The 72,089-nt window shown below is 36.8% G+C and overlaps 1 long non-coding RNA gene across 2 annotated transcripts; it reads right to left on the reverse strand.

The window, feature by feature from the left end:
• Nucleotides 1-24,403: 24,403 nt before the first annotated feature.
• LOC122196019 (uncharacterized) lies at nucleotides 24,404-37,358 on the reverse strand. 2 transcript variants are annotated; one of them, XR_006187239.2, is made up of 3 exons: nucleotides 37,066-37,358; nucleotides 25,165-25,282; nucleotides 24,404-24,699 (listed from the first exon to the last, which is right to left on the reverse strand). It is a non-coding gene; the product is annotated as an uncharacterized LOC122196019 (long non-coding RNA). The 2 variants fall into 2 exon arrangements; XR_006187238.2 differs by having other exon boundaries at nucleotides 25,165-25,304.
• Between the last annotated feature and the right edge of the window lie 34,731 nt (nucleotides 37,359-72,089).

A 72,089-nucleotide genomic window follows, 5' to 3' on the forward strand; every position in this document is an offset into this window, starting at 1 on the left:
ACATCTTAGGCCACAAAACACTATATGGCCTCAAATCCGTAATCTCTCGTCAAATCATCCAACTATGCTTTTGCCACTACCTGTAATACAAGAAACTAAGTGGGTCAGGCTGGGGAGCCTGGTGAGCATATAGGGTTTTCAACCCACAATAAATAAGTTTATTATTTTCAACAATCATTAACCCGATTACCCGTTCCCGTTATCCTCACCTTACGTCCCTAAAGCATCTATCATAAGGGACCTATCCTAAGGAATTTCATCGGGATGGACACTACTGCTAAGGGGATTCCTCAGCCATAAGTGTCCGTAAGGCAACCATGTGGGGGGGGGGGGGGGATGGAGTACACCGGTGAACACTTCGTTCACAAACACCTACATGTTGTGAGCATGCTAGCGTTCCACTTTACTTCCTAGAAAAGTCTGTGGTCGTCATCCATACTTCGCTAGATGACTGGAACAACGTCAACATTGAGGCCTCTCATCATTTTATTTCACCACACACCAACTATTTTATCTACCCATGTTCTACCCAACATATTTGTAGATATAAAATACATACATGGTCCAGATCTGTAAAATAAAGCTTACATCTTCTATTCAGCATAACTTTTAAAGCATAAAATACATATATATTCCAGATCTGAAAAACAATGTTTACATCCTTCATCCAACATAACTTTCAAAGCGTAAATATTTACACGGTCTAGATCCGAAGAAAAAGTTCAGATCTGAAGGAAAGAAGTTCAGATCTTTCATCCAACATAGATCTCAAAGTATACAGTTTAGATCTGAAGAAAAAAAAAGTGTAGATCTGAGATGAAAAAGTGTAGATCTGAAGGAAAAAGTTTCAGATCTGAAAGAAAGAAGTATAGATCTGAAAGAAAGAAGTATAGATCTTTCATCCAACAAACATCTCTGGTAAACAGATAACATATATTTACACATAGCACATAATTTATATAAAATACTTCATATCTATGTGTAAGATGAAAGTAACTATACACTCACCTGATACGAAGTGATTCAGACAGCACCTCGTTTCTAAAAATAACCTTCTTTAACGAAACCGGGAAGCTTGCTTGAAAACCGGGCTCCGCGCGGGCAGAGTTTCCAACCGAAAAACTCTTTTTCTTGGAGCCTTCGGGCTATCCGGGACTCGCTTCTAGTACTTAGGAAGTACTTCGGAATGGAAGAGAAGTTTTGGGGGTAATGGGAGAGAAAGGGTGTGAAAGGTGTGTGTTTTGGGGGTGATTTTGATGGGTTTTATGCATAAGAAACATTCATATGTGCTCATACAAACCCTAATGCTTGGATATAGGTTTCACTATTGAACATGCTTTGATTCCAAGACTTACAAACCCTAATCTAGCATATAAACAACTGAAATAACATATAGAATCAGATCTAGATGTTTACCTCTTCAATGGTTGGCTTAGATCTTGTATATCTTCTTCTTTTGAGCCTAGAGTCACAAATGCAACTCCTCTAATGGTTCACAAACCCCACAAGCAAGAAGACAATATGAGAGAGGGAGAGAGAGGCTAGAACTCGGCCTAGGGTACTCTTAGAATCAAGTGGTAGCCGAATTCATGCCCTAGGGGTCATATTTATACTTACAGGTTACTAGGGTTTCACTCTAAACCCTAATGGACAACTTAGCCACCAAGCAGCCCATGGAACCTTCTGGAATAAGGACCTTGGACGAAAATATGATGGATACCCATCATAATTTCGTTCCCCCTTAAGCCCATTAGGTTTCCTTAACCAAAAACTCAACTATCATACATTTGACAGTTTATACCCCTTTATTCAATTAATCTCTTTTGACCACCAAATTAATTCCTAATTAATTTATGACCAATACTAATTAAATAAATATGATTTCTCCTTTAATATATTATTCTTCTAATATATTAATAAATCATAATACTCTCTCTTTCTCCTTAAATTACCTTGTCAAGTTGCTTTGGAGAACGCAACCCAAAAGGACCATGCACAACCGGGTCAAGTACATACCAAATATAGTTACGGGCTTAGACACTATTCCAACAGTCTCCCACTTAGACAAGTCTAGTAACTATATCTCACATATGACTTCAGAATCCGATTAGCAATCGTAGCTCTTATACTTTGCTGTCAACTCTGATCAACTTGTCCTTTAGATAAGGGATCGTATAATCCTCTGTTCTGGATATCATGCTGACAATACTTATTGTCCAGCAGTAGTTCCTTGATTTCCGATTTGTTCGACATAGAATTTAGTTGAACACATCAACCTCATTCTGACCGGGCCCGGCACATAAGTCAAACCAAATCATCAAGTGGCCAATATATCGCTTTTATTCTCATAGAATAAAAGGAACATATCAACTTCGACTCATATGCATCTATTATTTACTAATGGATCACACACAATAATGTGTTTTATAACATCAAGTTACTGATGCATTTACACATTATCAATGTATAACCAACCAGCAAACAATAACCATATCTCTAAGTTTTAAGACTATATGATGTTATCGCTTTGCGATCACTTAAAACACCACTAAGTGATACAGCAAACTCGGGTTTAATCCAATGCTCAATTCATATTCATAAGCACTCATGAACTTGCAGCAAACCTTTGCTATGTCTAAAACCTTTCAGACAGTCTACAAACAATTCATGACAATCTTCATTCATATCTACTTCCAAAATATGACCGACTATGGACCTTTTGAATAATCATATCATTCAGGAAGTCAAAACATGCAAAAATGGAAACAATAGATAAATAACCAACACAAGATAATAGCTTTACTCATAAATAATACATTTCATTTATTCATCGAATGTCAAGTAAAAACTATCTATTACATGTTTCCTATCTAATCCAAACTTATATCATCCTTCAGCCCAATGCTCCTAGCGTGCTGCAAGTGTTTAACCCTACTCAGTCCCTTCGTAAGGGGATCTGCTGGGTTTTCTTCTGATGACACCCTCTTCACAACAAGGAGTCCCTCTTCTACCCGATGTCTGATGAAATGGTATTTTCTGTCAATATGTCGAGATCTGCCATGATCTCTCGGTTCCTTGGTCAAGGCAACCGCTCCTTTATTATCACAGAAAATTTCCATCGGCTCTTTTATGGATGGCACAACTCCAAGGTCTCCAATGAAGTTCTTCAACCATATAGCCTCCTTTGACGCTTCGCTCGCCGCAATATACTCTGATTCGCACGTTGAATCAGCTACGGTCTCTTGCTTGGAACTTTTCCAAGTCACTGCTCCTCCATTTAGGGTAAAGACCCAGCCCGACTGCGATCGGAAGTTATCCCGATCTGTCTAAAAACTAGCGTCACTATACCCTCGTACCCTTAACTCATCACTCCCATCGAGGACTAGAAACCATTCCTTGGTCCTCCGAAGGTACTTAAGAATATTCTTAATTGCAATCCAATGAGCTCTACCAGGATTCCCTTGATATCTGCTGACCATGCTCAAAGCGAAGGCCACATCAGGGCGAGTACAAGTCATAGCGTACATGATAGAGCCTACTGCGGAAGCGTAAGGTACTCGACTCATATCAGCTATCTCTGTCTCTGTACTCGGGCTCCGAGTCTTACTCAGCTTGGTATTGCTTTGGATTGGCAACTCCCCTTTCTTGGAATTTTCCATACTAAAACGCTTTAGTACCTTTTCCATGTATGTATCCTGACTGAGTCCTATCAGTCTCTTTTCCCTGTTTCTTACTATTCTTATTCCCAGAATATAAGCAGCCTCTCCGAGGTCCTTCATAGCGAAACAATTCCCAAGCCAGGACTTGACTTCCTGCAAGGTTGGGACATCGTTTCCTATGAGTAGTATGTCGTCGACATACAATACGAGGAAGCTTACTATACACCCACTGGCTTTAACATACACACAAGATTCATCTTCGCTTCGCAGAAAGCCAAACTCTTTAACCTTCTCGTCAAAACAAAGATTCCATCTGCGAGACGCTTGTTTCAATCCATAAATGGATTTCTCAAGCTTGCATACTCTATTTGGATACTTCGCATTGACAAAACCTTCTGGCTGATTCATGTAGACATCCTCTGCCATCTTTCCATTAAGGAAAGCGGTTTTCACATCCATCTGCCATATTTCAAAATCATGAAACGCAGCTATGGCAAGCATCACCTTAATAGACTTTATCTTCGCAACTGGTGAGAAGGTCTCATCATAGTCAACTCCGGGAGTTTGAGTAAAGCCCTTCGCAACCAATCGCGCTTTATAAGTATGCACTTTCCGATCCATGTCTGTCTTCTTCATGAAGATCCACTTGCACCCGACTGTCTTACGACCCGATACATTATCAACCAAATTCCAAACTTGGTTATCGTACATGGACTGAATCTCGCTGTCCATAGCCTCTTTCCATTTGGCAGACTCCGGGCCTGCCATGGCTTCCTTATAGCTGCTGGGTTCATCCAAATTTACTAGTGTACTATCACTAATAAATGTATCCCCTTCAGTATTAATATGAAAACCATAAAACTGGGGTGGAACACTAGCCCTAGTGGAACGTCGAAAAGGTAGGGACTCGTCAATGGGTTCAACAGGAGTTTCCTCCTCAAGTTGAGTGCCAGTGTTAGAGGTTCCTTCATCGCTTTGATCTTGAATTTCTTCAAGTTCAATTTGCCTCCCACTGTCTTCTTGGCCTATCAATTCCCTTTCTCGGAAAACTCCTCTTCTAGCAACGAAGACAACATTGTCACTCGGTCTATAGAAAAGGTAGCCAAAAGACTTCTGCGAATAGCCGATGAAATAACACTTCTCACTACGAGGTTCTAATTTGTCGTGAGTCTCTCATCTTACGAAAGCCTCGCAACCCCAGACCTTGATATGTGCCAACGAGGGAGCCTTCCCTGTTCACATCTCGTGAGGAGTCTTGGAAACCTTCTTGGTGGGAACTAAGTTAAGTATGTGGGCGGCAGTCTCTAAGGCATACCCCCAGAAAGCTATTGGTAACGAAGTCCGACTCATCATAGAATGAACCATGTCCAACAAGGTCCGATTACGTCTCTCAGCCACACCATTCAATTGTGGCGTCCTCGGAGGCGTCAATTGCGAAACGATTTCGCATTCTTTTAGATAGTCGTGAAATTCAAGACTTAGGTACTCTCCTCCTCGGTCTGACCGAAGCATCTTGATTTTCCTGCCCAACTGATTCTCCACTTCATTCTTAAACTCTTTGAACTTTTCAAAGGTTTCTGACTTTTGCTTGATTAAGTAGATATATCCATATCTGCTATAATCATCTGTAAAAGTCACGTAGAAGCGGCAAGCATCCCTTGTGGTGGATCTAAAGGGCCCGCATACATCGGTGTGTATGAGATCCAATAAACCCTCACCCATTTCACAAGTGTCAGTAAAGGGTGACTTGGTCATCTTCCCAAGTAAACAAGATTCACACGTGTCATCGTCCCTAAGGTCGAATGACTCCAACACTCCATCCTTTTGGAGTTGGGCTATGCGTTTCTTGTTGACATGGCCAAGCCGACAATGCCACAAGCATGCTTTGTCTAGACTAGTAGACGAATCAATATTCAAAACATTATTTCCAAAATTATCAACAATCATCACAGATTCATAAATCCCATTACAAGGTAATACATTGAAATAAAAGACACCATTCAAATAAACATTAATAGAACCATTACTATTATCAAAAGAATATCTGAAACCTTGTCTAAACAACCCGTGAAAAGAAATAATGTTTCTTGCCATATCCGGCGAATAACAGCAATTCTCTAAATCTATTCCTAACCCATTACTCAACACTAAAGAATAAACACCGACTTTGGTCACAGGCAACGATCTTCTGTTTCCCATAATCAGGTTCATCTTCCCATGCTCCATCTCCCTACTTCTTTTTAGGCCCTGTAAATCAGAACAAATGTGGTAACCACATCCTGTATCAAGAACCCATGAAGTAGCAAATGATGAGTTATTAGATTTAATAGAATACATACCTGCAAATGTGGGCTTGATTTTCCTATCTCTTATGTCCTGCAGATATTGAGGGCAGCCTTGTTGGAATAGTGTCTAAGGCTGCAACTATATTAGGCAAGTATTTGATCCGGTTGTGCATGGTCCTTTTGGGTTGCCTTCACCATAGCAACTTGATAGGATGATTTAATAAGAGAGAGTAAATATTATTAATATATTATGGGAATAATATAATGAATAATATATTTGTTATTTGATTAATATAATTCATACAATTAATTAGAATTAATTTGGTGACTTAAAGAGACTAATTAAATAAAGGGGTAGAAACTGTCAATTGTTTGATAGTTAAACTTTAGACTGTAAATCCATTGGGATATGCTTTGGACGAATTCTAAGAGTGTTAGGATAGCCAAAATCGTCCAAAGGCTTATCTTAGGAGTGGATTTGGATAGCCTTAAGAGAAGATTATCTGATAGGGACTTATCTGTAATCCTTAAGGAGTCTACAAGTATAAATAGACCCTATGGCTGATGGAATTCAACACTTGACCTAAAGTAAGGAACCTCTGGTCGAATTCCTCCTCTCTCCTCTCTCCTAAATCATTCTTCTTGCTATTGGTGTTTGTAAGCCATTAGAGGAGTGACATTTGTGACTCTAGAAGCTCCAAGACCTCAAGATCAACAAGGAACTCAAAGGTATGGTTCTAGATCTATTTCAATGTTGTTATTTAACCTAATTAGCCATTAGAAGACTTGGATTCAAAGCATGTTTATTAGAAAGCCTAGATCCAAGCATTAGGGTTTTGCATGCGCACATAGGAAAGTTCTTATGGCTAAAACCCATCAGTGGTATCAGAGCCTAGCTTGGTTTTCTTTAAATTGTTGCTTGATTAACTGAAACAAACCTGCAAAATTCGATTTTTAGGTTTCTGAGTCATGGACTCGGCGAGTTCCAAGGTGGACTCGGCGAGTAGGCCTGACTCGGCGAGTCCCCTTGTGCACTCGGCGAGTCCAGGCGTCAGGAATGGTCAGATTCGAGATTTCTTTGTAATTATCTTATCTAAACTTTCCATAAACTAATTAGATCAATGTTAATTCGTTTTTCTGATAAATATAACTGCAATCTTGATCTAATTAAAGATATTTATCATCTAATTAAATATTTAATTTCCTTATATGATAATTAATTAATTATTTTAATTATTTTGGTAATTATCTTACAAAGAAATCTTGAATAAATCAAATATAGATAATTAGGATATTAATTGTTAATTGGAATTATTTGTTATTTGATCCTCTATGTTTTAATTGTTTAAAACTTGCCCTCAAGTTTTGAAATTTATATTTATGATTAAAAGTTTTAATTTAGAAAACTTAAATTTCAAAACCCTAGATTTTAAAAGGTTTAAAATACAACCCTATACTAATATGATATTACTAGCATAATATATATATATATATATATATATATATATATATATATATATATATATATATATATATATATATATATATATATGTATAACTAAATGCTAGTCTTACCGTTAGTAGGCCTCATTCACGAAGCCGATCTATAAGGTGGGTATAAGGTTGCAGCCTATAAAATGGCGCTTAATGGGTGTACACTCACACCCACCGCTTGCTTGATTGGTGGAGGGTCGTTAGCCGAACGGGTAGGATAGGGCAACCTCATCCTCTCATTAAAAGTATAATAAGAAATATAAAGTAACTACACATATTTTTAAAAAATTTCCCAATCCTAGTTACTTTAGGAAAAGTGAATTGATGCAATCCCATGAAATTACACTTTGCACCTTGCTAAGATGTTAGTGGAGCGTGTGTGGTTTACCGGCACACTAATTGGTTCTAAGCGAAGGTGGCAAAGGGTGATTCATTGTTTATCATAGTTCGATGGAGCGTGTGTGGTTTACAGGCACATCGAATAGGTGATCGTTACAATGAAGGCACCATGTGAATTTGCATGGTAATTCACACCCGCTTTGTGATCCTCGGCATCCCAGTCACAAACAAGAGGGGCATATCGAGATTTAAACATGCCATTGAATAGTTTCAATGAATCTCATCCGAACCTAGGAATTCTCAAAAACACTTAGGACTAATAGTTTAAGTTTTGTGATGGAGAATTAGTGAATCGTCATTCACTTACCTTCAATTTATTTGCATGATAGATTACGGCATCCCTTTTCTAATATGTAAATGTTATTGTTGGATCCTAGCCCTAATTTTTCTTATTGGGTGATAATTAGGGATTCTTATTCTAATCTATCTTTGTCCTTTTTCTAATCGTAGATGTCAAACGCAAACAATGTTGCTGCTAGTTCTTTCACGTTGATGAGCCTTTGCCAAAAGGTCACCTTCGATGGAACGAACTTTAGCGAATGGATAAGATACATTCGCACCATTGCTCGCTATGAGGATAAGGAGTGTGTCCTCGATGAGAAACTCGAGAAAATCAACCCCGAAGTTGCTACTCCCGCCGAAATCACCGCCTTTGAAACTCATGAGCGAGATGCAACGAAGGTACATTGCATCATGATCGCCACCATGAACTCCGAATTCCAAAAGTCCTACGAGGACATGTACCCGTACGAGATGCACCAAGACTTATTGGAGAGATACCATCAAAACGCGAGACAAGAGCGTTATGAGATTTTCACCAACATGATTTCCGCAAAGATGGGTCATGGAGAATCTCTTACCGTGCACCTGCAAAAGATGCAAAGGTATGTCGACCGCCTTCGCAAGTTAAATGTTGACTTCGGTGAGGACTTGGCGATCGACATGGTGCTTCACTCTTTGCCTCCGACGTACAACCAATTTAGGATGACCTACCACATGAACAAAGAAGAGGTCACCTTAAGCAAACTCCAAGGTCTCTTGAGGGTCGCTGAGAGCAACTTCAAGGACAAGTCTGTTGCACCCACTCCCAATCCGTCCGCTGCTCCTGTCTTGGCTATTGGTCAAGAGAAGGGAAAGAAGAGGAAAGCTTCATCGAAGAACTATCGCAAGGTGAAAGCCCGAGATGGTGCCTCTTCTAGTGGGACCAAAGTTGATCCCGCTAAGCCCTGCTCTAACCCGAAAGAGGCAGAGTGCCACCACTGCCACAAGATAGGACATTGGAAGAGAAGCTGCTCGGATTACCTGCAAGCAATCAAAGAGGGAAAGATCAAGCCGTCTTTCGCAGGTATATACACAATCAAATCTAACGATTCTAATCATGCTATTTCTTGGGTCCTTGATACCGGTTGTGGTTACCACATTTGTTCTAATGTGCAGGGACTAAGAAGAAGTAGGGATGTGGAGCAAGGAAGGATCAATCTAATCATGGGGAACAGAAGATCGTCGCCTGTGACCAAGATTGGAGTGTATTCTTTAGTGCTTAGAAATAGTTTGGTTTTAGATTTGAACAATTGTTGCTATTCGCCAGAAATGGCTAGAAACATCATTTCATTTCATGGTTTATATAGACAAGGATTTAGATTTTCTTTTAATAATGAGAATGGTTCTATTTTGGCTTATCTAAATGGTGTCTTTTACTTTGAAGCTATACCATGTAATGGAATATATGAAACCGTTATGATTGTTGATAACTTAGGAAATGATGTTTTGATTCTTCCACTAGTATGGATAAAGCATCCTTGTGGCATTGTCGTCTAGAACATGTCAACAAGAAACGCATAGCCCAACTCCAAAAGGATGGAGTGTTGGAGTCATTCGACCTTAGGGAAGATGACACATGCGAGTCTTGTTTACTTGGAAAGATGACTAAGTCACCCTTCACGAGTACATGTGAAAGGGGCGAGGGTCTATTGGACCTAATACATACCGATGTATGTGGACCATTTAGATCAACCACGAAGGATGGGAACCGCTTCTATGTGACTTTTACCGATGACTATAGTAGATATGGGTATATCTACTTAATCAAGCAAAAGTCAGACACCTTTGAAAAGTTCAAAGAATTCAAGAATGAAGTGGAGAATCAATTGGGCAGGAAAATCAAGATGCTTCGATCCGATCGAGGAGGAGAGTACCTAAGTCTTGAATTCCACGATTATCTCAAGGAGTGTGGAATAGTTTCATAATTGACGCCTCCTAGGACACCACAGTTGAATGGTGTGGCAGAAAGGCGTAATCGAACCTTATTGGATATGGTTCGCTCTATGATGAATCGTGCTTCACTACCAATCTCTTTTTGGGGGTATGCCTTAGAGACTGCCGCCCATATCCTTAACCGAGTCCCTACTAAGAAGGTTGCCAAAACACCTCACGAGATGTGGACAGGGAAAGCTCCCTTGTTGGCACATATCAAGGTTTGGGGTTGCGAGGCTTTTGTAAGACGAGATACTCACGACAAGCTCGAACCTCGAAGTGAGCGATGTATTTTCATCGGCTACCCGCAGACATCCTTTGGATATCTCTTCTATAGACCGAAGGACAATGTTGTCTTCGTTGCGAGGAGAGGAGTTTTCCGGGAGCGAGAACTCATAAGCCAAGGAGACAGTGGGAGGCAAGTCGAACTTGAAGAGATTCAAGAATCGATAGATGAAGGAACCTCTACCGCTGGCACTCAACCCGAGGAGGAAACTCCGGTTGAACCGATTGACGAATCCTTACCTCTTAGACGTTCCGATAGAGTTAGAGTTCATCCCCAGTTTTATGGCCTTCATATTACCACCGAAGGGGACACGTATATTAGTGATAGTACACTAATAAATCTTGATGAACCTAATAGCTATAAGGAAGCCATGGCAGGCCCGGAGTCTGCGAAATGGAAAGAGGCAATGGATAGCGAGATCCAATCCATGTATGATAACCAAGTTTGGAATTTGGTTGATTATGTGCCCGGACGTAAGACCGTTGGGTGCAAATGGATCTTCAAGAAGAAGACCGACGTGGATGGAAACGTGCACACATATAAAGCGCGATTGGTTGCGAAGGGCTTTACTCAAACTTCTGGAGTTGACTATGATGAGACCTTCTCACCAGTTGCGAAGATTAAACCTATTAGTGTGATGCTAGCAATTGCCGCATTTCATGATTATGAGATTTGGCAAATGGATGTCAAGACCGCTTTCCTTAACAGAAAGTTGGCTGAGGATGTTTACATGGCTCAGCCAGAGGGGTTTGTGGATCCGAAACATCCAAATAGAGTGTGTAAGCTTGAGAAGTCCATTTATGGACTTAAGCAAGCGTCTCGCAGATGGAATCTTTGCTTCGATGAGAAAGTCAAAGAGTTTGGATTTGTACGAAGCGAAGACGAATCTTGTGTATATGTCAAAGCCAGTGGGAGTATAGTAAGCTTCCTCGTTCTATATGTCGATGACATATTACTCATAGGAAACTACATCCCGACTCTGCAGGAGGTTAAGTCCTGGCTCGGGAAGTGCTTCGCTATGAAGGACCTCGGAGAGGCTTCTTACATTTTGGGAATAAGGATAGTAAGAGAAAGAAGTAAGAGACTAATTGGACTTAGTCAGAATACTTACTTAGAGAAGGTACTAAAACGTTTTAGTATGGAAAACTCAAAGAAGGGAGAACTACCTATACAAAGTAATGCCAAATTGAGTAAGACTCAAAGTCCGAGTACCGAAGCTGAGATAGCAGAAATGAGCCGAGTACCATACGCTTCCACAGTTGGCTCAATCATGTACGCTATGACTTGTACTCGCCCTGATGTAGCCTTCGCTTTGAGCATGGTTAGCAGATATCAAGGGAATCCCAGCAAAGCACATTGGATTGCGGTGAAAAACATCCTTAAGTACCTTCGGAGGACGAAGGAATGGTTCTTAGTCCTCGGAGGGAGTGATGACTTGAAGGTGCGAGGGTATAGTGACGCCAGCTTTCAGACCGACAGGGACAACTACCGTTCGCAGTCGGGCTGGGTCTTTACCCTAAATGGAGGAGCAGTGACATGGAAGAGTTCCAAGCAGGAAACTGTAGCTGATTCAACGTGTGAATCAGAGTACATTGCAGCAAGCGAAGCGTCGAAGGAGGCAATATGGCTAAAGAACTTCATCGGTGATCTTGGAGTTGTACCTGCCATAAAGGAGCCCATGGAGATTTTCTGTGATAATGAAGGAGCGGTTGCCTTAACCAAGGAACCGAGGGATCATGGTAGATCAAGACATATCGACAGAAAGTATCACTTCATTAGACATCGTGTAGAAGAAGGACAACTCGTAGTGAAGAGGATATCATCAGAAGATAACCCAGCAGATCCGCTTACGAAGGGACTGAGTAGGGTTAAGCACTTGCAGCATGCTAGGAGTATTGGGCTGAAGGATGATATTAGCATAGATTAGATAGTATTAGAAACGTGTAATAGATAAATGTAATTGACATTTGATGATTAAATAAAAGAGTTTTATTTATGAGTAATGTTACTATCTTATGTTAATTGTTTAACTATTGTTTCACTTTGCATGTTTTGACTTCCAGAATAATTGAAATTATTAAGAATAATGGAATTGTTCAAATTGTCCACAATCATTCATATGTTGGAAGTAGATATGAATAAAGATTGTCATGAATTGGTATGTAGATTGTCTAAATGGTGTTAGACATAGCAAAGGGTTGCTGCAACGTTCATGAGTGCTTATGAACTAGTTTTGAGCATTGGAACAAACCCGCGCTTGCTGGAATCACCTTATGGAATACGATATAAAAGGTGATCGCAAGACGATAATATCATATAGTCTTAAAACCTAGATATATGGTTTATTATTTGTTAATTAATTGTACATTGATAATGCGAAAACGCATCAGTAACTCGGTGTTATAAAACGCATTGTTGTGCATAGTTGGTTAATGAATAAATAAATGCATATAAGTCGAAGTTTATCTGTAACTTTTATCTAAGAAGGTAAAAGCGATATCTCGGCCGCTCGATGATTTGATTTGACTTATGTGCCGGGCCCGGTCAGAACTGAATTGATGTGTTCGATTAAGTTCTATGTCGAATAAATCAGAGATCGAGAAACCTAAATGCTTGACTAACCATTCCATAGGATTGTCAGCATGATATCTAACAGAGGACTGTACGTTCCCTTATCTAAAGGACAAGATTGATTAGATCAGAGTTGACAGCGTCTTTGAGAGCTACGATTGCAAACCGAATTGTACTTGTATAGTTACTAGACTTATCCAAGTGGGAGACTGTTGGAATAGTGTCTAAGGCTGCAACTATATTAGGCAAGTATTTGATACGGTTGTGCATGGTCCTTTTGGGTTGCCTTCACCATAGCAACTTGATAGGATGATTTAATAAGAGAGAGTAAATATTATTAATATATTATGGGAATAATATAATGAATAATATATTTGTTATTTGATTAATATAAGTCATAGAATTAATTAGAATTAATTTGGTGACTTAAAGAGATTAATTAAATAAAGGGGTAGAAACTGTCAATTGTTTGATAGTTAAACTTTAGACTGTAAATCCATTGGGATATGCTTTGGACGAATTCTAAGAGTGTTAGGATAACCAAAATCGTCCAAAGGCTTATCTTAGGAGTGGATTTGGATAGCCTTAAGAGAAGATTATCTGATAGGGACTTATCTGTAATCCTTAAGGAGTCTACAAGTATAAATAGACCCTATGGCTGATGGAATTCGACACTTGACCTAAAGTAAGGAACCTCTGGTCGAATTCCTCCCCTCTCCTCTCTCCTAAATCATTCTTCTTGCTATTGGTGTTTGTAAGCCATTAGAGGAGTGACATTTGTGACTCTAGAAGCTCCAAGACCTCAAGATCAACAAGGAACTCAAAGGTATGGTTCTAGATCTATTTCAATGTTGTTATTTAACCTAATTAGTCATTAGAAGACTTGGATTCAAAGCATGTTTATTAGAAAGCCTAGATACAAGCATTAGGGTTTTGCATGCGCACATAGGAAAGTTCTTATGGCTAAAACCCATCAAGCTTCGCTTCGAGTGGCCCTTTTGGTGGCAATAGAAGCAGTCTGCTTCTTTAGGATCGGAAGAGGGTTTAACGGAGCCAGCTTTGGTCCCACTTGAGGACGAACCATCACGAGGTTTCCCCTTATGGTGGCTCTTACATGGAGCCTTCCTCTTTTGTCCCTTTCCTTGACCTATTGCCATCACAGGAGCGGCCACAGCAGGGGACGGTGCAACGGATTTGTCTTTGAGGTTGCTCTCAGCAGTCCTCAAGAGCCCTTGGAGCTTGCTCAAGGAGACCTCCTCTTTGTTCATATGGTAGGTCATCCTGCACTGATTGTAGCAGGAGGGCAAGGAGTGGAGGATTATGTCGATGGCCAAATCCTCATCAAACTTAACATTAAGTTTGAGAAGTCGATCAACATACCTCTGCATTCTTTGCAAATGAGAGGTTAGGGATTCTCCACTCCCCATCTTAGCGGTGATCATGTTAGTAATGATCTCATAGCGCTCTTGCCTCGCGCTCTGGTGATACCTGTCCAGCAAATCCTGATGCATTTCATATGGATACATGTCCTCATAGGACTTTTGGAGTTCGAGGTTCATGGTAGCCAGCATGATGCAGTGAACTTTCGTGGCATCATGCTCGTGGGCCTGAAAGGCGGCCAATTCCTCAGGAGTAGCAACATCTGGGACGATCTTCTCAAGCTTTTCATCGAGGACATATTCTTTGTCCTTGTAGCGTGTGATCATGCGGATATACCTCATCCACTCGTTGAAGTTTGAACCATCAAATGTCACTTTTTGACACAAGTTCATCAACGAGAATGACCCAGAAGCGTTGTTGTTGTTGTTGTTTGCAGACATCTGAAAAAGAAGGGAACAAAGTTTGATTAGAAATGAATCCCTAATTAAACACCCAAATGAGAAATTAGGGCTAGGATCCAACAACATTATTTACAACTTAGAAAGGGATGCCGTACTCTAAAAGTAAACAATTTGAAGGTAAGTGAATGACAATTCACTAATTCTCACCATGAAAAACGAAAAAGCAATTTAGGTTTTAAATGTATTGAAAACTCCTAGATCTTTGAGATTCATTGAACTTTTCAATGGCATGTTTAAAAATCGACATGCATTTCAAATTTGCGACTGGGATGCCGAGGATCGCAAACAAATTTGTGAATAACCATGCGAATCAACGTGGTGCACTCAATGTCTCTATCACCTAATCAATGTGCCGGTAAGCCACACACGCTCCATTGATCTATGACAAACATCGAGTCACCCTTCGCTACCAATGTCATCCCCAAATTGATGTGTCGGTTAACCACACACGCTCCATCAACGTTTGACAAGGGTGCGAAGTGCAATTCCATGGATTAGCATCATTTTCACATTTTACCCTAAAGTAACTAGGAATGGGAATTTGTAAAACATGTAGTTACTTTATGTTCAACATTATACTTTTAATGAGGAAAGGGTTGCCCTATCCTACCCGTTCGGCTAACGACCCTCCACCAGTCAAGCAAGCGGTAGGTGTGAGTGTACACCCATTAAGCGCCATTTTATAGGCAGCAACCTTATACCCACCTTATAGACCGGCTTCGTGAATGAGGCCTACTAACAGTAAGACTAGCATTCAAAGTTATACATATATATATATATATATATATATATATATATATATATATTAATTAAGCTTGTAATAATATATAATAGTATAGGGTTGAATTTTAAACTTGTAAAATTCTAAGGGTTTGAAATTTAAATTATTCAAAATTAAACTTTTAATTACAAAATTCAAATTTCAAAACTTGAGGGCAAGTTTTGAACTTTTCAAAACATAAGGGATCAAATAACAAATAATTCAAATAAGCCAATTAAGTTCATAATTATCTATATTTGACCTAATCTTAATTTTAGTCATTAGATAATTACCAAATAATTTTTTAAATAATCCATATTTATCACATAAATAACAAATATTTAAAAATATTTGAAATTATCTATTCTTTTGGCAAGGATAAACACTTAATATAGATAAAATTCGGATTTTAACTTCATAAAACAAATTAAGCATCAAGTCCAAGTCAAAATAGCAGCCAAAACCCGAAAAACCCTAATTCTGACGAACTGACTCGCCGAGTCCAGGTACTAACTCGCCGAGTTGAGTCGGGCAGGGACCAAAAATCGTTTTTTTCAGCAATTAAAGCAGTTAAGCATCACATACAACTGAAACCAATCAAAGCTCTGATACCACTGATGGGTTTTATGCATAAGAAACATTCCTATCTGCTCATACAAACCCTAATGCTTGGATCTAGGTTTCACTATTGAACATGTTTTGATTCCAAGACTTACAAACCCTAATCTAGCATATAAACAACTGAAATAACATATAGAATTAGATCTAGATGTTTACCTCTTCAATGGTTGGCTTAGATCTTGTATATCTTCTTCTTTTGAGCCTAGAGTCACAAATGCAACTCCTCTAATGGTTCACAAACCCCACAAGCAAGAAGGCAATATGAGAGAGGAAGAGAGAGGCTATAAATCGGCCTAGGGTACTCTTAGAATCAAGTAGTAGCCGAATTCATGCCCTAGGGGTCATATTTATACTTACAGGTTACTAGGGTTTCACTCTAAACCCTAATGGACAACTTAGCCACCAAGCAGCCCATGGAACCTTCTGGAATAAGGCCCTTGGATGAAAATATGATGGATACCCATCATAATTTCGTTCCCCCTTAAGCCCATTAGGTTTCCTTAACCAAAAACTCAACTATCATACATTTGACAGTTTATACCCCTTTATTCAATTAATCTCTTTTGACCACCAAATTAATTCCTAATTAATTTATGACCAATACTAATTAAATAAATATGATTTCTCCTTTAATATATTATTCTTATAATATATTAATAAATCATAATACTCTCTCTTTCTCCTTAAATTACCTTGTCAAGTTGCTTTGGAGAAGGCAACCCAAAAGGACCATGCACAACCGGGTCAAGTACATACCAAATATAGTTACGGGCTTAGACACTATTCCAACAGATTTATGACTCTATTTATAGGCTGTCTGGGCCGATTCACGTCGTGAGAAAGGGTGCTCACGTCGTGAGCCTTGCGTAGGCTCCAAGGCTTCGCCTAATGCTGACACGTGGTGCCGAACACAGCAGGTAAAACATCCAATCTTTAAATTCATAACTTTCGCATACGAGCTCCGCTTTTGATGTTCTTTATATCCACGTGTAGGTAAAGACAAGATCTACAACCTTCCTTTTGACTCCATCGGCTAGTTCTTGACCGATTTTAAATTTAACAGTATGAGAAGTTTATAATGTTAGATGACTGCGTAAAATTCATAACTTCTTCATACGGACTCCATTTTCATCTATCTTTTTATCGTTGAGTTCCTATTAATGAGATCTTCAACACTCATTTACGTCGTGTTGGCCAAAAACCACTCAATCTAAAATTCGAGTTTCGGGTCGTGCACTGCTATGCCAAATCTTAGAAAATTCATAACTTCCTCATACGAAGTCAGATTTGGGCGTTCTTTTTTTGTATGTTCTCGGTTTAACGTATACTATAACTTTTGTTTAGATCACTAAGGCTAAAAAGTCTTCTATCGTAAATTCACTTTTTACGTCTTCCCAGTGTCGTGTCGGTTCCGTCGCGAAACTTCGACGGGTCATAACTTCTTCGTTATAACTCGGATTTCGGCGCTCCTTATATGTCCGGAATCCTTGTCACGACCACTACAACTTTACATAAAGATATTGGGTTTATCTCACATTTTAATTTTGACGCTTATTTTTGTCTTTTATTTATTATATTATTATAATCAAGTAATAAGCAAACAAAGCACATAATTCACATAATATTCAAGTAATTCATCTTTATTACTTTAAAATGAGTTACAACGGTTGACCTAGACTATTACATCATCGCATCAATGCTTAGCCTCGAAACACGGGCGTTACAATTCTCTCCCCCTTAGGATGATTCCGTCCCGGAATCATGCATCAACAAACAGATGCGGATAGCGACTCATCATGTCACTCTCCGTTTCCCAGGTGAGATTTGGCCCATTCGAATGTTTCCATCGCACAAGCACTAAGTCGACCATCTTGCATCGCAACTTCTTCGTCTTACGGTCAACAATCGCCTTGGGCTCTTCGATTAGCCTTTTATTCTCATCCATCCTTAACTCTGAAATCGAAATTATGTCGGAAACTTCTCCCGTGAACTTCCTAAAATAACACACATGGAATGTGTTATGAATACCATCTAGTTCTTCGGGTAATTCGAGTTTGTAAGCTTGGTTCCCAATCCTTTGAAGAACTTTGAACGGTCCAATAAACCGTGGACTCAACTTTCCTCGTTTACAAAATCTTATAAGTCCCTTCCACGGTGAGACTTTGAGCAAAACTGAATCCCCAACTTCGAATGTCACCGGTCGCCTCTTCTTGTCAGCATAGCTGTTTTGACGATCCTGAGCTGCTAACATCCTTTCCCTAACCACTTTCAGTTTTTCAGCAGTCTGATGGACTATCTCGGGGCCCATAAACTGCTTTTCTCCGGCTTCAAGCCAACAAGACGGCGTACGACACTTTTGTCCATATAAGGCTTGATAGGGTGTCATCTTGATGCTCGAATGGTAACTATTGTTGTAGGAAAATTCTACCAGAGGTAAGTGTTCATCCCAGTTACCTTGGAACTCTAAGGTACATGCCCTTAGCATATCCTCCAATGTTTGAATTGTTCTTTCGCTCTGACCATCGGTCTACGGATGATAAGTTGTACTTAAACACAATTTCGTACCCAATTCCTCTTGTAGACTCCTCCAGAATCTTGACGTGAAACGACTATCACAATCCGATACAATTGTAAAAGGAACACCGTGAAGTCTTACAACCTCCTTCACGTAAACATTTGCGAGCTTATCCATAGACCACTTCTCATTCGCTGCTATGAAGTGTGCACTCTTAGTGAAACGATCCACGACCACCCAAATCATGTCGTGACCGCTCTTCGTCCTGGGCAGTTTAGTCACAAAATCCATGGTGATGTATTCCCATTTACCCATGGATACAGGTAAAGGTTCTAAACTCCCATATGGTTTCTGATGTTGTACCTTAACTCTCGCACATGTCACACACTCGGCCACATACTTCGCAACATCGAGCTTCATCATCGGCCACCAGTAGTAGGGCTTTAGGTCCTTATACATTTTGGTGCTACCGGGATGAATCGAGTACATGGTATTGTGCGCTTCCTCCATCAGAAGATCTCATATTCCTCCCGTCTTAGGTACCCAAATCCTATCTTGCAATACCTTTAATCCTTGATTGCTTGTACCGAACTCCAATGTTTTGCCCCAAACGTTGTTCCTTTCGGTCATTTTTCTTTGAAGCTTCTTCTTGAACTTTCTTAATACTTTCCACGATCGTTGAGACAACTTCAATTCTTAACGCTCTTGGCCTTCTCCTTTTTAGGCTTACTTTTCTGCTCAAGGCATCAGCTACGACATTTGCTTTACCAGGGTGGTAAAGTATCTCGCAATCGTAATCTTTAAGCAACTCTAGCCAGCGTCGTTGCCTCATATTCAACTCTTTTTGATCAAAGAGATACTGAAGACTCTTATGATCAGTGAAAAGTTTGCACTTCGTGCCGTAAAGATAATGTCTCCATATCTTCTAGTGCAAATACTACTGCCACCAACTCCAGATCATGAGTGGGGTAGTTCTTTTCATGTTCTTTCAATTGTCTCGATGCATATGATATCACCTTATCCCTTTGGGTCAGAACACAACCTAACCCAATTCCAGATGCATCACTATAAACTATGAAATCTTCAACTCCATCGGGTAGAGAAAGAATCGGTGCTTCACACAACTTATTCTTTAACTTCTCAAATGCTTCTTCGTGCTTCTCACTCTAGGTGTATGTTCCTCCTTTATGGGTCAAAGTTGTCAATGGAGCAGCTATCAAAGAAAAACCTTGGATAAACCTTCGGTAATATCCAACTAATCTCAAAAAGCTTCGAATCTCCGTATGACTCTTTGGTTGCTCCCACTTCATCACAACTTTGATTTTTGTTGGGTCAACCATTATCCCCTCCTGGTTAACCACATGACCTAAGAATTGGACTTCCCATATCCAAAAATCACATTTGGAGAACTTTGCGTACAACTTCTCCTTCTTCAGCACTTCTAATACTTCCCGTAGATGTTTGCCATGCTCTTCCTGGCTTTTCGAGTAGATTGGAATGTTGTGGATGAACACTATCACAGATTTATCGAGGAATTGTTTACAAACCCTGTTCATCATATCCATGAATGCTGCTGGAGCATTGGTTAGTCCAAATGACATAACCAAAAACTCATAGTGTCTATATCTAGTTATGAATGCAGTCTTCTCGATATCCTGCTCTCACTTTTAGTTGATGATATCCTGACCTAAGATCGATCTTAGAGAAATAACTTGAACCTTGCAGTTGATCGAAAAGGTCATCAATCCTCGGCAACGGGTACTTGTTCTTCGCCGTTGCCTTGTTCAGCTCTCTGTAATCTATGCACATCCTCATGCTTCGATCTTTCTTCTTCACACCGGAGCTCCCCAAGGTGATGAACTAGGTCTAATGAAATTGTTGTCCAACAACTCCTGAAGTTGCGTCATAAGCTCCTTCATATCCGTCGGTGCTAATTGATATGGTGCTTTTGCTATTGGTGTCGTTCCTGGTAACATGTCTATTCGAAACTCCACTTGTCTATCAGGGGGCAATCCAGGAAGATCTTCGGGAAAGACTTCCGGATAGTCACACACCACTGGTATTTGCTGCATCTCCTTCTTCTCTTTCTTAGGATCGATCACAAATGCCAAGTACGATACACATCCCTTGGACAAACATTTCCTGGCTTTCATCAGGGAGATGATTCCAGAATTCACTCTACGTTTGTCCCCGTAGACCACAAATGACTCTTTCCTATGCGGGTTCACTCTTACTACCTTCTCCTTGCACATAATCGCAACATCGTTGGCGCTAAGCCAATCCATTCCCAGTAGAATATCGAAACCAAAGTGAAGGGGTCACCCGGTTACTCCTTTGCCACTGTTGACCAATTTCCTCCCATTGACTTTGAATTTTCCCAATTTGTTGACCGAACTTGCCACATCACCAATTGTGCTCCAATTGAGCTTTTTAATGTGGAGAAAGTTTTCAGGAATATCACGCCTGCGTCAAGATAAACACCACCGTATTTGTAAAACAAATAAATTCGAAATCTATTTGAGATACTTTGGCTTAATGGGACATCACCTGAATGAACATGACCTCAAATTACCTTTGAAAACCAAGATTCTGCCATGGTGCTCTTGAACAAGTAATCGAAATCAAGATAAATTGTTGTTACTCGAACCCTTTTTCAGAAAAGGGTTTGAGAATCTTGTTTCCTTTTATCGATTCCAATGGGTTTGATATAACCAGAAGACACCCATTTGGATGTATTTTGAATATCAATTCAATTGAGTGAAACGTCCTTTCAATAAACGCAATCCGCGAGAAGACCCAAAAACAGTTAACATCTTCAACAGTTTCTTGTTTTTGGTTAAGGATGAATCCTCATATTCAATCATGAAACTGTGTGATTGACGCGAATGTGACAAATGGGTGTTCGGAATTACATGTGGGTTTACGTTTTTTTCTTTCATGTTCACCATTTTTTCTCATCGTTGGTTGTTGTATTCGGTGCTTGAAAAAAAAAAGAACAGGGATGAAGTTTATTGGATCTCTGGTACCTATGACTTTAGTTGTTTCTTCTGAGTTCACTTGTAATTTCAAATGGAGTATTGAAATTTCAGATGACTTCTCTTCTTTTACTGTGTGCATTAATGAAATTTCTTGTTTTTGGTGTTGAGTTCCATTCAAATTTGCTTCATGATGTGTGAAATTTTGTAATTGAGATGAAGAGGAGAGAGCAGGTGAGCATTGTGGTGCGTCAATGGCAATGGTGACAACATTTCTTAAACTCTGATTTTGTAGAGAGAGAGAGAGAGAGAGAGAGAGAGAGAGAGAGAGAACACAAAGAAAAGAAGGCTGCAAAGTGGTTTCTTGATGTTGCAAAGGATGCACACACAAAAAAAGGATAATGTGATCGATTAAGAGAGGAGCAGCAAACCTGTCACCTGTGTATTTGTGGAGAAGAGAAAAGAGACAGATATGTCGACTGTGAGAGAGAAAGACTCAAACCGGCTACAACAAATAAAAAGGATAAAAAGACAGGTTATCCACAACTTCATTCCCTCGTCAAGCCAAAAAAAATTTAGAGGGCAAAAAGATCAACCCAAAAAAGTTAAGTTTGTAGTGCATTTATATCATTTTCTAAAATTTTTTTTACGATCTTTCCCTCTCTATCTTCCACTTCCATTTGTGTATTTCTTTCGGTCAGTTTGCTCACCCACCAGATGTACAACTCTCCCTTCATTTGATGATTTCCGATCAAAGGGAAGAAAATTCAATGAGAAAATCTGGCGAGCAAGGCGGTGTTCATAGTCCCTTCTCAACCTCTCTTCCTTTGTGCTTCAGCACCACGGGAGCTGCCCGCTTCTTACCTCTTTCATCATGAACTTCAAACAAGAGACCTCCCACCGGAGGTGTGAGTTTATTCGGCCACCAGAAAAGGAGCATCAGCCCTCTCTTTTCTTCTCTTCCGTCTATCTCAGTTGGCAAACACCCCTGTGAACTCAAGAAACCACTCAAAACACCCCTACTGCTGCTTCTTCCTTCTTCGTGTGTGGTTGTCAAACGGGCCAGAAAAGAAGAAACACGAGGAGCGCCGGAGCAAACTCCCTCACCACATCAGACGGCGGTGATCGTCTCCGCCTCCGTTCCTTCGCAAATCGCCGCCGGAAGACCGACTCCCTTCCTCCTTCTTCTTCGTTTCAGTTGATTGGAGATGCCAAAGCACCCCAAAAGTCGACTTTAGTTGGTTTGCTTCTCCCTTCCGATTTACTGTTGCCGACAACGAGAGATGAACCAACAAAGAGGCTCGACGGGGATGATGAACCACCTCTTCCCGCCGCCTCTGTTCTTCCACTGCCTCCTGTTCATGTTTCTCACCTAATTGATCAAAAAAGACAAATGCTGCTGAAGAAGCCGCCATAGCAGCCCTTCGTTGCCACTGTCATCGACGATAGCTTTCTGCCGACTCTCCCCACTTTTTTCGATGGAACACCGCGGAGGGCCTTGCCAATTTCTTTTCGTTTGTTTGTTACTTCCCGATATATTGAAGAAGATGAAACCCTTTTTCATTTTCCTTAATAAAATCAACAAAATTAGTCCCCCCCTCCTTTTATATTTTAAATCAAAACTGCCCTTGTTGAGATAATAAATCAATTCGTATCCCTTCCCAGCCATTATTGTGTAGGAATATAAGGACAGACGTATTAATTTTCTTTCCTAAAGTGATTGTATAAAATTGATTTTGTTCGTTCATAAAATTTATTTCAGTTTTGTTATAAAAGATAAATAAATTATCTCGGTGTGATATCAGTTTCAACCCAGCATAGGAATCTCTAAATAACAAATTATGAACCTTTAACATTAGATATGTAATCTGCGTCAAAAAGGCTTAAAGCAATTAAAGCAGTCAACCACATATGGAAGGAGGAAAAGGGGGATGAATCAGGTTCATATGTCCCGCCAACTAAATCACCTTTTTGTTGCATTTAAATATGTTTAAATAGAATTTTAGATTCTCAAGGAACAAGGTACTTACCATGACACGAAGTAGGCTATGTTTGGCATATTAGCTGAAAAACTAGCTGTTAACTGAAAACTAGCTGATAGCTAAAAAGCTAGCTGTTAAATAAAAAGTTAGCTGATAGCTGAAAAGCTAGCCGATAAAAAATAACGTTTAGTAAAACTAGCTGGAAAGCTAGCTGTAATATATAAAATTAAATAAAAGAACATGTAAAAATATGTGTTTCTATAATTAATTAAGGGGTGTATTTGGAAAATTTTAAAAAAACTCCTAAAAAGCTAGTTTAAGTAGCTTTTCAAAAAGTTAGCTTATAAGCTAGTAACTAGCTGGAAAGCTAGCTGTAATATATAAAATTAAATAAAATAACATGTAAAAGTATGTGTTTCTATAATTAATTAAGGGGTGTATTTGGAAAATTTTAAAAAAGCTTCTAAAAAGCTAGTTTAAGTAGCTTTTCAAAAAGTTAGCTTATAAGCTAGCTTATAAGCTAACTTTTTGAAAAGCTACTTAAACTAGCTTTTTAGGAGCTTTTTTAAAATTTTCCAAATACACCCCTTAATTAATTATAGTTACTTTTTGGCTTACCAAACACGACAACATAAAAAAACTCGAAAAATAAGCTAGCTGTGGCGCGCCAAACACAACCTTAAATAAAAAGAAAATTGTGGTGATCATGCATCATTTTCAGGCATTTGATCATCCGTATTTATAATCTTTAGAGTGCTTTAAAATGGTCAAGTTATTGTTACATAGAATACTATAGCTTTATATACGATCATCAATTTTGTGCAAATATTCATATATATAGATCAAAAAGAGAAACCATATCGCCATGCTGGTGATTGGAAATCTTCAAATTTGGAGAGAGTAAATCCTAACTTCATTGCAATATTAGGGTTTTATTACAACAATAAATGATATTGCATGTATTAATGTATTAAACAATGATTTGTGGGTTTGAGTCAAGTAAAATGAAACTGGCCAACTTGTCTTGGTTAGTTTGTCTCTTTATGAATTTGATTGCCCTACAAAAAAAAAAAAAAAAAAAAAAAAAAAAAAGTGAGCAAATCTTCTGTTTTCCCATAAGGCTTTTATTATCGTCTTCCCGCTCCTGATTTTTGTTTCAAGGTGATCTTTAAAATTGTCCACGTTAACTATCGAAAGCAGTTAGATATGTAAAAATCTATATGTTTTTTATCTATATTTGCAAGATGGCCTTCTTGTTATGATAGAGGAATTAAGGATCAAAAAACAAAATTGCTAATCGAAGGTGTAACGGATCATGTAAAAGTATATTTTATTAAAGCATATTTGTTTTTAAATTACGTTTTTTCAACTTTTGGTCAAACTTTTTTATGAAGTCTATTACACCCTAAAATTTTACACCTTAGGTTAACATTTTTGTTTCTCGATCCCTTCTACATATATCTTAACAAGAAAACCATGTTACATATATAAATTTATTGAAAAATATACAAAATTTTACATACCCGCCTCTTTTTGACAGTTCATTCTTTCTGTTGGACGTCCCTTCATTTGCTTCTTTTGCATTTAATATCGTTATTTTTTAATTCAAGGACTATGCGAAACCAGTGAAGCCTCATGTTGCTACATTTTTAATAAGGATCACCTCGAAGCAAAAATCAAGAGGTAGAGACAATAATAAGGTACCGTTTGGTAGATGGAGCGGGTGAAACAGAAATGGAATACACTAAACAGGATTGGAAGTCCAGGACAAATAATTTGTATAACGTTTGGTAAGACCGGAATAAAACAGAACTTGAAACTGTTTGGTAACGATGAACCAGACAAAACAAGATGTAAAAATGACTATATTACTCTTTTTCAAAAAATATATTAATAATAACTTTATATACATTACTCTAAAAGTAACGTTTTAATTTAAAAAACTATTTAAAACTCTCATATTAAAACAAGTTCTAACACCAATTAATAAAAATTGTTTCAAACTTAACAAAGTCGTAAACTCAAATGGTTTCCAAAATCCATAATTTCAAATAAAAAATAACAAACTTCAATTGTCTCTTTCAATATAGTCTTCGCAAAAGGTGGTTTGGTAACTGCGTCCAAGCTATTCCACATCGGTAACAAATTCAAGTTTTTTGTAAACTTTAAATTAACTCGCATGATTTTTGAAGAAGACAACTACATGGTCTTCAACTCTTCATATATGGTTTTTAACTCTGCGAGGTCGTTAGTAAAAGACATAATAGCCCTAGTCATTAGTCATTTTCTAGATAAGGTAGTCAACCCCTTTTCAATTATCTGTGTTACTTCTTTAGATGCCACTTTTCTCTTTTTATTTTGCAGTGTTTTGAGAATTAAAATTAGGCGATGGTAAACTCTCCTCCATTATCAATATTTTGATTTTGTCACATCATCCGCCGATTCAGCCATACCACCTGTAGCTTAATCTATACCAAAAACATTTGATAGTCGCTCGTATGCAACTTAATCTATACCAAAAACATTTGATAGTCGCTCGTACGCAGGGAATGGTTTATTCGCTACACACCAATCGACATTTCATAAATGCCATTCACCATCAACTCCTTTCAATTTTAACAAATCCTCCGACAAAAACACCCATCGATATGGGTTTGTCCTCACCATCGATGACATCACAAAAGACCAAATTCATTATCATGGAGTTCTTCGTTTTGCAATTGAATTTATTCCCCAATTCAGTCTCATCAAATCCTTGTCGTTTTAGGATTATGGCACCATTTCTAGTTACATGACTAAGATTGAAGATTTGAGATTGGAGATTTTAGTTTTTTTAAATCTCTATTTGATTTTCAATAAGAATTAAGGATTTTGTAGCAATGAAATCAAGTTTCCATTCAGATTTTGTGATGATAATTGGAATAAGAATTGAATTAGATGAACAAATAGTGATTTTTGTACTCGAAAAAATGGCACGATACTTCATCACCTCATCGACATGTTTTGATTTAACTGAATTAGTCATGTGAACTAGATGTTATGTGACACTTTATCCATGGAAACCTAGGAATTAAAAACTAGTTGTATAATGTCCATTGCTTTCATTTTTCTTTTCTTGGATTCCTTTTACATTGCTTTGGAGTATTTAGTCGATTTCATTTCATGGTAGTTCATTGCTTTTTCTGGATAAAAAAAATCATTGTTATTTTCCGTGCTATATAGAGTTTTCCATCAAGGGGTATTGTGGCCATTTTTCATCATCCATCATTGTTGGTCAGAGATAATCAAACAGCACAGTTTCATTCTGATGTAGACTCGGCCAGAAGTTCTACTCAATTACAAACTATCAAACGGCCCCTTAACAAAATTATTCTTAATGTCATATCCTTTTAAAAATTCTAAAATAAAAATAAGAAAAAAAGAATCATGAAACTAAATCAGAATCAGAATCATATATTGAACTCATAAAATCTTTCTATCCGGCAGGAAGTATAATTTCAAAGTTGCTATCATTTAGTGGTTAAGTACCTTCGAAACAAAACCAATGGTTAAGTATTAAAAAGATCCATTATGGTACCATTTAGTCAAATATATTTGTATCTTTGTCCTCGAAACCAAATCTTTGTGTCTATCTTGAGCATGCCCAGTGATGATAAAAATAGCTTTTACAGTTGTGGTAAAGAAGAAAATTTTTTAAATAAAAAGACAAAAAAAAACATCTAATAAACGAATTTTATCTAAATTACTTCTTAGGGTGAAACACAACCATAAATGAATCTTTACAATCCTAAGTGCTTCATTTACGTGCTGGTCATGCAAATCGATAACAATTCTATTTCTGATTCCTTTATTCCTGAAAAATCATAAACATAATTTCGTTTTTAATATAGAGTTATGTTAAAAAAAATGAAAACGACATCCTTTTGGTTTTGGAAAATGTCAGTTCAGTTGAGGGAATTCGTTAAGTTGATCATACATTAAAGAATATTGAGTTAAAAAGAAACAAGGCAAACGTATTTTATTTACCTGGATTCAATCAACATTAAGTTATTTTTGTTATCTTCTTTCTCAAACTTCTTTTCCTACAAACAAAAGTGAATAAAATTATATCCAGTAAATTAAATGCGCATTATTATATTGTTACTTGTTCAAATTGATTTCCAAGATCTAAATTTCCGTAAGGGTAAGGATGTTCCGCCTGCATTATAAAACACTTCTTTGACATAAAAGAAGACAATCATTACCAAAGACAAAGGGCGTGCATAAAGGAGAATATAGAAAAAACTGAAATATCCATTCTAATAAAATTATTACTTGTTCACATAAGTTGGCTTTAAATTCCCATTCTAATACATCTTTATTACGGAGGATATTTCAGTTTTTTCTATCTTCTCCTTATGCATTCCATTTTTCTTTGGAAATGACTGTTTTTTTTATCTCAAAGAAGTGTTTTATAATGTAGGTTGAACAAGCTTATTATAACGAAAATTTAGATCTTGGAAATCAATTTGAACAGCAAGTAATAATATAATAAGGTGCATTAAATTTATTAGAAATAGTTTTATTCACTTTTGTTTGTAGGAAAAGAAGTTAAGAAAGAAGATAGAAAATTAAGATAAGAAAAAAAGTTTCATGTTGATTGAATCCAGGTTAACAAAATATGTTTGCCTTTTTACTTTTTTTTACTCAATGTTCTTAATGTATGATCAACTTAATGAATTCTCTTAATTGAACCCATATTTTCCAAAACCAGAAGGATGTCATTTTCATTTTTTTTAAACATAAGTCCGTATTAAAAATGAAATTACGTTCATGATTTTTCAAGAATAAATCAGAAATAGAATCATTATCGGTTTGCATGGTCATCACGCAAATGAAGCACTTTGAATTGTAAAGATTCATTTATGGTTGTGTTAGAACCTAAGAAGTAATTTATATAACATTAGTTTATTATATGATCTTCTTTATGTCTTTATTTAAAATTTTCTTCTCTATAAGAGTTATAAAAGCTATTTCTATAATCAGTGGGGATGCTCAAGATAGACACAAAGATCTACTTCCAAGGACAAAGATACAAATATGTTTTAGTAAATGGTACCATAATGGATCTTTTTAATACTTAACCACTGGTTTTGTTTTGTAGGTCCTTAAACTATTAAGAAGAAATAAATTGAACATATACCACTAAATGATGGCAACTTTGAAATCATACTTCCTGTTGGATAGAAAGATTTTACTTGTTCAATATATGATTTTGATTGTGATTTAGATTCATGATTCTTTTTGTTTTTATTTTAATTTAGAATTTTTAAAAGGATATGACATTAAGAATAGTTTTCCTAAGGGATCGTTTGATAGTTTCTAAGTGAGTTAAAACTTCTGGCTAAGTCCACATCGAATGAAACTATGTTGTTTGACCGACTAATAACTTCAAGCCATTTGAAATTAAAACATATGAATTACAAAGCAATATATTTCACATATGTGGTTGGAGAAGTCGGACGGCATCAAATCGAAAATAAAACATATAGATCAAGAAATCGTTCAACTAAGTGAAGTGATGCATATTCTGAAGTTTAATCATACTTGGTGATGATGAGAATCAGAAGACGCTTATAAGAAATCAATGGCCGAAGAAGTCATATGACATCAAATCGAGGATGAAAAACCGATAACCAGTTTGAGTTTGCGATGGCTTGAAGTGATTACACGAAGAAGATGATAATTATTTGAAGAATGTGATAACAGCACGGGAATGTAGATAGCGAGAAATCTGGAGCTGCAAGCCAGAGATTGTTTCATGTAGGGTTATTTTCGTCAAATAAAGAAAAAAGAGGAACGTGTTTTACTAAGTTCCACCTATTTGACTGGGACTATTTTTTTAGTAAACTGTCCCGAGTCAAAACTTAATTTAGTTCATGTTCCGGACATGCGAAACACAATGTAAGTTTTTTTAGTTTTGTTCTGTTCGAGTTAGTTCTCTTCACCAAACGGGGCCTAAAAGTCTTGAAATCTTGTGGCGAGCTCCGTGGCAACATCCACCCTAAAGGTAAGTGTGATTACAAGGTTCTAAATAGGTGCGAGTATTATAATGTCACGAAACATACATTTGGTGTTTGTTGTAAAATAGTAATACCTCACCTATTTGAAGTTTGTTGTAGACATCAAAATAGGTGTCGAGTATTATAATGTCACGAAACATACATTTGAACTGAAGGATTTTGCCTCATCATTTCAACATAAGGTAATAATTCCTTTTTTGGTTAAATAATTTACTCTAATATCTTTATGTAGATTTTAAGGTTTTTTTAACTAACTGATGAATAATACAAGCTACAACCGCTTACAAGATGGGATCATGGAAAAGGCAATGATTGTACACAAGTATTAGCATAATAGTGTGATGTGTTGGGAAAACAATAGATTTATTCATTTTTTTGTGGGTAACCAAGTTCACATAGATGCAAAAAAAAAATCAAGACAAGTTGGTCAGCTTCATTTTACTGTAATCGAACTCATTTTTCCCAAAAAAAAGGATGACATTTTCAATATTCTTTAAACAAAATAAAGTCCTTAAAACGAAATTACGTTCGTAATGATAGGAATAAAGTTTGTAAAGAAACCGTATTACTTTCGACTTGCACGGGCCACATGTAAAGAAACAATCAGGTATCTAAAAAACCAATTATGGTTTGCATTCAACGACACAAGTAAGCTCTCTACATTAGTCCATTAGATTTTCCTTTTATTGTCATTTTATATTGATATTTAAGTTTTTTTTCCTAAACATGTATACGTACCATGACATTGTCTTTTACTAAAGGATCTTACCATAATAAACATTTTTACAAAATTGTTCTGCAAATTGTTTTGCAAGTTCATAACCTATTAATGAGAATAGACATCATATACAAAGAAGAAAACAAAGATGGATTTCAGATTTTACCTCCAAAACAAAAAGATTGACATTTTAGATATAGATTCTGATTGATTTTTTTTTTTTTCTTATTTTGATTTCTTTTAATCATTTAAGTTTTAAGCGATCAATTATTTGGTGTTTAGATTATCATTGAAAACTAATTTTTTAGAACTTTTAAAAAGGACAAGTCATTATTACTTTCAATGGCTTTACCACAATGAGTATGTTTCATTAAAACATCTTCGTTTGTTCCTAAATTATCGTTCTTTCTTCTGGAGCAAGCAACTTAGGTCATCTTACCAAATGAACTTTTTGTATCCCCACCCTCACCCCTAAAAATGTGGGTCAGATTTGCTAAAAATTATTAAGAACACCAACCCGTGCTTTAAACATCAAAAACATATAAATTCACATAAAAAAGCCTTCGGCCTAGTGGCATCACAAGTGTTGAAAATGTCTCTTCGGTAAAGAGTCGAGGATTAAAGTCTCGTGATGGACGATGTGTAGTTTAGGAGGAATTTAGAATCTGATCTCCAAAACAACAATGCTTTAAATTTCCAACATAATAAATTGTTTCTAGTTTTTTGTAAATCACTTTCCAACACAATTCACCCAACACAGTCATCCATGGTCAAAAAAAGGACCAGATGTCGGCAAAATTCAGTCGACTCCCTCCCCTTTGTAGGGTTCAGACCCTACGAGTGAGCAAAAAAGGGAGGAAAGAGGCCTTGTCAAACCATTATAATTAGTGAACAAGTGTAAGCTTTGTTGCCCCGACAGTATGTATTACCAACCACACCAAGGGACAAGCCCTAAAGCAAAGGACTAGAACAAGCTTTGTTACCCCGATAGTATGTGTTTCCAATTTGTGGCCTTGAATCGACCAAACAATGGGCCATTAACTAAACGGCCACTGCCTTAAAGGACTATATGTCCATGGGGCCCATGTGTCTATGAGCCGTTATAACCATCGAAGAATACACTCCAAATTGGAAAGATAAATAAACCAACCTAGTGGACTATCGAGCCACAAGTCCTATGAGACAGGAGCAAGAGTCTCTAACAAGCAAGGTCGCAAATGGCCAAGAAGGCCTACTCGGAGACTTGGATCTCATTAGGAAATGTGATGTTGCTTAAATTCGATCAGCCGATAAGCGAAAGAGAAGAAAATTGTTCTGATCTAGGTAGGGTCATAACATAATCGGGAATATTGTAACCTTGTGAATCGGGCCATCGTTTACGGTTAACATTACGGCAAAGTATGTTCGTTGACCGCTGAATGCTTCGATATGGTTCGACTCATGGTCTTGTCTTATAGTACCTAAGGAGCTAACAAAAGTCTTTTTGTCATATTAAGTTGCCTCGATTCCTTAGCAATCGCACCAAAAATAGATTTTTTTATTCCTTCTTTAATCAATGACAACTTAAGCATTGTAAACATGTCCTAAATGGCCCTATTATATAAAGCACACTTGTATTTACTAGAAATGTTGCATGGGGTACGCTAGTGAAGTTCTTTCTTTCACGGTGTCTATGTCAATTCTTAAACAACCTCTATCGTTTGGTTGAGTCGGCTTCGCCCCTTTATTTGTACACCTTTCTCGAATGGAAATTTGGCAATAGTCAAGGTAGCACTAAGAATAACATTAGCGGGTATAACAAGAAGCAACAAAAGAGAAGAACTAGCACGAATCTACTATTGAATGAAGTTTATGTTGACTGAAGCTTAGTAAACTAGCCCAATAGGCTATTCATCTAACTAGTTAAAGAACACAAGGGCTAGCACGAATTGTCTTTGTAGCGTAAACTCTAGCTAAATGAATGTGTTTGCTTTGGCTTTGAAAGTCTTCTTGATTTAACTCCTTCATTTCATTGATTAATGAAAGTCTTTTTCCTTGTGTATGAGATATTTCGTCAAGTTTATAGACATTAAAGTTACCAAAACTAGATAATATATTTAGTCAATTTGTTAGGATCGTATTTTAGATGTTGTATTTGAGTTTGTGATGCGAAATGTAATTCGGATTGAATGTATTGTTTGTTGTTAATGCAAATAGTTTGTTTGAGTTCGCATTAACTTACTTAGGTTCACAGTTGTATGTTTACTTTTGTGACAATTGTTTGTAGCTAGGGATGAAAAAAGTCTTGTGGGACCCCGATCGCGTGGGGGGCCCATACCGTGTGGGGGTATTTGCTCAAAAAAAAATCGGGGACGGGGGCATGGTTAACCCCCGTTTTAATTTTGGAGGCGGGGGCGGGGGTTGGCAGTCCCGTACCGAAACCCCCATAGGGGGCCCCGTTAATATATATATATATATATATATATATATATATATATATATATATATATATATATATATATATATATATATATATATATATATATATATATATAATAAACAACATAATAATTTTTACAAACCAACATTCAACAAAAAAACATGTTTTTAAGTTGTTTGTAACATATAAAATTGTGCTATAAATAACTATTTGTTATCCAAAAAATAGTTTATTTTAGCCTAAATAAAGTAGCCCAAAATCAATCGTGGGCGGGGGTAAGGATGAGAATTCGGAGGCAGGGGCGGGGTTGGAAAGGATGGAGATTTCAGGAGTGGGGGCGAGGGATGCAATCCCTGCCCTGTTTGTCCCCGATGACATCCCTATTTGTAGTCTAGGTGTCTTGACCATATTGGTCAGAGCCTAACTAACTTCCTTGTACGTCATATATAAGGAGGGTTAGTTGGTAGTAGAGATTAATTTTTAAGGAGACTTACGATTATAATCGTATTCCTTTACTTTCTAAATGAAAATTCATATATTATCTACATTCATGTGTTCTTGATTTCCTTCTTATTGAATCTATGGATCTAACAAGTGGTATCAGAGCAGGAACATCTCTGAGCTCATCTTCAAATCTAAACATTCGATTTTTTTTCATCGAGTGTTCTTCATGTCTTCTGTGTTTTTCCCAAATTCTCTTAGTTGTATTCCGTAATTTGCAAGTTCTTAGCATTTTGATCTGATTTTTTTTTTCAGATTACATTTCTTTGATTTGAATTAAATTTGTGCTCATTGTATTGATTTTTACTCAATTTTTCTTAAAATCATGTCTAAGGTCACTAATCGTACAATCATCAACCTCATCAACAACGGAAACTTGTTTCTTCTTCTGTCACTTAGAGGGCTTTCTAGAAACACCTTCTTCAACAGCTTTACCCCTCCGCTTTCCACCTGTTCTTGTAACAACACCAAACTCCAAGGCAGCTTGCATCGTTGGAGACATATATCTCGGACCAGGTTTAGGAATTTTCATGTAAATCGTAACGACTTCATTATCTGTTGGGACTTCTTTAAGCATCACTTCAGAAATAACTCCAATATAATGAAAATCTTTCGCATCCAAAGAAGCAAAAGTTAAAGTATTTAACACAGCAAAATTGGCCATCTGAACATCAACAATAGTAGGAACTATGAAGTGATCACGAGCATTCCTCACTACGACTGACAGTTTCTCGCACATGATATGTCTGAATCCTTTGCTGCAGAAGAAATATTTTGAGTAAATTGCACCAACAATATTTGACCCAAGTCAATCTTCTCTCCGGTATAAAACTTTGAAGTGATCACGAGCGTTCCTTACTACGATTGACCAGAACCTCACATCATTGCAGCTTTACCTCACTTCTACTTTTCGTGGGGCATTGTGATAGGAAGGAATGCCCACTATCCTACTTGAGTTGAGTGATCATATGTCTAAGGGCAAGTTACTTAGTTGTGGAAGACCACTACTTCACAGGAATCCCCGATATCAGTTATGGAAGACCACTACTTCACATTAGTCTTTGTTACCCAAAAGTTGTCACTACTTCATGTCCTTCACAGTTCATATTGTGATAAGATGTGACCCAATCAAATACTTAATGTTTCCAGCTATAAAATACTCAAATGGAGAGTTGATCAACGGTCCCTCACTCTAGTAGTTTATGACAAATGTATAATTCCCAATCAATGAAAAGTAAAGCCTTAGTTGACTTGCTTGCATGTTTCCTGAGTGTGGAATATGAATATGCACTTCCATGAAAGCAAAACTATGGAGTTAGTAATATTGGAGGAAACCAACAAACTGAAATTTTTTTGCCTCTAATGTCAATTCTACCAATGTCCAGTAGAATGTACCTTAAAGCAATATAGTGTGAAGATGTAGAAAGACTATATTGATTGTATTTCTTCTCTGGATAAAAAAATCATCCCCTTATAAACAAAAGTTGTAGTCGGAATAAAGAAAAAGGTATTTCACTTCTTTGCCAAGCAAGGAGAACTTTACAGGAAGGTTTATAATGGCTATCTGAATGTGTAGCAGGTTCTCGAAGAAGCCCATGCCCCATGACATATTTGTGGCTCAAAGATACATGATCACCTGATGACTCTGACCCTCTGACCTGGGGAAATATTAGCCAATTATGGAGATAGATTCAGCTACATTTGTTAAGAGGTGCAAGGTTTGTCAACTACATGGCAACCTCAAACATGCTCCGGCCATGGAACTCCCTATCCATTTCAAACTTGTGCCCTCGATTTCATCGTGAAAATAACACTCCTTCGAGGGTAAAATGTTCCATTTTAGTAGCAACGGAGTTGCAAATGGGCAAAAGCATTTTCACTATGCAAAGACAACTCTCCTTTAAGTTAAGCCAATGCACTTGTAATGTTAACCGTTGCTGAATTTTGTGTGTACTCCTCGAGATAATGGGTATCAAATCTTGCCTTAGCCTACCGCACCCAGCCTATGTCGGGCATGAGCCCATCTCATACTATGCAGTTATCGCGGTCTAAAATCTTATAGCGGTCACTTGCCGTGATTTAAAATAGCGGTTCTCGCGGTGGGATTGCGGTTTTTAAAAATTATATATATAATCACAAAAGGTAAACTATTTACAAGTTAAAACTAAAACATGTTGCACAAAAAGAGTTACAAATTAAATGCATAACTGAGGTTTAATTAAAATTACAAATTAGATGCATTAACCAAGGTATAATTACAAATTAACTGAGTTTTTATATCTTTGTCTATTCCAACTTGTTTCCATCTGGTTTCTTCCGAGTTCTGATTAGGTTAAAACGTTAAAGGAAGGATATTGGGATTATAATATTACAAGTTGTGGGTTAATCCATATCAAAGTACTTATTTTTCTTTATAAATCAGTATAAAAAGCCCAAAAAATCAAATAGCGGGAAAAAATTGGGATATCGGTATTGAAATATCGGTGAAATAGCGGCCAATATCGGCGATAATCTCGGCACCGATATTTCAGAACGCTATTTGAAACTGGGATTTTGCAAACATCCGTGAAACGCTATCCCACCGAGATCTCACCAAGATCTCGGCGCTATTAACTGCCCAGATCTCATATCAAACCCAAAGCACCCCTCCATATCTTGAACGTCCTTCTCAAAGTCTTCAAAGGCATCGATTGGTACCTCTCCCATTACATAAGTAGAAATTTTAAAGGTTCTTGGGAAAAGCATGTCTACCGCGTATCCTCGAATTTCTCTTCTCTAGGGTTGGCAAAAGTTTAAGGGTAAACTGTCCAAATGGATTCTATAAGGATAGACATGGTGTGTTGAACACTAAGGCCTCTCCACTTGATGTAATCAGGATTTAGACTCAAACAAACTCGACTAATCCACGAGGACACCTTTGCTCGGAGGGCATAATCCAACATTTCTTACACAGGCTTATAGGCTTACAACAAATGTAACCTTAATAACCCTTGTGTCATGCCCAATAGAGGTGCACAAAACCCGAATCCGATCCGATCCGGATCCGAATCCAATCCGGTTTCGCTTACGTCATCAAAAATCGCTATCTGGTCAAAATCCGATCCGGATCCGGTCAAAAGCTGATCCGGTTCCAACCAAATTCCAAATCCGATTCTAGTCCGATTTGAAACCGGTTTTAGTGGGTTTTAGCTGATTTTGGGGCGGATTTGGATCCGGTTTTTAGCAAATCCGGTATCAAATCCGATTTGGAAAGTAGGATTACGATCCTATTGACAATCCGGTTTTAAATCCGATCCGATCTGGTTTTTAATAGTGAAACCGGTTTTTGTGTGCATCCGTTGGATTTGAGACGTATGCCCTTATGTGCTGAAAATTCCAGTAATCTGTTTATGTGCTGAAATTCCAGTAGAAAATTCACTGATATTTTTTCTACTGATTTTTGTGTGCATCGGTTGGATTTAAACTTATCAAATAACAAATTTTCAGGTCTGTTTAGAAAATTCACCGATATTTTTCATCGCACCAAGAAATCAACACATATTTTTTAAAATATTTTTCAGCACATATTTTACCAAACCATTACAATGCATCAACTACAACAACAAATCAGCAAGATATCAACAAAAAGCAAGAGAAAAAATCGCAAATCTCTTCATTACCAATTTCACCAAAACCGAAAGAAAAAAAAAAAAATATATTGATTACTGAAGACCGAAACATATACCTGTTTTGTTGCTGAAGGACGGTGGCGCCGGAGGTGTGCGAGGGTGGCGACGGCCGGAGAGATGCCAAAGGAGGAGCGTCGGCTGTAGATGGAGAAGGTAGAGAAAAAATTGGATGCCTGCGTTTAGGTTATGGCAAGAAGCGTCAAGCGTAAAACACCGAATAACTAATAATAAACGAAATTTAAAAGAATTAAAAATATATTAATAATAGGAAAAAGTAAATCAAAAGGACAAATATGTCCTGACATGCAGAATTGTGTGTGCAGGTGCTAAACTTTGAAACCGTGTAGATTAAAATCCAAAAAGGAAAATCAAACAAAATTTGTAATTTTCTGAAAATTTTAATAATTTCTAACAAAACACCTAATAACTAAAAATAAACGAGGAGCACAAATATTGCTCTAACCTTTCAAAATAGGTCAAAACGATTTCCAAGTTTTAATTTGAAGTGAGGTACACTATATTTTTTGCATTTGTGGAAATTCTTTTATATGCTCTTAGATGAATTATTGAATTATATTAATATTAAATTTCCAATAGTTTATAAGCTCAAGACCTTTTAATACCATTTTTGTCCCGAATGAGATATTACGAAGCACGAGTGTAATGTATAATCCACTTTTACATGCAATACATGCATCTGAGGCATCAAGTCAGCTTGTGAAAGACCAGGTAATTACTAATTACTGTAACTTAAAAAACAAATTGTGATATTTTATCATTTTATTGTTTCATATATATATATATATATATATATATATATATATATATATATATATATATATATATATATATATATATATATAGTGGCGAGTCTAGAACGTAAAACGACATGGTTCACTATTAAAATGATATCGATAGAAAAAAAAAATACTAGATGTGAGTTCGGGTCGGGTCAAATCGTATAAACAAAAAAAAAATTAAAATTCTTACAATTATACCCGACAGATATATATATATATATATATATATATATATATATATATATATATATATATATATATATATATATATATATATATATATATATATATATATATATATATAAAACCCACGTTGTTCATCTCCACCTTGGATAGATTGTTTATTTGGGCTATTGAAATATAAAATATAAACTTTAAAAATCTTGATTTATACATATTTTCTTTTGCCAAAACAATAGGGTAGTTCACTAAACATAATTAAGGTAGGTCACAATTTTCATTTTCTATACTTCTTATTAAAAAAAAATAATAAGGTAGGTCAAGTGACCTACCTTTGTAATATGTGGACTCGCATATATATATATATATATATATATATATATATATATATATATATATATATATATATATATATATATATATATATATATATATATATATATATATATATATATATATATATATATATATATATATATATATATATATATATATATATACTTAATTAGTGTACTATATACGAAACCTCTATCTCTCTCTCTTTCAAACTGCTACCGGAAGGTGACCGGTGTTAAAACCAGCCCCGACACCCCCTTCCGTCTCTCTCTTCTAAAATTTTCGAATGCATGGATTTAAGATCAAAGGGACATGTTTTTTTTTTTTTTTTTTTTTGCTAAAATCAATCCTCTTTCGATTGTATCTCAACTTGCAGGTCTGTTTGGAGAAAAGAACGCGTCTGATCTGATGATGCCAGAGTCCAGACGCTGCATAGAAAGACAGGTCACATTTGGTGTTTAAACTCTGAAGTTACAAGAATGATCCCTGATTTCTTCACTTTATTTCCCATGCAACACCAATTTAAGATTCCTTCTCATAACAAGTTTGTAAATATCTCATTTTACCCCTTTTAAATTTCAATAAATGTCTATTTTATAATTTAGATAAAAGTAAATTACACAAATGGTCCCTATGGTTTGGAGAATTTGCACGTTTGGTCCCTAACTTATATTTTTAACTCGGAAGGTCCATACTATTTACTTTTGTTACACGCTAGGTACCTACAGTTTGTTTTTGTTACACGTTTGGTCACTGTCTTACCTTGAGCTTCGTAAGGTTAATTAATAGTTCATTACTACAATTGTCGCCTTGATAATTGCTCCCTTGATATTCATAAGGTCAACCAATAATTTATTTTCACAATAATTCAATTATCAATAATTCACTTCCATGGTATTTTTTGCCCAAAGTATTCATCTCATATTCGCCATCTATTTCATTTATTTATTTATCACTTGAACTGATTTCATTTGACAATGTTATATCGTCATGTATATATATTTCACAATACAATAATCTCACAATATGTCTAAATAAGCATATTCTGCAGTATCAACATTCATAGGTGTTAGAGTAGAGTTACTCACTTGATTAATTTATGAGACTATCTCCCGTTTTAGTCTCTAGCCTCCACGTCTTCTCGACTTAATACTTTTAACACCTATTCAATAAGTTACAAGTTCCTTAGAACCTGTTACAATTATACGAAGCTTAACTTCATAATTATCTATTTTCCAGCTAATTAAATTTTGTTGTACGACTACTAATGACTTAACATAATAAGTCACTAACTAAACTCACACATCGATTATTGTCTGTAATTAGGGTTTGTAACCCTTTTCGCACAAATAGAGAGTTTTACCATGAAAGTCCTTTTTTCGGCTTTACTGACTAGTTCATAACAACATCGTGTCATGACTTTTAATCATTGTCTCGAGGTTCGTCAATCTTTCATGACTCATTTCGTATAAGTATAATCACATATTAACTAATAAATAGGATACCTTAGCCCAACGGTTGTCGTACCCTTGCAAAACGACTTCACAGCTTCTATCTCCACAACGTAATCCTTGTTTATCGATTCAATCTTGCTTTTACATCGTGTATATTTATGTTAAAACATAGTCTGAAGGGTATACGATGTTACATAGCAATTCTGGACACTTACCGGCCAAACATGCATCGAATGAGCATAAAACGATATTTATAGGCTGTCACGTATTTTCCGTGACTCAGTACAGGCATACCGAACTTTTTAAAAGGGCACCCTGCACTTTTTCGATTTCTGACTTCTTCTCGAATAACAACGTACTTTTCAAACGGTCCTAATTTTCTCATTCAATCTTTATTTTCAACAAACTTAATATCCACATAATCGTCCTTGGGAGAATTACAACTTCCTACAAACATCTTCCAGAAATTTCTCATTTTATTTCTCTTTCTTGTTATAAAACAAGTTATATTTCTTCAGATAATACATGTTACGAAAACGGGTATTACAAGTTCTCCCCTCCTTCTAAATATTATGTCATCATAATCACTTTTAGAGAATAAGTTATTATGATTAAAATTCGGGATTGCAATTTCAACAATAATTACACCTCTATAGTATTTATAGTGGATAATACGACTTCCACTCATACTATTATCATCCAAATTTTAATACCACACTTCTTTACCAATAAAGTCACATGGGCTCTTGCCACAAAGGCTCACCAATAAAAAATCACATTGGCTCTTGCCACAAAGGCTTACCAATAAATAATCACATTGGCCCGTGCCACATAGACTCGCCGGTAAATAATCACATTGGCTCTTGTCATTTAGGCTCACCAATAAATAATCACATTGGCTCTTTCCCATTTAGACTCGCCAATTACCTTCATTCAGTTTATATTATTCACTTCCAATAACCTTTCTTCAGGTTATATTGCTCAAATTCCATATGTATATCGAAATGATTTCACTGATTACACAATATCCATACTAAGATAGAGTATAGGATTACTCACCTTCATAGTAAAATCTACCAACGAGCATAAAAATGCCTTCCATACCATAACTATTACTGCATTTTACCTCCGTATCTTGTTTATGAGATATATCATTTCTTGCTATTACAATGTGTCATTCTTGAGACTAATCACTATTTATATCGCCATTACGTCTCAATACTGACCCATCTATTGCTATCTATATGTAGTGCCTAAACATACACTCATGAATACATTTCATGCGGTACAACCCTTTATTGCATCTTAGGTACAATTCTTCACAACATCATGTAAAAGCACTCCACATCATCACTCTTTACCACCTTGACACTTTCTACCCTCATCTTCCACAACCTGTACAATTATAATTTCCTGCACTCCAATTAACACATACATAAACACTTTTATGTTCAAAATTTCCCTATTTCCTATTTAGGCAGTGTAGGAATGGAGATCAGATGATTCTTCGTCATCATCGTCTTCCCTTCCTCTCCTCATTCATACATACCTTCGGAGTCCCTTTAGCAGCTATCAATTGCTACAATTTGCTAGTGATCGTAGATTCGTTGTTAAGGTAGGTTTTTGAAATTTAAAAGAAATAAAAATAGTTTAGATTTAATTTAATAAATTGTTGTATTTGTTCGTTTTATTTAAAGTTATCCAACATATTTTCTCTATCATTTTGGTTTTGCGTATTTAATCATAAATGAATAGAATTTGCAATTTTGCATAAGTAAATTATTTGGTGGCTTGCACATCATCAAAATATCCGTTTCTAATAAGTTTATTGAACATAAAAAGGTCAAATTTGGGCCAAAAAGCGATTCATGCTCTCCAACAAAGTCATAGCAAGCCCAAATATTGAATCGAAAACTTTTATGAAATCATCAACGGAAGTTTTATATTTTTGAGTTGGTTTATGTTATACATTTACGTTTATTTAAATTTCCATAAATCATATAATTATATTATTGTGATAAGTAACTAAGTACAACGGATATTAAAAGTATTCAACTATGAAGTAAGTATACAAGATAACAATGAACTTATTTCATACTTTAATTGTAACTATAGAAAAAGGATCGAAATTTAAAGATATTAGAAAGAGTCATTACTCATTAGATTGTTTACATCAAAATTTCGATTGATTTTCGTATCACGTGAAGTATTGAAATTAATAAATTTTCGAAAGTTATTTGCAGAATCATTCATTTCTTCTGAACCACAAAATATAATTTGAAGGAATTGTTTTAGCCACTTGTATGGTGCAAGTAATAGTCATTATCATTACTTTGTAAGGGTTCAAACATCACATCATCTTCTTAGCCGAAGTTATCTTGGCCCAAAATCTCCCACCCACAATTATATATATATATATATATATATATATATATATATATATATATATATATATATATATATATATATATATATATATATATATATATATATATATATATATATATATATATATATATATATATATATATATATATATATATATATATATATATATATATATATATAGGTGGGTTTAGTTGAACACTAATATAACTTAATTGTTTAAGTCATAATTATAGATATGTTGATGTTGTTTATATGGGGTTATAAAACTGTTCCATTTTGTTTTTATTATTATATGTTTTAAAGTTTTATGAGTAATATATCTAATCAAATGTTGTGAAGTTATGAATAGATTGACTATTATGTTTCTAAATTGTAATTTTCATTGATAGTATGAGTTAACTGTTTTCGGTTCATGTGACATTTATAACTAGATCTTCATTTGGACAGACAAAAACGACACATCTCAATATCTCATCAATTTGTGCTAAAATGTCATTATAGGCCTTTGAACATTTTCTTGTTCTTGCGTTGAACAACAAAAATTCCAATTTACTATATTTTGACCACAAAACATATATTAATAAAATATATAGTTTATTTTAGCTTTTTTTTGTTCGATTTTCTATGGCATGACTAAAATTTTGAGGGGCTTTTCTCTAATTTCACAATAATTAAAGGATTAATAACTTCTAGATAATGAATTTTTATAATTATACATATTTAGTTACTAAACACATTTAATCACTAAATCTTTTTATGCGATATATCATATAACTATATGTAATAGATTTTAATGATATGACATTTAACGTGACTTACAAATATTATGAAATAAACTATCTATACTAATCTTGTCGAAATATATGATTTATCTTGTTTGTATGTGTTTTGAATTATTTTAAGTGTAAGTGAAAGTGCAAAAGAGTCATTGCGGTCAAATCCATTAAAAGTTGTCAACTTAGGTGTGAAGTCAAAAAAGTCGCTGGGATGGGGTCAGGGTGCCACGTGCCTACTTGTATCCTCACATTTATGATTTATTTTTCTATTTTCACTCCCACCCACTCACACCATTCCACGTGTCATTATCTTACATTTATTCAGTATTAAAATAAAACTTATATATTATATGGATTTATTACAAAAATTAAATATAAAAATTTTAACAATTTGAAAAGTTTGAATTTATAAAAAAAAAAAAAAAAAAAAAAAACTTTGAATTATTAAAATGAATAATGTTTTAATATATTGAATACATTACATATATAAACTATTTCTAATAAATATCTTACATATATATTAACGTACATATTAAATGTGGAATTTTAATCTAATAAAATGAAAAATACAATAAAATGACAAATGGAAAATAGAAATTTCAAAAATTCTAGAAAATGTCATGTGTGCTAATGAATGATAAGAAGACATGTGGTAAAAAATTCTTTATTTATTTGGGAGGATTCATACTAATTTAAGTTATTCCCGATCATTTGGTTCTATTGATATTTCTAAAGTTAATATCTTGAATTCAAGTTTAATTATTGGCCTATTGTTAATAAAATTATCACATTTTTAATTTATATATAAATAGAGCTTTAGTTTGTTTTTTAAACAAAAAAATGTATAACATATTGATCAAATACATGCATATCTTAGTACTATTATTGGTTACTTTCATATGTGACACATGGTTGGTATAACTTATAAATATTATATTCCATTTTGAATTGGTTAGTTGAATATGGTTATACTTGATTAAATCCATTAAAATTCTTATAGTTTTAACAAATAAATTTTCAAAATTTATCTGAAATGAAAATTTCCATAAGTAATCAATATCTGTTAAACTTAGACGGTTTCAGAAATATTATTCTCTTAAACATAGAGATGTCTTATTATTACCACATCTCAAATGATAAATGATTATAGGGATTTCCAATTGATATATATATATATATATATATATATATATATATATATATATATATATATATATATATATATATATATATATATATATATATATATATATATATATATATATTTCAATAATATTTAGGGATTTCCAATTGAAAAAATATTATTGACTTATTTATAAAGAAATAAAATTAATATGATGAGTCATACATTTGTTTATAAATATATTTATTTTACCAAAGATAATGTAGGGATATCTTTCGTTTTCCAAAAAGCTATGAATCATAGAAACGAACGTTATCCACAATTACCCTTTATTTTTTTAACAAACCATATGAACTGTTTAAATGTAAAAATAGTTTTTTTTTTTCTTTTTTTTTATGAAAAAGAAAAGAATAGAATAAGTTGGTGCAATATAGGACAAGAGCAGCATGGTTCATTTGTATTTCTTTATGTATCATTGTTGTATTCCTCTTGGGAACAGTGTACTAGGGCATTATGGTCTTTTCTCCTATCATCAATTATTGGTGAATGCTGATTGTCATGAACTCACTCTTTGTAAATACAGTTTGTTATTTTTCCTTCTTGTTTTGAAACTGAATGCAATTATGCAAGTCCATCATATCATTAAAATATTACTTTTAAGAGTTATATATATATATATATATATATATATATATATATATATATATATATATATATATATATATATATATATATATATATATATATATAGGTTAAATTTGGAAGTTAGTAAAGAAGGTTGTGGGGGTGAAGGTGAAGTGGCAGAAGGCAGGGATCTGAATGCCCCGTAAATCTCGTTGAGGGGTCCGACCCATTTGACTTTTTGGGTCATATGATAAAACCATGAAATTCCGTACACGTATTCTAGAAAAGTAACAAATTTGAAGTACTCCCTTTTTTAGGCTTACGTCATATTTCACAGCTCAAATCCACACCAATCATACTCATAAATTTATACAAACCATTCATTGGTTTCAAAATTGCAAGTGTAGCTTAGGGTTTTAAGAATGGACTATATGCAGATATTCAACCAATAAATATATTTGGCTGAAAAATTCTAAGAAAATTTTAAGAAAGTATGTTTTTGTGGATGTGACAAAAAGTATATATATATAGATAGCTATGGGATGACAATTCTCAACAGTTGATTAAACTTAATTTCTTAAAACAAGTTCTTACGTTATATATACAACAATTTTTTATGAAAAAAATATATACGTCGGGTTATATGTTTCTCAATTGTTGAAACAAACAAGAGTCACAAGTATAATAAATAAAAAGGTAATATATAAACTTGGTCATTTGGCTTATAGGAAACAAATGTTTTAAATTAGTTGTTGAAAGATAATATATATGAAGTACTTCAACTACGTTTTCCCACAAAAACATCATCTCCTATTCTCATTTTTCATTATTACTCTCGTTAAGTCAAACATGTATGTTGCACATGCATTTTAAAGAAATTTTAGTCCTTTTCATGTTGAAAATTTATCGCAGTCTGCATTTGTTAATAACTTAAAATAAATAAATAAATAAAGAAAACCCTCATTTTGAGTTTTGACAAATGACAACATGTTTATATATAGTAACGGAGGCACGGAGCTAAAAATAAATAGAAACGGACCTACTGTTTCTAACTCATGAGTCATCACTTAATCACGTAATTATAATAATTGTTTTTATTTAATTTTAGTGTTTTGGTAAAAGAAAACTGGATCCACCGACCAAATAAAATTTTCAAAAGCTTCAATAGCTTTATGCAACTTAAATAGTTCACATTGTCGACTCATGATGCAACATGATTATAGGAATTGGTTTAACATGATTATAGGAATTAGGTTAACGAAAGTAAAATGATAATAAGGTTTTAATTTTGTTCATATTTAGTTCTTAAGATTCTTTTTTTTTTTTTTTTACATATTACACCAATATGATTATATATAACCGTTTAAAAAAGGAAATAAGATGTTAATTTTGTCCACATTAGGTCCTTAAGATTTTTTTTGTATATATTACACCAACATGGTTGTTATAACTGTTTAAAGAGTGGTAATAAGGTTTTAATTTTGTCCTTATCAGGTCTCTATTTTTAATATTTTTATCATTTCATCTAACTCTTTTATAACTTATATTAGTATTTAGTTAGATGACTTCATTATTTCATCTTCTCATTTTAATCGTCCATTTACCACAACCACGGTTTCAATTGAACAGTTACATAACAAAATTTTGTTGTTTTTACAAAAAAAAAAAAAAAAAAAAAAAAAAAAAACAATAATAATCAAAGTCTTAATTATTAAGGTTATGTATGGTGTGCCATAGCTAGCTGATAAGCTAATTTATTTTTTGATATTTTTTTTAAGTTGTCATGTTTAGTAAGCCAAAAAGTAGCTTATAAACTAACATTTTAAAAAGCTAGTTAGACTAGTTATTATTTTTTTTTTTAATTTTCAAATATACCCCTTAATTAATTAAGAAAACATATTTTTTAAATGATCTTTTATGTGATTATATAAATTTCAGATAGCTTATAAGGCAGTGGCGAAGCCAATGTCAAAGTAAAAGAGCATCCCCGAAAAATAATGGGGTATCCCCGATAAGTAATGGCTCCGCGAATAGGGTATCCCCAATACGTCATTCCTTATCGTGGATACCGCATTACTTTTCGGGGATACTCTTTTACTTTAAACATGGTTCTGTCACTGACTTATAAGCTATCTGAAATTTATATAATGACATAAAAGTGCATTTAAAAATTATGTTTTCTTAATTAATTAAAGGGTATATTGGAAAAATGAAAAAAAATTTGTTATGTAACCTTTCAAATGAAACCATGGTTGTGGTGAATGGGCGACTAAAATGAGAAGATGAAATGATGAAGTCATCTAACTAGATACTAATATAAATTATAACATAGTTAGATGAAATGATAAAAATATTAAAAATAGGGACCTAATGTGGACAAAATTAAAACATTATTACCACTCTTTAAACGGTTAACAACCATGTTGGTGTAATATGTACAAAATAGACCTTAGGGACCTAATGTGGATAAAATTAAAACCTTATTACCTTTTTTAAACGGATATATATAACCATATTGGTGTAATATGTATAAAAAAAAACTTTAAGGACCTAATATGAACAAAGTTAAAACCTTATTACCATCATAGATCATTAACCTTATAGGAATTTGATATAATTATTAAGTTTGGAGTTGAGAGTTTGTCACACTCCATGTAGGCTTAAGATTGTCACACTTTTTAAATTTTTGTAATTTACAAGACATGAGTTGTCACATTTGTCATGTTATTTTTCTAAAAATTAAGTAATTTAAAAAATAAATGTAACATCCAAAAAATCCAAAAAAATTTTGAACTTTTAAAACCAACATAAATCGTTTAAGACATAGTTTTCTAAACATGTTTCATATCAGAGTTTTCCCAAAAATCATAAGTCCAGGCCCGTCCCAGAGGGGTGGGCGATACGTGATCGTCCAAGGCCCATCTTTTATAAGGGCCCAAATTTTTTAAGGAATTCATTATATATATTCGAATATGTTATATTTAGAAACTAATACTAGTAAATTTCTTTCAAATATTGAGTTATTATTATAAAAAAAAAAAAAAAAAAAAAAAAAAACTTGATGAAATTTGTGTACTTGAAAGACCTTTTTTTTCTCTCGCCTCAGGCCCAAAATATGTTTAGAACAGCCATGTATAAGTCCAAAACATGAGGATGTGTACGGTTACACATTCGCCTTCCCGCAATCCTTTGAAATACCTGAAACATAACCCAAAACTATAAGTTAATGCTTAGTGAGTTTTCCCCAAACTTACCAACACACAAATACATATAACAATAACAAACATCATGCATATAGAGCCTTCAGCATGACTGGACCGCCTCACATGCCTTTAGCCTATCTGACCGCTCACAGGACCTTCAGCATGACTGGACCGCCGCACCGGGCCTTCAGCATATCTGGACCGTCCTCCGAGCCTTCGACCTGACTCGACTGCCTCGCAGGGTCTATAGTCTATCCGGTCCGCCCTGGGTGTCTTAGCCTTCAGCACAAAGTAAGACCGCCTCAAACCAACCAACCACAACATGTCGACATACACATAACTAATAAACACAAAACCAAGCATCGGACAAACAGGCAGATTTACAAATCACTACCGCATGCTAACATGCTATCTACCAGGATACAAATCTAATATATCACCACAATACACAATCATATGATAAACCAGGATAATAATCCAAATGGCCGGCCTTGGTGCATTCGACCCGTAAGTACAGTGAGGAAAACTCACATCGCAAATCCGAACAGATAGCAGAAAGAATAGTGCTTCTCGAGTCTACCCTATAAATCACCTACACACATGGAAAGACTCAACCTTAGGCTTCACAACAAATACCCAAATTACCCTTATGATCAACCTAGGTTAAAAGTCAACGAAAAGTCAATGGGCAACAAAAAATCACCCCAACTGAGTACGCCCAACATACTCTGCCTCTACGCCCAGCTTACTCAGCCTCTACACCCCGTGTACTCCACCTTGACCAAAAAGTGGCCAGTTGACCACTTACGCCCAACGTACATCTTGGTACGCCCAACGTACGCTATGGCCATTTAAACCTCCATTAATCTCTTAATACATCAAGTCCAATCGTCCCAATTCAGATCTAAGCCTAGAAAGGTATCCCAAACCATAAAGTTTCCAACTTTATGGTTATTCATGCCTTGATAAGTCCTTAAACCCAAAACCTTAGTTTGTCTTAACCACTAAAGACCTTAATAACATGCATGTAACCACTAAATGGGCCAAGATAGAATTTTTACAACTTAAAACACCTCAAATCTTCTAAAAGGACAAATCCTTTGGTCTTAGAGTAGCTCAAACTCATCAAGGCCAAGAAAAAGGGACTTAAGCACATGAAAATTCCCATGGCAAGATCATAAGGAAATACAAATAAAGATTAGAGCTTTATACCTTCTGGAGCTTCCCAATTAGGGATGTATCACAGATATACAAGCTAGCTTCCACACCAATGCTCCTCAAAGAACCTTCTTTTTTCTTCTACACACCAAGAGCACACACTTAAGCTCAAAACACACACTCAAGGGCAAGGGTTTGCCAAAAACGTCACAATGAGAGGGGAGGCTGAAAAGGAGAGGGAAATAAGGCTATAATGATGATTATATAGGGGCTTAACCCTAAACTTCAGGGTTTCCACATCTGGCGAGTACGCCCCGCGTACATAGATGTACTCCCAGCGTAATAGGGCGCGCCCTAGTATGCTAAGTGCGCGCATGTACACATGGCATACTCCCACTTTTTCCAAAATTACAACTTTGTCACTAGGGCTTCCAATGGCCACTTCCTTCTACTTAGGGGTGAAATGTAATATAAAAATATACCAAGGTTGACTTTAGAAGTACCGGAACACCGATATGTTACAATAAACATTTCAAACATACTGTTTTTTTAAACTAAAATTTCATTAAACTAGAAAATAAAATTATAACACAAAAAAAAACCATAGAATTTCAAATTACGAACTATAGAAATTTAAATAACGAAACCACAACCTTAAAATAATGAAACCTAGATGTTGTATTTTTGCGTGACCTCGTTTTTTGCTTTTATCGTCATTTGTTTTTCACGTTCGGTGCGAGCATTAGTGTATCTCGTTTAGATCAACATGGCAAGTTTTTTTTTCTCTTGTGTGACCGTCAAATATTGTTCCAAAGACGACTCCATGTTGTCTATTTTGGTTATTAGTTAGTCGATGTGACCCAAAGCTCTTCCCGAACCACTTGCCGCCATTTTTCCTTTTAGCTTGGCTTGGTCTCTTCCCATGGGACGAGTGACTTTTTGAGCCTCAAAAGGCTCCTCTTCATTGAGTTCAATCCCGACATGCGCATCGGACGATTGACTATGTGTCGTTTCGGATGTTTTGGTTCTTTTAGAAGAACCACCTGTAAAGGTTTCAGAAGCGTCGACCTCTTGTCTTTTTTTTTTTTTTTTTTGAAAATTTCACAATATTCCAAACATGTAGAAATTTGAAATTCGCCCCTTTTTGATTCTGGTATACTTCAAAAGCTTTTTGCAAAATTGTTTTGTCGTTTGCACCACTTCGTCATTGTCGTTTGACACTCGAAAACATCTCATCAAACTATGTCATCACTTTGTTGACATTTCTCCACTTTGAGTAAATTTGGTCCTTTTCCGGTAGTCTCCAAGATACATCTCCATGAGAAAATGTCGTGTAATTTTTCGGAAAAAGTTGAACAATCTTGATTGTTTCCGACCACCAGATCTTCATAAACATTCGCCCACGCACGAGCTAATGCGTTTTCATCGACCGATGTCCATTGCCTTGGAGTCTCCTTTCCACTTTTTTGGTCGTGGTTGAATCTCTTCCGCCTCCGATTCTGTTTTGGGATGACTTCGGGTTCTCCTTGAGATTTGAATTGGGTTTGGAAATTCATTGGGGAGTCGGGAAAATCGTCAAATGGGTTGAAGTCATTTTCAATTTGATATTGGAGTTGGGATGGGAAATTCATTTGAGGTTGGTTTTGAAATTGAAGTTGTCTTTGAAATTGAGGTTGGTTTTGGAATTGAGGTTGGTTTTGGGGTTGAAATGGGTATCACCAAAGTGTAAATTTGAAGGTGAATAAATAGGTTGACCGTTTTGGCTTTGAACGAAATTTGGTGAAGAATGTGAGATTGAGTTTGTGTTTTGGATGTTTCTTTTGGTATTTTTTTGAGCTTTTGGATTGGAGGAGAAGTCGTTTTTTCCACAAAAATTATGTTGTTTGTGTGAAAAAAAAATGAAAAATATGAAGTATGATGAAATATGATATGTAAAAGTATTTATATATGGTAAAAAGATGGTATTTTTTTATTTTTTTTTTATTTTTGAAAAAAACGAGCATTTTGACCAAGCCTAATGTTCAAAAAAAAAAAAAAAAAAAAAACCCTCCACCCACCTTTCTCTCTCATCGATACATTTCCACCAAGTTGTCGTGTCGAATGCGGCATGTCGAGTCATCGGCCTATGTTCGTCGAGGTAACTGAGTGACTCACCGAGACTCTCTGTGCAGTCTAACAAACTTAAATTTCATTGTATTGTATTATATGGTGTTTATGGAATGCTAGAAACAACAAGGTCTTTAAATGCATACCTCCCTCCCCTTCCAATGTGGTGGATTTTATAATTTATTCTATCATTTACTTGGATCAAATAAAGGGGTAAAATGAGAAATTGTAGTTGGATAGATCGGATGATTTCTCCTTTATATTGTTAATTTCATTGTACTACTCTACTTTTTCTTGTGTCCTAGCACCTTGCTAGGTAGTCCGGTGTTTATTTATGTACTATTTCATTTTCTGTTTCCAAAAAAAACACATTTAAATTATATAATCTAAATCGACTAATATGGAATATCATTTTTTTTTATCAACAGGAGAACATTTGTAGATCAAGAGTGTGAAAAGAAGCCGGGCGGGTCGTGAAGTCTTCGCTTTTATCAAACCATAAAGTACTTCATTTTTTTCGTGGCAACATTTCCCGCATGCTTCCATCATAACTCCATCATCTTCTTTTATTTCAAAATCTCAACCGTTTTTGTCACTTAACTAACTTAGTAACTTAGGCATGTTCTCCTTTTCATTTGTTGTATTTGTTAACGTAGTTTTTGTTTGAAGATTTATTATTTATTGTGAAAAAACCAACACTTATTTATTTTTAATATATTTATTCAACTCGTATATGACAATGCAAATCACGATAAAAATCTTATGTTTGGGTTTTTTTTTACTATCATCTTCTATTTTCTTTAAAAGGTATTTGTAACCGGCATTAGAAGACATTGCTTGTGTTGATTCTATGTAACAACAGCTAAGATGCAAAAAATGTACGAAAATAACAAAATTGATCGAAAATGGTTGAGGCTCGTGTTTATTACAGTATCCTAAAAGCAAATTCGTCTATTATCCGGTGCTTTGTCCCAAGTTACAACGAACTTAGAAATCGACTAAGACCCATATTTAATAAAATACTCTTAAAACAAATTCGATTGTTAATGAGCGTTTGTTTTTCAATGGGAAAATGACGCAACGGCTCTACTATGTATTTCGACTTTACTCTTTTAATCCCTAAAGTTTTTTTCGTGCTTTTTAAGGGAAGAAACTGTTTTTTGTTGTGTCGATTTGGTGATTTTTTACAAACTGAAAGGGTAACCTGGTAATCCCTTTTCCACATAGATCTCCTCTCTCTCTCTCTCTCTCTCTCTCTCTCTCTCGATTAGGAACCACCGTACAACTCATCTTCACCAACTATGGCTTTGCCCACACCAAAAACAACCATCCCATTCATCATGGCCAACATCATCTCCAACAGCTTCCATGGTGCTTGATTCTACAATTTTCATAGGATGAAGCTAATGAATATCAAACCAAAACAAAACCCAAACAAACCCAAATCAAAATTACCTTGTAATCAAAACCGAACAAAATCAAAGTCAAAATGTTGAAAATCAAAACTTGATGAAAATCCCGATTCCAAAATCAAAATCAAAGCTAAAAATCAAGACCTAATGAAAATCCATAATCCAAATGAAAAGTCAAAATATGGTGCAGATCCCAATTCCAAAGCAACCAACGATTTTAATATCTCAATTCTAAAATCAAAACCAAAGCCAAAAATCAAAATCAAACCTAAGGAGTTGGTCTCGAGGAAGCGACCATCGATTCCAAAGCAACCTGAGTCCACTTGAACACATTGAACATCCATGAATACCCACTTCATAAATCAGAGTGCACAATCGATGAGATGACAGAAGAATCCATACATACCCACTTCATAAAAAGCCTCTCGGAGTCCCTCTAGTGCTGCCATCGTACCTTTACCAAAGGTACTTCCTTGTTACATAAAACCTTCCCCTTCCTTTCCAGAATAGCTATTGGCCTTTCAACGTAGTTCAGGAACTCATCAACCTGAATATCATCCAAGGAAACCACTGCATCCTCATCCAATATGCACTTTCACAGCTACGAAACATGGAAAGAGTTGTGAATCTGACTGAGCTCCTCACGAAGATCCAATCTATAAGCGACCTTGCCAACCCTAGCAATAACTCGAAATGGCCCAATGTTTCGGGGACCCAATTTCCCCCTCTTCCTGAAGTGAATCACACCTTTCCAAGGTGAGACTTTAAATAACACCATGTCGCCGACCTGAAATTCCAACTCGGATCGGCGTCGGTCGGCATAACTCTTCTGCCGACTTTGAGTAGTTTGCAATCTCTGCCTAATCTGTTGAATCATTTTTGTAGTCTGAAGGACCACCTCGGTCCACCCCATAACCCTGTGACCAACCTCGCCCCAGCAAATCAAGGTACGACATCTCCGCCCATACAAGTGCTCAAAAGGCGGAGCACCAATGCTGGAGTGAAAACTTTTGTTGTAGGAGAACTCTGAAAGAGGTGGGTAGGAGTCCCAACTCCCACCAAAATCGATGACACAAGCCCGCAATATACCCTTGAGGGTTTGTATCATTTGCTCACTCTGGCCATCGGTATGCGAATGATAAGTTGTGCTGAAGTGCAACATCATACCTAGTTCCTCATGGAACTTCTGCCAAAAACGGGAGGTGAATCGAACATCTCAGTCTGAAACAATGGAGACCGGAACCCCATAGAAAACAACGATCTCACGAATATACACATCGGCCAACTTTTCGGCCGAAGAACTTTCCCGAATCACAAGGAAGTGAGCGCTCTTGGTTAATCGATCTACGATGAACCAAATAGCATCGAAACCCTTTGTCATCTTCGGCAACTTGGTGATGAAATCCATCGAAATCTACTCTCATTTCCACATGGGAATCTCTAGAGGCTGCAACTTGTCATGCAGTCTCTGATGTTTGGCCTTGACCATCCTGCAGGTTGTAAAGCCCATAGATCCGGGCTAGTCAATTTAGAGATAATAGGGGTCGAAAACGACTTTTCGGCAAAAGATTATTTAGAATAAATAATCTTAACCAAGTTGTATTATATGTTACAAGGTTTCCGTACATATAAAGAGCGCCAAAATCTGAGTTATAACGAAGAAGTTATGACTCGTCGAAGTTTTGCGATGGAACCGGCACGGCACCGAGAAGTGTAAATAGTGAATTTATGATAGAGAGACTTTTTAGCCTTAATAATCTAAACAAAAGTCGTAGAATATGTTAAACTGAGAGCGTCCATAAAAAGAACGCCCAAATTTGACTTCGTATGAGGAAGTTATGATTTTTCTAAGATTTAGCATAGCAGTGCATAACCCGAAAATTCGAATTTTAGATCGGTTGATTTTCAGCCAAAATAATCTAAACAAGAAATGAATATATCGTTAATAGGAGTTAAACGATAAAAAGACAGTAAAAACGGAGCTCGTATCCGAAAGTTATGGACGAAGCTTAGTCTCTACTTTTCGAGCGCGGCAAATTCGATACAGTTTTGTAAATCCGAGATAGAGTGAGAATTAGCCAACGAGGTCTAAATGAAAGTTGTAGTACTCGTAAATACCAACGCATGGATATAAATAACGTCGGAAACAGATCTCGTACGCGAAAGATATGGACGAAGCTTAGTCGCTACTCTTCGAGCGCGATAAATTCGATACAGTTTTTGTAAATCTGAGATAGAAGGAGAATTAGCCGACGAGGTCTAAATGAAAGTTGTAGTCCTCGTAAATACCAACGCGTGGATATAAAGAACATAGAAAACGGAGCTCGTACGCGAAAGATACGGACGAAACTTAGCGGCTACTTTACTATAAAATCCCTATAAATAAAGGGTGAACCCTTCATTATTTCTTCACACCATAAGCCTTTCTTTCTCTCTCTAACTTCTCTCTAACCTCCCTAAACCCCTCCGAAGTCTAGGGAACCTCCCTAGAACGAGAAGAAATCCCCGGAGCACCCGACGGCTCCGAGAAGAAAAGCTTTCGGCTTGGAAACGCTGCTCCAGCGAAGCCCGGTTTTTAATAAAAACTCGTAAGTGAGATACGCCTATACTATATTTAATATAACTTTTTTTTAATTATAGTAACATTATTAGGACCTTAAAATAATTATTTGGGCTATTATTATGAGTTATATTGAGTGTTATTTAATGCTTATATAATAGTAATAATAGCTAGACTATTAATTAGTCGCGGTTAACGTTAAAAACTAAACCCTAGTGGTATTGATACTAGGTTTTGTCGAGGAAAATTGTTTTGAGATAACGAAGTGCTGTATGAGTTCGGAATCACCACCTAATCAAGTGAGTGCATGGTCCCTTTCATCTTACACATAGATATGAAGTACTTTATATAAACTACGTGCTATGTGTGAATATTATCTGTATAATTGCTATCTATTCTGGATGAACAATTTTATACATGTTTTAAATGATTTAAAATGTATATGTATTTTATATCTACGATAATGTTGGGGTAAAACATAGGTAGATGTAATAGATGGAGTATAAGCTGGATGATGCGTTGAGAGGTGAAATAAACCATGAGGTGAGGGTGAGAGGTGGACAATGTGAGAAGCCTTTTTCCCAAATGATGGCCCCGTCATTCAGCAGAGTATGGATGACAATTACGGACTATTCTAGACAGTTCAGTGGAACACTAGCAGGCTCGCAACCTGTAGGTGTTGTGAACGATGTGTTCACCGGTGTACTCTAAAAACCCATTGACATGTATCGCGAGTGGATACTGTTGATAAACGAAATAGCCCTGGCAGCTATGGATTTAGTGCCTATTGAGAAAACCCTGGCAGCTATGGATTTAGTGCCCGTTGAGTAAACCCTGGCAACAATGGATTTCGTGCCGATTCCTTAGGATGATCCTTAGGAATGAATTAACGAGGAGTAGCTCATTCTTAGGGTAGACCCTTAAGAGTAAAGAAGATAATGGGGATGGGTAACTGGGTTAACTGTTTGACGATTAAAACATAATAATTATATTATTGTGGGTTGAAAACCCTATGTACTCACCAGGTTTCCCAACCTGACCCACTCAGTTTATTTATATCACAGGTGTTGATATGAAGTCACATTACACTGAGAGATTAAGGAGATATAGATCACTAGTGATAATGAATGTAAGTTATGTTTATGCTTATGTTTCTGTATTGACGATGACATCCCAAATGTTTTAAAATGAATAAAAATACATTTCTTCAGAAATGCTTTGATAACATATTTATCATGTTTTACTGGGAACAAATTCCGCAACATTTTTATTAAAAGAAGTACTCTGATTTTTATAAAGCATAAACAAAATCGGTCTTTTCTGGCCGTGAAAAAATGGGGATGTCACACAGGTCAAGCACCTCTCGATGTACCAAGCGATTTTCCCCTTCATGCACGGCCACCAATAGCTCAATCTCAAATCCTGATACATCTTGGTGGCCCCCAAATGGATAGAAAAACGAGAGTTATGAGCCCCCTCCAGCACAATCTGTCTGACCCCACCAGACATAGGAACCCAAAACCGACCACAATGGGTTCAACAAACCACGACTATCCGAAACAAATCTGGTGATCTCACCCCTGATCCGCTCGATCTTCCAATTCTCTTCTCTAACACTCTCGTCCTGAGCCTACCTAATCAATCCTACAAGCGGGAAATCCACTGATATCCTCATACACAATACCCCTTCCGAAGATACAACTGAATTGCGGCTCAAGGCATCCGCCACAACATTCGCTTTACCCGGATGGTAAATGATCTCGCAGTCATAATCCTTGACTACATCCGCCACAACATTCGCTTTTTCGGTTGATTCATAATGTGTCTCAAACTCTTGTGATCCATGTAGATAGTACAGTGGACCCCATAAAGATAATGCCTCCAAATCTTGAGAGCAAAAACCACAGCCCCCAACTCAAGATCATGTGTGGGATATCATGTCTCATGTGGCTTCAACTGTCGTGAAGCATGAGCTATAACTCATCCTCTCTACATGAGAACTGCCCCCAACTCAGTGATGGACGCATCACAGAAAACCATAAAATCCTCGATGCCCTCTGGGAGGGTCAAAAATGGGGCCTCACAAAGCCTCTGCCGAATGGTCTCAAATGTTGTCTGTTGCTTACGGCCCAACCAGAAATCTACCCCCTTCCTCGTCAGGCGAGTGAGGGGTACTGAAATCTTGGAGAAATCCTGAAAAAATCTATGGTGGTACCCTGCCAAACCCAAGAAACTCCTGATATCCGAGGGAGATTTCGGAACCTCCTACTCCATCACCGCCTCGATTTTGGCCACACCGACCAAAATCTTGTCCTGGTTAACAAGGTTTCTAAGGAACTGGACTTCTCGTAACCAAAACTCACACTTCGAGAACTTAGCATAAAGTTGTTCTCGCCTCAAAACCCCTAGAAGCTCGCGAAGATGCTCCTCATGCTGCTCTCTGGTCTTGGAATATACCAAGATATCATCAATAAACACAATAACCGAACGATCAAGCATTGGCCTGCATACCTAATTCATCAAATCCATAAATACTGCAGGCGCATTGGTGAGCCCAAATGGCATCACCACGAACTCGTAATGCCCATAACGAGTCCGAAACACGTTCTTCTCCACGTCCTCCTCTCTCACCCTGGCTTGATAATAACCGGACCTCAGATCTGTCTTGGAGAACCAAGATGCACCCTGAAAATGAACAAAGAGGTCATCAATCCATGGAAGGGGATAACGGTTCTTCACAGTTAACTTTTTCAACTCTCGATAATCAATGCACATCTGATGTGAACCATCCTTCTTTTTGACGAATAGAATCGGTGCTCCCCATGTAGGACTGCTCGGACGGATGAACTGCTTACCTAGCAGCTCTTGAACCTGAGAAGACAACTCCTGCATCTCAGGCGATGCCAAACGATACGACGCCCTGGCAATCGGGGCCGCACCTGGCACGAGGTCAATCCTGAACTCGACCTGCCTTATAGGAGGCACACCGGGTAACTCCTTTGGGCATACACTGACAAACTCCTAGACCATCGGAACCTCTGAAACTGAAACCTAGTCCGCGTATCCACCACATAAGCCAAATAACTTGTACACCCATGCTGAATATACTGTCGAGCCCTGGCTGCAGAACAAAAGCCTGAACCCATCCTGGTGTCCTCTCCATAAATAACTAGTTCTCCCCCACTTGAGGTTCAAACTACCACCCGCTGGCCCTCGCAATCAATCATAGCACTGAATCGGCTCAGCCAATCCATACCCACAATCACACAGACATCCCCCATGGGAATAGAGATCAAATCGATTGGAAATGATACCTTGAAGATCTCCAGAATGCAACCCGGATATACTGAAGAAGCAGAAACCCCGTGTTCGTTGGCGATAGAAACTTGCAACGAACACTCCAACTCCCCCAAAGGCATAACTCTCTACTAAACGACCGAGAAACAAAGGTTCGACTCGTACCCGAGCCAAACAACACTAAAGCAGGCAAGGAGTTCACTAGGAACGTACCTACAAAGTTACAAACATATAAGCATAATACAAACATAAATAACAACATAACGGATAGAAATAAACCAGTTACAACATTTGGAGCTACTCTGGCCTCCTTGGCAGTGATCTGAAAAGCACGAACTCGAGCCATCGGGGGCTCCGCCTTTCCCTGGCGCCCATCGGTGATCCTTAATGTAGCTGGCACGGGGGCCTGCGCCGGCTTGGCGGCGAGCAACAGACAATTGACCTTCACATGGCCAACTTGATCACAATGATAGCGAATCCTCATACTCTGAACTGGGGTTGACTGACGGCAATCCCTCTCATAATGCCCCTCCTTGCCACATTTGTGGCACAAACTACCAGATCAACATGCTCCGTCATGAACCCTACTGTACTTCCCACAAGTGCGGCCTTGCTGACCCCCAAATCGAGACACAGCGGCCTTGAACCACTTCAGTGCCGGCTGCGAGTATGTCATAGCCATCCTCTGCTCTCTAAAATGAAGATCTATCTCAAGCTCACACCGCTTGGCAGCCTCATTTAACTCCAACAAAGAATCATACCACTGGGTGGAAATAAACTGCCTGATATCTGTCTTAAGCATGCTCAGGTAACGGGTCATTTGAGACTGCTCCGAAGCAAACTCAGTACGGAACATGGCCCTCATAGTAAACATCCAGGGTGATCTTCGTCACCGACTCCAATCCTTGTCTCAAATCCAAAAACTCATGCTCCAACCGCTCACACTCAACCCGTGTCACATAACGAGTACAAAACATCTCCATGAACTGATCCAAAGTCACCACAACCCTTTGTTCAGCAGAATACGATCTCGTAACAAGTCTCCACCAATCCTTCACTCTGGACCTCAAGAGGTTCAAAGCACACCTGACCTTCTGGTCAGCTGGGCAAGAGCAGGAGAAGAAACATCCATCAACATCAGATAGCCACCTCATGGCTACAATCGGGTCCTGAACTCCATCTAAAGTCGGGGGATTCGTATTATCGAAGTCCTGATACTGAAAACCCCAACTCGGGCCAACACCTACAGTTGCCACGGCTGCGGAGGCTGCAGCAGCAGCAATCTCAGCAACGGTTGCATATCTCTCATCAAAGTACCCATCATCACGATCTTGATAGACCCGAATATCTCCGGATAATGATAACCACCTCCTCGTGAATGATCTCCCTGATGTGGTCCTCTGATAATGCTGGCCCACTCTAACGGTCAGCTCCTGATCCTGACCCGGATTCGATCTCAACTCGTCTCATAGTCACCATACTGAAAATACATCAGGAAAATATCATATAATCCACATATCATAACTTGGAACCAACTCCCAATGAAGCCCTAGGGGTTGTGACTTCCTTGCTATGCGTATGGGTCATGTGCTTTTAATAGTACAAGCTCATACTACCGTCCATACCTACACGTATTTATCTCAAGGATCATTAAAACACCCTAACAATACTCATAAGCATAGCTATACACTCATTTGTCACTCCCTAGAGGAAAGACTAAACATCTCACAACTGGCCAACTGACCCCACATGACTCATCCATGAAACTTCAACCAACCCCGCAACACTCGTGTATGCTAGCCATACATAACACTAAACCCTATAGACATTCAAATATCTGATCCTACCATAAGCCCTTCATCAAATAAGAACCGGAAATAAGGTCAAACCAAACATTATCAAGCTATAAGATCTTAGTTATATATAACCGTGATGCATACACTAAGCAACTACAATAATGATGTCAATTCCATAAAAGAAGGGTTGTAGGTCCCTAGCCTATCACTAGCATGTTGTACTAACATATTACAATATCAAATAATAGTATGGTATCCTGGGTTCTACTTACTGGCTCCGGCTGATTGTACACACTGCATCATCCTTGAGTATTTTGCAAACCATTTGAAAAATCATTTTTAAAATTTTTCCTTAGTTTGAGACTGGATTCACATGATTGTTCCTCCAATTCACTCAAACCAAGGCTTTGATACCAACTTGTAACATTCATAAAATTCTTGAAAATTTTAAACTTTTAAGTCAACCCAGAACCATCATTGTTTACGCATTTTTTTCCATATAAGTTTCACATCAGAGAAATCCCAAAAATATTGTAAAACAAAAACATGAGGAGGTGCACAATCACGCCTTTGCCTTCCCACGCTCCTCGAGGTACCTGATGATGGGTTTTGAGCATTCTAGCACTTCTTAAGTGTACATGCAACCCTAATAACCTTGAATCTATGTTTTATCTATATACATGCAAATTTCTTTTTCAAGGTTATTTCCTAACTAGCATGGCATGGGGAATAAATAAAATATAAAACTAGTAGAAATACATACCTTGATGTTGCTTGGATTCCTTCAAGACTTTGTGAGCCTAGCACCCCAAATGTTGTGCCTCAAATGCTTCACACAACACCACAAAACTTGGAATAACTTGAGAGAATACTTCTAGCACTCAAAATCGGTTATGCCCTCTCTAGTAACACTAGGTCATGATTTTGCTAGCCAAAGGGTTCCTTTTATAGTGGTGTCACAATTAGGGTTTCATTAAGAAGACCCATAATTGTCATGACTCTTCATTTCTCATGACCCATGGGTTTGTAACTCCCATGGACTATCCATGGAGCTCCAAATGGTTACATCCATAACCCATAAACCATGGATCATTAATCCACCATAAAAGAATTGATGACTGTCATAATCAACCCTATATATTTAATTAATCTCACTTTCATCAATAAATTAATACTAGATTAATACTTGATCAATACTAATTAAATAACACTATTATTAATATATTAGAACTTATAATATATTAATAATCATAAGTGCCATATTCTCTCATTTAGTCTATCCAAGTATTGCAATGCCATGCAACCCAAATGCACCATGCCGGGTCGGGTCAAGTACATACCAAATAAAGTTATGGACTTAGACACTTTATCCAACAGTCTCCCACTTGGATAAGTCTAATAACTATATTTGCAAATATGACTTCAAAATCCGACTAGCAATCGTAGCTTTTTCAAAATCTCTCGGAACTGAGATGATGATGATACGCCATTTAAGATAAGTGATCATATAATCCTCTGCTCTCATGATATCAGTCGGACAAACACATGGAACATGGTCTTACTTATTTTCCAGCATTTGTTTCTCGATCTCCGATTTGTTTCGATATAGAACTAAATTAAACACATCAATTAGGTTCTGACCGGGCCCAGTACACAGGTCAAAACCAAATCATCGAGGGGCCCAGATATCGCTTCTATTTCTAGAAGGAACAGATAAACTTCGACTGATATGCTTGTACTAACTACTTGTTGAATTACTCACAAAGGCACGTTTTATAACATTGAGTTACCAATACGTTTTCGTACAATCAATGAATAACCAACTCATAGTCAACAACTCATATCTCTAGGTTTGAAGATTTATATGATATTACCATCTCACGATCACTCGAGATAAATTCCATGAAGTGATGCAAGTGAGCGTGGGTTGAATCCAATACTCAGCCCTTATGAGTACTCATGAATGTTGTAGCAACCATTGCATTGTCTAAAGCACTTTAGACAAATCATACAAGCCAAATTCATGACAGTCTTGAATCAATACTTACTTCCAAAGTTTGACCGACTATGGATGGTTTGAATAATAACATGATTATTCTGGAAGTAAAAAACATGCAAAATTGAAACATAGTAAACAATCAACACAAGATAGTAACACCTTACTCATAAATAAATAACAACTTTTATTTATCATCAAATATCAATTACATTTTAAAAGTTTCAGGAATCTAATTATTGAAACTAATATCATCCTTCAGCCCAATGCGCCTTGCATGCTGTAAATGCTTAACCCTGCTCAGTCCCTTTCGTGAGGGGATCTGTTGGGTTCTCATATGATGATACCCTCTTTGCTACGAGGAGTCCTTCTTCTATTCTATGTCTGATGAAATGGTATTTTCTGTTAATGTGCCTAGATCTCCCATGATCTCTTGGTTCTTTCGCCAAAGCAACCGCACTTTCACTGTCACAGAAAATTTCCATTGGCTCCTTTATAACTGGTACAACTCCAAGGTTTCCGATGAAGTTCTTTAGCCATATCGCCTCTTTTGCTGCCTCTCTTGCTGCTATGTACTCTGATTCACAAGTTGAATCAACTATTGTCTCCTGCTTGGAGCTTTTCCAAGTAATCGCTTCTCCATTTAGGATAAAGACCCAGCCTGACTGAGAGCGGAAATTATCCCTATCAGTTTGAAAGCTAGCATCACTATATCCTTCCACTCTCAAGTCATCACTGCCTCCGAGGGTAAGGACCCAGTCCTTAGTCCTCCGCAAATACTTGAGAATGTTCTTTACCGTTGTCCAGTGTGCCTTGCCAGGGTTCCCTTGATATCTACTGACCATGCTCAAAGCAAAGGCCACATCAGGGCGAGTATAAGTCATAACATACATGATTGAGCCCACAGCGGAAGCATATGGTATCTGAATCATCTCAGCTATCTCAGCCTCTGTACTCGGACTCTGAGTCTTACTTAACTTGGCATTACTCTGGATTGGTAATTCTCCTTTCTTGGAATCTTGCATACCGAACCTCTTCAGTACCTTATCCACATAAGTACTTTGACTAAGTCCAATTAGTCTTTTACTCCTATCTTTCAATATCCTTATCCCTAGGATATAGGCAGCTTCCCCAAGGTCTTTCATAGCAAAACACTTCCCAAGCCAGGCTTTAAGCTCCTGCAAAGTTGGGACGTTGTTTCCTATGAGGAGTATGTCATCCACATACAGCACCAAGAAGCTAACTATGCTCCCACTAGCCCTGACATACACACAAGACTCATCCTCACTCCTAGAAAAGCCAAACTCTTTGACTTTCTCATCAAAGCAAAGATTCCACCTGCGAGATGCTTGTTTCAATCCATAAATGGATTTTTCAAGCTTACACACTCTATTAGGGTATTTTGGATCGACAAAACCCTCTGGTTGAGCCATGTAAACATCCTTAGCCAACTTCCGATTAAGGAAAGCGGTTTTGACATCCATTTGCCATATTTCATAGTCATGAAATGCAGCTATGGCTAACAACACTCTAATAGACTTAATCTTAGCTACTGGTGAGAAGGTCTCATCATAGTCAACTCCCGGAGTTTGAGTAAAGCCCTTCGCAACCAGTCGCGCTTTATAAGTGTGTACTTTCCCATCCATGTCGGTCTTCTTCTTGAAGATCCATTTGCACCCAACTGTCTTACGACCTGGTACATTGTCAGCCAAGTTCCAAACTTGATTGTCATACATGGACTGAATCTCGCTGTCCATAGCCTCCTTCCATTTCGCAGACTGAGGGCCTGCCATGGCTTCCTTATAATTATTAGGTTCATCCAAATCTATCAGTGTACTATCACTGATAAATGTATCACCTTCAGTGGTGATGTGATAACCATAATAAAATTCAGGTGTGTTCCTCACCCTAGTGGAACGTCTTGGAGGTACAGACTCATCTATCGGCTCAACAGGAGTTTTCTCCTCAGGTTGGCTGACAGCATTTGAGGTTCCTTCCCCACTTGACTCTTGAAGCTCTTCAAGGTCAATTTGCCTCCTGAAGCTCTTCAAGGTCAATTTGCCTCCCACTGTCCCCTTGGCTTATGAATTCTCTCTCACGAAAGACTCCTCTTCTTGCTACAAAGACCACATTATCACTGGGTCTGTAGAAGAGGTAACCAAAGGATCTTTGTGGGTAGCCGATGAAAATACACCTCTCGCTTCGGGGCTCAAGCTTGTCATGAGTCTCACGCCTCACAAAAGCTTCACAACCCCAAATCTTGATGTGGTCCAAGTTGGGCACTTTCCCTGTCCACATCTCGTGAGGTGTTTTGGCGACCTTTTTAGTAGGGACTAGATTAAGGATATGGGCGGCAGTCTCTAAGGCATACCCCCATAAAGAGATTGGTAACGAAGCTCGACTCATCATGGAACGAACCATATCCAACAGGGTTCGATTGCGCCTCTCAGCTACACCATTCAACTGTGGTGTCATGGGAGGTGTCCATTGTGAGACAATCCCACATTCCTTAAGATAGTCAAGGAACTCAATGCTAAGATACTCTCCTCCCCGATCGGATCGGAGCATCTTGATGTTCCTGCCCAATTGATTCTCAACTTCCTGCTTAAACTCTTTGAACTTTTGAAAGGTTTCTGACTTATGCTTGATTAAGTAAATATATCCATATCTACTATAATCATCAGTAAAAGTCACATAATAACGATTAGCATCCCTTGTAGCAACTCTGAAGGGCCCACACACATCTGTGTGTACAGGGTCCAACAAACCTTCACCCCTATCACAAGTACCTGTGAAGGGGTGACTTTGTCATTTTTCCAAGTAAACAAGACTCGCAACTATCATCTGACTTGAGGTCAAATGATTCCAAGACTCCAGCCTTTTGGAGTTGGCCTATGCGCTTCTTGTTAACATGTCCAAGACGACAATGCCACAAGTTTGCTTTGTCCAAGCTATCAGAAGAATCAATATACAACACATTATTTCCTAAATTGTCTACAACATTCACAGCTTCATATACACCATAAAAAGGTATTGCTTTAAAGTAAAATACATCATTGTAATAAACATTAATAGCACCATTTTTATTATCAAATGAAAATGTAAAACCTTGTTTGTACAAGCCATGAAAAAAATAATATTTCTCGCCATTTCGGGCGAGTAACAACACTTATTCAAATCTAACATTAACCCATTATTAAGCAATAAAGAATAAACTCCTATCTTGGTAACAGGTGATGCTTTCCTGTTGCCCATGACTAAGTTTATCTTCCCGTGCTCCACTTGCTCACTTCTTCTTAGTGCCTGCAAATCAGTACAAATGTGAATACCACACCCTGTATCAAGCACCCAAGAATTAGCATTAGATGAGTTGTTAGACAATATTGTGTAAATACCTGCATGGGTGGGTTTAACCTTCGCATCCTTTACATCTTGCAGATATTTGGCGCAGCTTCGCTTGAAGTGTCCCTTATCCTGGCAATAGAAGCATGGTGCTTCCTTTGGGTTTAAAGAAGGAGTAGTGGGACCTTTCTTTGTCCCACTTGAAGAGGAACCATCAAGAGTCTTACCCTTGGTACCCTTCGAAGGGCTTTTCCTCTTCTTACCCTTTCCCTACCCAATAGCCAGAACAGGGGCTGTTAAAGGAGTAGAAGTAGCAACCACTTTACCCTTAAGGCCATTTTCAGCTGTCCTTAAGAGTCCTTGAAGTTTGCTAAGTGTGACTTCCTCCTTGTTCATATGATAAGTCATACGAAACTGATCATAACTTGGAGGTAAGGAATGGAGAATGATGTCAATCGCCAATTCCTCAGGGAAGTCAACATTGAGCTTTAGCAACCAGTCAACGAACCTCTGTATCTTCTGCAAGTGACCGGTGATGGGTTCACCATCCTTCATCCTTGCGTTTATCATGGAGGAAATGATTTCATACCTCTCTTGATGCACGCTATGATGGTACCTTTCCATCAGATCTACGTGCATCTCATAGGGGTAGAAATCTTCATAAGATTTTTGGAGTTCCGGAGTCATTGTGGCCATCATGATGCAGGACACCTTAGTGGCATCCTTCTCATGTGCAATGAACTCCGCAAGCACTTCTGGAGTAGCAGTGGCTTCATTAACAACCTTAAGCTCCCTGTCAAGGACATATTCTTTGTCCTCATAGCGGGTAATCATCCTGATGCTTCTGATCCACTCATTAAAGTTGGACCCATCAAAGATGACCTTACCACACAAGTTCATTAGGGAAAAAGGAGCCTGTCGGGTTTAAGCCAGCAACCTTATTGGAAGACATCTGGAATAAAAGGAAGATAAGTTTCATTAGATTAAGAGTCCTTAATAAGTCACCCAAATGAAATATTAAGGCTAGGATCCAACAAACTATTTATAGGTGGAAGAGGGATGCCGTAATCCACACTATAAAATATTTGAAGGTAGGTAAATGACGATTTACCAATTTCCACCATAAGAACGAAATATTTTATTATTAGATTTTATTGGTTTTGAAACTCCTAGATCTTTTGAGATACATTGAACTTTTCAATGACATGTTTGAATCTCGAATGTGCCCTCTCAAGTTACTGACTGGGATGCTGAGGATCACAAACAAGGTGTGAATAACCATACAAATTGACTTGGTACCCTTAACAATATTACCTAATCGATGTGCCGGTTAACCACACACGCTCCACCGATCTATGATAAAGTCAAGTTACCCTTTGCCACTCTTACTAGTCCATGTTAGTGTTCCGGTTAACCACACACGCTCCACCGATCAAGGAAGCGGTGGGTGAGAGTGGACACCCATTAAGTCACCATTTTATAGGCAACAACCTTATACCCCCCCCCCCCCTTATAGACCGGCTTCGTGAATGAGGCCTACTAACGGTAAGAATGACATATTCCAAGTCTCTTCAATTTGTAACTTATGAGTTTTAATGGTTCATGAAAATGAAGACTCTTCATTTTATGAAACCTCTTTAGTTATTTAATTACAATTTAAAGAAGTGACTTTTGGTTATCCATAACTTGAGGACAAGTTATGGACACCATCATTGCCATTAAGATCATGAATTAAACATACATGGAGGTTACACATAATTCCTATGATCTTCTAAAAACTCATAAGAACACAAATTCATGTCAAGTAATTTCAAGAATCATATTAACACATACAATACTTGAAAATTGATAAAAGTCATGCAAAAATGGGTTAACATAATCATTATCATTTTGAAAAACAGATTTTACAAGTCCAAAATAGATTGGGATAATGATTTTAATCCATTTCTAGCAACAAAACACGAAAAAGCTGCCAAGCACGCTCCTACTCGTTGAGTGCATTATCCTACTCGAAGAGTAGGATGAATTTGTTCATGGACTCGGCGAGTCCTCCCCATGAACTCGGCGAGTCCAGTCGACAGTGAGCAGAATTTTCGATTTTCAAGCAGTTTTGCATCAAGTATACAGAAAACAATCCTAGGCTCTGATACCACTGATGGGTTTTGAGCATTCTAGCACTTCCTAAGTGTATATGCAACCCTAATAACCTTGAATCTATGTTTTCTCTATATACATGCAAATTTCTTTTTCAAGGTTATTTCCTAACTAGCATGGCATGGGGAATAAATAAAATATAAAACTAGTAGAAATACATACCTTGATGTTACTTGGATTCCTTCAAGACTTTATGAGCCTAGCACCCCAAATGTTGTGCCTCAAATGCTTCACAAAACACCACAAAACTTGGAATAACTTGAGAGAATACTTCTAGCACTCAAAATGGTTATGCCCTCTCTAGTAACACTAGGTCACAATTTTGCTAGCCAAAGGGTTCCTTTTATAGTGGTGTCACAATTAGGGTTTCATTAAGAAGACCCATAATTGTCATGACTCTTCATTTCTCATGACCCATGGGTTTGTAACTCCCATGGACTATCCATGGAGCTCCAAATGGTTACATCCATAACCCATAAACCATGGATCATTAATCCACCATAAAAGAATTGATGATTGTCATAATCAACCCTATATATTTAATTAGTCTCACTTTGATCACCAAATTAATACTTAATCAATACTAATTAAATTACACTATTATTAATATATTAGAACTTATAATATATTAATAATCATAAGTGCCATATTCTCTCATTTAGTCTATCCAAGTATTGCAATGCCATGCAACCCAAATGGACCATGCCGGGTTGGGTCAAGTACATACCAAATAAAGTTATGGACTTAGACACTATATCCAACACCTGAAATATAATCCAAAACTGTAAGCCCAAAGCTTAATGAGTCTCCCCCAAAATACCACCACAACACATAATCATATATACCATAGCAACAACATACATTCAAAACCTTCAGCATGTTTGGCCCACCGCACCGGGTCTTCAGCCTGTCTGGACCGTTCCTGACTGGTCCGCCTCACAGGCCTTCAGTCTATCCATGCCGCCTTGGGTCTTTTGGCCTTCAGCAATAAGCAGGACCGCCTCAACCCAACCACAACACACTTGTCGATATATACATAACTCATAAACATATAATCAATCAACCGACAAACAGACATATCTTACAGATCAGTAAGCATAACATTATCCTATCCACCAAGATACATATCTAACAGTTCACTATAATACTCAATCATGCAAAAATTAGGATAATCAATCCAAAAGGTTCGGCCTTGGTGCCTTCGACCCAACAAGTATAGTGAGGAACACTCACCTCACAAGCAGCACAGATCTGACAAGGTCTGACTTTGAATCTCAACTCTCTACTCAAAGCCTACAACCACCAAGTGACCAATTTCCATCAAAATCCCAAAATACCCAAAGTACCATTAAGGTCAAACTTAGCCAAAAGGTCAAAAAGTCCAGAAAAGTTAGCTCAGCTTGAATGCCACGTCATGGTTCTGGACATGACAAAACAGTCGCGAACTGTCCCACTAACACGTCTTGGTGGCCTTTCCACATTGTGGTTACACGGTTTTCAGCAGCTTACTGTATTCATCCACCTCATTTGATTCCAAAAGGTCTCAAATTCATATCTGGTCCAAAATAGGGTCTATATGAATAAAGTTTCCAACTTTATCCAGTAGAACCCTCCAAATGCATAGATATCGATTTTTAAAGTCTAAAGCACTTCATGGCTTGGGGTTACTTGACCAAAGCTACAAGAGAGTCTCTAACACCATAAAAGTCGGTACTTTTTAGACATGCATGTCTTCAACTCTTATTAGGTCAAAATAGGGCATAAAGACCAAGATTTCATGCATGACCCTCAAACTCAATTCTAGACTAGAACCAAAGAGCCAAATGCTCCAAATGGCCTGGAGACTCATAAAGTTGCAAGCTTTAAGAAGTCCAACAACCCAAGGCAACAAGATCTAGAGAAATAAAGGGAAAATCCATAGATCTACGCATAAACTCAACAAGATGAAGACTTTATACCTCCTTGAGATGCTAAAGGAAGGTGAAATCCTATATATTCTTTGCCTTGGACTCCCAATGAGGTCTTCCACCACCTTTTTCCTTCACAAGCACCAAAAACTCACACTTTTAAGGCTAAAATAAAAAAATGGCCCTAGGGTTTGTAAGGGACGATTTTGAGAGATGGATGCTGATGGGAGGATGCTAGAAGGGGGCTAAGGATCTTTAAATAGGCGATTAAACTTTAGGGTTTTCCCCAACATCCACTACCACGCCGTGGCACAATCACCACGTCGTGGTGGTTCATTAAATCCCGCGGACCAAAACTCATCGCCACGTCATGGTGAGGCTTCACCACGTCGTGGTTTCCAAAGAAGGTTTCCATATATACTCGAAAATAATACCATACCTGGAACCGGGTGTTACATTCTCTCATCCAGCCTCCCCTCCCTCTAAACCCTAGAACAAAACCCTAGCTTGTGTATGAGAAATTTGAATCTTGAAAATGAATCCTGAGTGTTTGGTTCTATGAAGAAGATCATTCAAGAATTGGTGGTGCACTCTAGCTTATAGATCCAAAAACTTCATCCTCTTGTGCACCTTTTCAAGGTATAAAGTTCAAATCTTGGAGCTTGTTTAAATAGATCTTGTTTAAATAGATCTTGTTTAGTCTTCATTTTGGTTCTTTTTATCCTAAATCTTGGGTCTTTGTGCGTATGGAGTACTCCAGAGCTACTAGTTCGTCCTTTCAGAAATTTGAAGATGTCTTGAGTCATAAAAATGCTACTTTGGTCATTTCATTACTTCCATGCAAGAGTTGTGTAGGTTTTTATGAAGTAAAAGTTATTGGTATTGAGTTTTAGTTCCTTACAGGTCTAGATGATGAGGGATTTGTGAAGGATAAAATGGCATTGTACTCTAAGTGTGGACTAGACTTGACTTGGACTTAGCAGTGTGTGTGTGTGTGACTACCTTAACTATTAATTAGGTTAAATGGTGTATTTAATTAGGCAGAATCTAGTTCCGGCAGTTCGGGTGTGAGTTCTATCAGTCATCAGTGCCAAGTGAGTATTTTCACGTATTCTAACATGTATGGTAGAATAGATGTATATATGCATGTGATGACCAGTTGGGTCTAAGTGCTATTATTATGTATGTGCTGTTTATATGTGTTCAGACTTCAGGTAGTCTCCAACGTTGCTGATAACCCACGGGGTGTGCTATCTGCCTATTGAGACTTTGGGTAGTCTGTAGGTTTGCTGATAACTCATAGTTGTTTTATGTGTTGTGTGGTATGTGATATCTTAGGAACTCACTAAGATTTGTGCTTATAGTTGTTGGCTAATGTGTTTCATGTACTTCTGAGGATCGCAGAAAAGTGAAGACTTGATTGTACACATTCGCTTGGAGATTTTGTTACTAGATATTTTGGGACACTTTTATATTTTGATGTGAAATTGTATTTGACATTATGACTTTTTATGGGATGGTTTTTATGAAAACTGTTTTTCTATGGATTTTAAAATGAAAATTTTGGTTTGAAATTTTGGATGTTACATTTTGTCCACATTTTCTCATCAAACATGATATCATGTACACACTCTATCACGATTACCGATTGATTCAATATTTGCTGACATGACTACCTATATGGATAATAATTAGAAAAAATTGTCATGCATGGATCGTACCTTACTTCTCTTGCGTATAACACGGATAAAACCCCCAAAATCAATCAAAATTGGTCCAACTCTAGGTAATCCCTTTAGAGAAGACGATGTATACGGGTTCATATAGCTCCATCACAAACAAGGAGGATCTTTGTCATTGTCGACTCCCGGTTCAAAATTTGCACATCAAAGACTAAACATCCCCCTAACAAAAAGTTTAAAGTTTTCCCCAATTCCCTGGTATGTCAACTGTGAAAAAAAATTATGCAAATCATTTTATCAAATTGAGCTTCTTATCCTCTTAAAATTTGAACTCTAATAAATGAAGAAAACTGGTAAAAAGTGTAAGTATTACGAATAGGTTGTTAAGGAACCAATGAATATGAATCCGAATTTGTAACATGAGCTTGCTACAGTTAAAAAGGAGGTTTCATGCCTGAAAAAAGAAGTTAATGAGTTGAAGAAGAATGCACTTAGTTATAAGGTCGAAATCACTTGTTATCTTCTTTAACTTGTACCCATGATGTATCTGAAAACAGTTTAATGAAGTTTGGTATTTATATTAAATGTAATTTGAAGTGAATTTGGTTGGTATTATAATTTCAGTCCTTTCCTTATTTCCTATCAACTTGGTAATAAAATGCAATGGTAATATGACTGCCATTCCATTCCATTCCAACTACCAAACGAAAACCAACTCAAAAACTAACATAAGTAAAATACGACATGATTCCTACTAGCAAGACAATTGACATATGATTCCCACTA

The sequence above is a fragment of the Lactuca sativa genome, chromosome 9, assembly GCF_002870075.4.
Source record: "Lactuca sativa cultivar Salinas chromosome 9, Lsat_Salinas_v11, whole genome shotgun sequence".
Classification (NCBI taxonomy): domain Eukaryota; kingdom Viridiplantae; phylum Streptophyta; class Magnoliopsida; order Asterales; family Asteraceae; genus Lactuca; species Lactuca sativa.